Raw genomic sequence first — 72,089 nt, forward strand, 5'->3', positions numbered from 1 at the left:
GGCCTATAATCTTAAGTTCAAATTTCTTGTTTAACACAAGGTTGATTTCACTTGACCCTACCACTACACTCTGTACTATGGACACCAGGCACTACTTTTATGCAAGCTGCCCACCCGCTTCTGAAGTAAAAGGTTAATCTTGGCATTAAAGGGTAATGCACTGCTATATAAAAGACTGACAAGTGTCAAAACAAAAAACAAATTGCCATTGGGTACAGAGGGAACTGAGGTTTAACCCTGAATACTAAGAGTGGTACACCCATAATAAAATCAACCTGGCAACAGTCAGAAGAAAAGGCTATGTAAATGTCAATGTGCTGATTAAGTTCACCACTGAGTGCATGCGGCTTACATTCTAAAACAAGTAGATTCAAAACTGCTAGACCCTGCGTAACATATACTACTACGAAATGATGCATTAACAAAAGCTGAACATTACTTTCAAAAGCAATTTGTTGATGCATCTATAGGAGTGACACCTTAATCTCGTCTTTTTCAGCTTTCATACATGGGGGGTGGGTGTTAAACAAAGGTCGGTATTGGTAAGTCTAAACTCAATTAACCAAAACACCAATAAACACCTTCCATGCCTATAATTAACAATAAATAATTTTCTGATGTGAACCCGATTGTTGTCTCGGCTTTCACACCTAGAACAAAGGAGACATATACACTAGAATTATCAACAAACATGAATAAAATTAACATACCTCATCATCTAAGAACTCCAGGTATTCTCTCTGTATATCTCGCAGCCGTTGGTCGATGATGACATCTGTAGTTGCACCCATTTTGATTACTTATTGGGTGCCCGATCTTCGCTCCTACTTCAAGACTTTCAGTCGAACAACGAAAATGCGCGGGAAACAGATGTGTAGCTATACGCCAACCTAAATGCAATACACTCCAGGTACTGTTTTGGTTTATTTACTTATTTATTTCGGGAATTTAAATTGTTGTATTACAAAGACAACAATTATTACCATGATTACTTCATACTACCGTGAAAATTATATTTGTGTAGAATCTATCTGCGAATATATATATATAATATACGTAAATGAAAGGTAGACGCATGTTTGCAAATGCCCCGTAATGGTTAATTATTAATGTATAATAATATATAATAAGAATAATTTTATTTGGCAAAGGATCAATATACACGAAGTGCAGATAATGACAAGAACATATAGTTCGAAATAATAATTGCAAATTGCCGAGGATAACACATTTGATATTTTATGGACATCAGTGGCATCCCTACGAACCTGAAACATATACCATCCTTTCATGATTGGAAATTATTATTCACAAAAATTATGATGATCACTTTTAAGTTCCTTTACCCCACCCCTCTGTTATTCTTCTCCCTAAATCTCTTCTTTGTCACCTCGTCCCCACTTCGTGCAATCTCTTGGATGGGAGCGATGTAAATTGCAGATATCAAATGTTTGCAGATAAAACTAAGGTCATGGGAACAAGAGTGCGAATCTATTCAAGATCTACGTACTGCATGTAGTCTAACGCGAAAAAATAAATTTATTAAAAAATACAAAGCTGAGAATGAGTAAAGCTCCGAAAGATTACCAGTGAATTACTGAACGGGTAGCTATTCAGTTACAACAAAAGAAAAGGAAAACCCGAGTGATTGGTATGGAGAATTTCCTACCTGACAGATAAATCGGGAATATCATGAGTTAAGTTTTATTTCAATATCATCTCTTAGTTTTGATAAGTGGTCGGATTGCATTGACAAGTAAACTGTCATAAATACATATAAATTTGGGACACAACCTTCCATTTCTGAGCCCTAATTGATTGACAGCCAAAATCTCCATTTCTCTCTTTCACCCCAGTTACAATTCAGCTATCATGCTGATCAAAGGCTTGGTCTGTAATTTGGGAGTTCCTTGATCTTCCTGTTTTGTAGGGTGAACGGACAAAAATCCAATCAGTGAATAGTTATGTCCTCCCCCCAATTTTCATATTGGGTTTTTGTCTGCTATGCAGATTGGGGCTTTGTCACATGTTCATTTTGTAGACATGCCACATTGAATTTTCAATCCTGAAGTATCATCTTTAATGAATGCATATGATTAGGTTGTGAATTTTCTTCACCAGATCTTATTTCCAGTTGGAGATCCTAACAGGTCCAGGAACTTTCTTCCTATGTGGTGTCTGCTAATTTATATCCAGATCTCATTTCCAGATGGAGATCCTATCAGGTCCAGGGACTTTCTTTTTATGTAGTGTCTGCTAATATATATACACAACATCCATTATTTCTATCTTTATATCTTTTAACTCAATATTACTATTGGCCCTCTATCATCCAGTAATTTTCACTATTAAAAAATATGGAAACATTTGTTACATACATACATACATATACCAAGGCTTTTTCCCCCTTACAAGGGAGGTAGCCAAAAAGGGAAAGGCATAAAAACACTCCCACCCATTTCATCCCTAAATACACTCCACATTTGTTAGATTTCTATAATTAAATGTTGCATCTTCAGACCTATACTTCTGCTGATATATATATATATATATATATATATACATACATACATATATATATATATATATATATATATATATATATATAATATATATGTACAACACTGAATGGGTCCCAGTGATTAGAGATACATTTTAACAACCGCAATGCATTTTAATTCTAAGCCATTACAGGCCAGCATGCAGTACCATATTTCAATTTCTGCATGCTGGCCTGTGATGGCTTAGAATTAAAGTGCATTGCGGTTGTTAAAATGTATATATATATATATATATATATATATATATGTATGTATATATATATTTCTTTTCTTTTACTTTGGCTGTCTTGTACATCTTATTTTTTTAATTTTCCCACTAAATTTTGCAAAAATTTCCACACTCACTTTAACTTCGATAAGTTTCCTATTCTCTCCATTGATCCGAATTCCATCTATTTAATATTTTCTCAAACCTGTAACTTTGTTTTATGAACTTGTATCTATCTTGTCTATGTCTATTCCTTGGCTCTTTTATCTCCTATAAATATTCTAATACTTCATCACATCTATGAACATAATGAAGGAGACTGCAAGAGACCATAAGACCTACACTAGGCAGTTCCATGTCTATTACTACCCATCATCCCTATCCATAAAGTTGTCTAACCATTTCTTAAAACAACTGATAATTTCAGCACTCACTACATCGAGTGTATTCCATTCGTGGACCACTCTTTTGGCAAATCAGTTCTTGCCTATTTCCTCCTTAAATATAAATTTGTCCAATTCAAATCCATTACTGTGAGTCCTGCTTGTTAGAGCCCTTGATCCACTTGAACACCTCTATTAGATTACCCCACATCTTTCCAGAGGTGCATAAGGCTGTCCTCATAAGGTACCATTTGGGTCATTCTCCTCTGTACTGATTCTGGTAAATTTATATACATTCTACAGGAGAGAGACTAAAACTGTACCACATGGTCAAGGATGGGTCTAACTAATGCCAGTTTGATAACTATCTCTCCACTTTTATTTGTAATGGTCCTACAATGAAACTTGATGCTCTATAAGCTCTATTCCTGGCACCAATGCACCGTTTCCTGGATTTAAGACCAGGATTCCCAACTCTAAAGGCCCCTACACACTGTCAGTCATGATTGCACAATATTCATGGTTGTGCAAGCATATCCTGTGTGAGTGGGTGTGATTGAGTCTTTGCGCAGACAATTGAGGAATTTCCAACACGGTTTGATTTTGTAAGCTCAAGCATAGTAGTTACACCATCATGAGTGATAGTTAGTGTCGATGATTGCGCCAACAGCTCAGGCTTTCCTTTGTAGCCAAGAATGGCTATGCATGCAGCCATTTTACTCATCTTCACTCCACAGACTCCAAGAGGTAAGTAATGATTGCTCAATCTTACTGACAGTGTGTGTCCCAAACACTGTTTGCACAATCTCGATGACTGTGCAGTCATGACTGACAGTGTATAGGGGCCTTTATGAGCTCAGTATTCTCTAAGGTATACCTGCTTTCTGGGATGTGTACTTATATTTAATACACTGCACTGTGATATATTGAAGTCCATTTGCCATTTTAATGACCATGTGAACAATTTAAGATTTTCCTACAGTATCTTGGTGTCATCTCCTGACCCAATTTGGTGTCCTATTTTAGTGTCATCTGCAAACTTACTAACATCACTACTAATCCCATTGTCCAATTCATTTATAAAACAATGAAAAATAAGGGACCCAAAACAGAGACCTTGGGAACTCCCATTTACGGGGATAGATTTTACATTGTTTATGGTGACCCATTATTTTCTTTCACTGATCTATGCTCTAAGCCATTCAAACACTTTTCCTCCTATGCCACAGGCTTTGACTTTATTTTGTAGTCTCTAGTGGGGCACCTTGTCAAATGCTTTGCTAAGTCAAGGTAAATAACTTCATAATCTGACACCTTATACACATTAGTGTAAATAGAAAAATAGTTATGTATACCTTAACCTTGGTGAATCCATATCAAGAGTCATGAATCAAATCATGTCTCTCAACATGATCTGATTCTATTAGCTATTTTTATTTAAGCATATTGCCTATAACTGACGTAAAACTGATTGGCCTAGTTGTGCATAGTTGATTTGTCACCTTTTTTTTGTAAATAGGAATATTTGCTCATCCCCTAAAAATAGGTACAAAACCAATGTCTACTGACAAATTAAATATTTCTGGTCTTGTATTTAAAATCTACACTTTGTCAGCACTCAGAAATTTTTTGTCTGGATCTGGGGACTTTGTAGCTTTAAGTCTATCATTCTGTTTGACTATTTTGACCTTTCTAATGCTCATGTTAGCAAGTCTACTTCCCTCATCCCCACTGAAGATCAGGTCGCAGTCAGGTACCGTATCTAAACTCTTTGTAAATACATACATATACCAAAGGCTTTTTCCCCCATACAAGGGAGGTAGCCAAAAAACAAAGGCATAAAAACAACTCCCACCCATTCCATCCCCAACATACTCCACTCCCTGCATCTTGCCCACTGCCCTGGTCAGAAGCAGTGTCGCAATACACAGCAAGGCTGCTTCATTAATTGGGTGACCCCCCCCACCCCTCATGCAGAAAAGGAGACGGAGAAATCCCTTTGGGCTGCATCAATTTATTTCTCACACATACTACCTCACCCCCCTCAAGCATCACATCATCCATACACCATTCTCCGTTCACCCCTATCTTCTGTCCTCTCCCATCCTTCCTCAACAGACATTCCCCTCTTTCCCAATGCCCCTTTTACCCCATCCATCCATCTCATCCTAGGTTGCCCCCTCACATACCTCTTTTACTAGTCTTTCTTCACTCATTCGTTCCATGTGTCCAAACCATCCCAATACTCTTTCATCAACCCTATCTCCCTATCAACCCCCATTTCTCACTATCCAGCCTAGTAACTCCTATCATACTTCAGGTACCTCATCTCAAATACATTGAAAATCCTCTCATGTATGTTTCTGCCCTATACAGTGCTGTTGACACAATCACCTCTTAGCATCCATTGCCAAATGTCTATTTCTCATTACTTTTCAATTCCCCAAGGCAGTTACTTGCTTCTCAATCTACATTCTACCTCCACTCCTTTTCTTGCCAATTTTGCACCAAGTATCTAAAGGCCTGTCTACACGAGCGGGCCTGATCGGCGGGCTTGCCCGTTAACGGGCATATTTGACGGGCAAACGATCAAATTGCCCGAAAGGCCGCCGAGCGAAATCACTGAGCTGGTGCCCGGTAGCTGGAGTTTCTACCCTGCCAGACACAAGATAATATCGTGAACCCACAGCGGGCCTTCATCCCACATTCCACGGCATAGTAGCACAGTGAACATTTAACGATGGCAGCCCAGGATAACTCTAGTGAGCCACCGACAATGCTAGGCACCATGGTTCTCGTACAGCACTCCACCCGCTACTGGCAACATCGTCGGGCAGGCCCAGCTGTTCATCACTTCGGTCGTGTGGACAACATTCACGGGCAGGCCCGCGAGAATTTGCCCGTTAACGGGCAAACCCGCCGATCAGGCCCGCTCGTGTAGACAGGCCTTAAAACTATCCACTTCCTCGTCTCTCTCCCTTAATACTCCCAGTCTGCTGCCACTTTCCCTCCTTACTTTTACCCATATTTATCATCTACACTCTACCTCCACTCCCTTTCTCGCCAATTTTGCACCAAGTATCTAATACTTCCTCCCTTAATACTCCGTCTGCTGCCACTTTTCCCCCTTTTATATCTCGCCTTACTTTTACCCACATTTATCATCAACTTTTGCACACTTTGTAAATACTATTGGAAAATATTTGCTACATCTTGCTCATTTTTTCCTCTGAACCTGACATCTTTGTTTTTAATTGGACCTATCCTATGGGGCACAGGTACTTTATATAAGTTCAATTAGACAAGACAGCACTCTACATGAACACTTCAAATTCATTGAGACACTTCATTCTCCAAGACATACATTGAACAACCTCACCAACCACTCCAATAGTACTGCACCCAATGTCACATTTCACATTTACCCAACCCAAGTTTTGTTAAAATAAAACTACAAAATGGAAACTGTTCTTTATTGCCCCTTGCACATATTCCATGAACAAAATATCCAAGTTTGGGAACATAAGCACAAGGAAAACATGGGCATTGCCAAAAGGCAAACACGTATTTACTACATTTATGGACTATAATTCAAGAGTCAGTGTGGCACATTGAAATCATCCCAATGTAGGGAATTTTTTATCCAAGAACCACCCCACTGTGGGACACCTATTACTGGAGCCATGGGGCAAAAATTATGGGGAAGGCCTACCATGCCCCATACAAGCTTAAGAAAAAGAAAAAAAATTTTTTAGTCTTTTTTAACACCAAGTCTGATCTAACAAATTCAAGGTTACATAATCCGAGTACTGCAATGACCATGCAAGTGTTTGGTTTCACAATTACACCTACTCACACTTCACATGTCAAAACTAGGAATTCAATATTTGTATAGAAAAAATTATAATAAAAATTTCACTGAACCTACACCAGTTAACAGGCCAACAATGGAAGTCCAGATTCAATACTTGAGCCTAATTTTCAAATACTGTTAATCTTACTGAATTGATAAGATTAATTACAACCCATTGTTAATTCATCTGTAATGACAACCCCAACTTGATTAAAGATGAAAAATAAGTCATTAGTATGCAAAAAATCCTGACTTGTGCACAATTTAACAATTTCAGTACTGTATGGATAAAATAAAAACCAACAGTTCAAATCTAACTGTTGACATCAAATCAATGTGAACCTTTGTTTCCTTTTCCAGTCTCTTGCTACTGTTGGCATGAAGAAAAACAGTTGGCAGATGTCAAGTGAAACCCCTAATATTTACTAAATTTTTTGTTAACATGTTTTTAAATTTGCCAACCTGTACTTAAAACTTACAGAAAACTAAAATAGTGTTTTATTAGTTACATAAGCAGAAAAAAGTAAACTATCCTATAATTTCCAACAAATCTATATGCGGAAGAAGTTTCTTTTAGTGCTTCATGGATAACCACCATGCAAAACTAAATCTTCAGTCAAAAAAGTGCTCCACAACACCCTGGCTATTTTTTGGAAGGGTGCAACTTCCAAGATGCTATCAATCTAAAGACTGAATGCTTGACAATGTCCACGAAATACTTGGAGCACTAGCAAACAAAGCTTGTTGCCAGAGGACAGATACAAGTTCACAAATTTCTAAGGTGTTATCCTGAAAAGTCAGGCATTTCACCAATGAATTTATTGTTGTATTTTCAGTCTCTTTAGACCAGTTTCAACCTCCCTCACCAAGAAGAAATCTTGTGATGACAACTCAATCAGTAGATACCTAGAGATGCATTTAGTAGTGGAAACAAGGTATCTAATATCAAGAAGGATACACCTTAAAGAAATATAAAAACTATCTTGGTAGGGACTATGGATGCAACAGGTCCACCCAATGTGTCTGACCACCTTGTTTACCAAATGAAATTGCGAACAAAAAAAATCTAAGCAGTGAATTTTCAGTTATGATGTTCTGCTGTATGACCTATGAAAATGTACAAGCACAGAAACTTAACATTTTGATCCTAATGTTTGGGCATGACATTTGTGAAAAATATAGAGAAGGAATTAAGGAGGGAGAAAGTGAAATTAAACAAGAGAGCAAGCAATAGAGGAACAGTGAAGCACTCTTGGTCTTCTTCACTCACTTCACTGTTTGGGCCACCCCACACCTGAATGAGGACATTTAGCAAAAACTATGGGTTGATGCAGTTCATCACTGTAGGCAAACCCTTCAGTCCAAGGAACATCACTCAACTGAATGAAACTACCATCTACCACTGGCCAAAACAAACTTGGCAAAGCATGTCATCAAGCTGACAGGGTTGCAGGGTATGCATTAGTGTGTGTTGGTGGCCAATATGGTGCATATTTATCAGTGTAAACATTGCTGTGCTTACATGAGATACAAGGTTAAAAAATTGATAAAACTTCACCATGATTATATTGCACACTTAATTCATGTAATACCAAAACTCTACAAGATTCTTTTAATCTTTTTTTTGTATTACTTAATACTTTGTCCACCCTATGCCTGAAAACTAGGACTCAGTCATGTTCTATCTGCAGAATATTACATATGAATCAATAAATGTGATTAAAGATGTACATTCAATTGTGGAAAAAATTTCTGCCTAACATACTGTACTTGGGAACAGACGGCAGTGATATAAGTAACCAATAGTTAAAAGTCACTGTTATGCACCATAGCCACACACAATTTGTTTATATTAAAAACAAACTGCTCCTCCTTTCTTCAGCAGCTTCAATCTATCATTTACTGCATCCACCTTTTCCTACCCCTCTGATCCCTGTGGTGGAAGGCAGCAGAAAGTAGAGGAATGCTACCATCAAGTTCTCATATTTGCCATAGATGGCAACAAGGATCGAATGTGGGGATTTAGAGTCCCCTCTCTGTATTTTTCTCCCGAGAAGATTTATGGCAAAAAGAGTTTGGGAAGAGGAAGACTTCAACCAATATAGATGAGAACAAAAGGGAGTGGTCGTGAGTAGATAAGTTGCAATGGATCAAAGGGATTCTTCCTGTCTTCTCTGTATTTCTCATGAGTTGAGAGGGGAGGGTCACCATGTACTGAAGTAGTTGGAATAACCCAATTTCAGCTGCCAGGCTCTGCTGTGGAAGTGTTGCCTTGATGTACTGCTTCTGACCCTGGCAGTGGGCAGGAAGAGGGACAAGGGCCTTAATCCACAAGCAAAAATAAAAGGGAAAACCTGGATGCTAGATGGACGACAGGTGGGTGCATGCCTTTCCTGGTCAGCTCCCTCATATGGAGGAAAAGGCATTTTGGTATACATATGTATGTAGATAAGTGTGGTACATAAAATTATAGATTGCCGTTGTCCCATTTACATTAGTATGATAGTTTCTGTGATTTAAATTCTGCAGGCTTTGTCTGAACCGTTTTAATAAAGTTATCAGCTATCTCCACACGCTATGTATAATGTGAGACAGAACTTTTTTCTCACAACTGGACATCTACTGTGGATAGATAAAAATGTGCATGAAGGTACCCATTCATAAACATTACAACAACACAACAACTTTAAAAACTATACTCAATCTCAGTTTTATCTGGGTAAATGCATTAACATGTACATGACATCATCATTACTTAGGGTGATGACTGGCTCCTGGCCACTGTCTGACTAACCTCAATGCATGCCTTTATCTAACAGACCCTTAAACAATACATTTGGTAGCTTTTATGCCATACATATTTTCTTCTATGTGGGGATGAAATGGGTGGGAGTGTATTTATGCCTTTGACTTTTGCTACCTCCCTTGTAAGGGGGATAAAAGCCAATGGCTGCATGTTATTGTGGGGTTAAAAGCTGCTAAGTAGCATGTAATTGATATTTTTGGGTCTATATGGGGTGATTCTATGGACCAGGTGATGTGTCTAGAGTTGATAGCAAATACAGTGTTTAGGAAGAAAGTCAAGCATAAGTACACATGGAGAGGGTGGTGGATGGAAGGGTGGTAGAGCATTAATGGACTATATTAGTGGTTATCAAGAGAATAGTTAGAAGAGTTAAGGACATACATGTTCTAAGGGGAGAGAGTGGGGGAATCAGATAATTTTTTGGTTGTAGGTAAGTTAAGAGTGGAGGATAAAAGAGGAAAAGGACAGAAGGTAGGGAGGTACTTAAAGTGAACTGGTTAAATGAGAAAGAAAATGAGTAGTACAAGAAGAAGCTGAGAAAGGAGAGAGGAGAACTAGGAGTGGGAGAGGAATGGGAATGTTTCAAAAAGAGTCACAAGGTGTGCAGAGATGATGTGTGGAACAAGGAGGATGGGAAGAAATGGAAGTAAGGGTAGTTTGTGGTGGGATAAGGAAACAAAGAAGGTTGAAGAAAAGCGAGCATTCATAGATTGGTTACAAAATAGGATGAGAATCATAGGAGGAATACAAAGAAAAGAGAAGTAAAGCAAAAGATAAAGGAGGTGAGGAGAGCAGATGTGAAATGGAGTAAGAGTATGAAAATTTTGAAAGTAATAAAAATTGTTTGGCAAGAAATTAAGAGGCGAATCAAGTAGAGAAGGAAAGGTAAAAGATGCAGATTAAAAGATGATAATAGGAGAGATGGCAGTAAGAGGAAGATGGGCAGCGTATTTTAGAGAGTTGCTAAATGTTAAGGAGGATAGGGAGGGAAAGGTGGTTGCAGTGGGAAGCACTAAGTGATGATGAAAATGGAGAAACAAGAAAAGATGAAGTGAAGGCAGTTGTTAAGAAGATGAGAGCAGGTAAGCAACTGGTTTGGATGGGTGTCATGGATAATGTGGAGAGAGAAAAAAAATATATATATATATATATGAAATAATAATAATACAACGGGGTTATTGAGTATATTAGATTTTTATCATTGTAAAGCAAACTGTGCTTCACTTGATTGACCTCAATCTCAGCAGTGTGATGACCCTTAAATCCATGAGGAAATATATTGGAGGTATATTAAATGGTATGTTAGGTATGGAGCTATGTTAAACACATTTGTGTGTGATGTGAATATGCATGTTGACCTGACCACTCTACATAATGAGGCGAGAACCTTTGTGTGCGTGCGTGTGCATGTGTGTGTGTAAATGTGTGTACAGGCATGTGCATTAATGAGCTGAAGGCTTCATACCTACTTAATAGGGTAGCAGACATCCATGCCACATGGCCCCACTACATTAACCCTCCAATATCAGCACCAGCCCACAGCCCCCATCCTATCGATTAAAGATCAAGACAGCCAAAATTTATTTAACCCCACTGGTTCACCATACAGTAAGCCCCACAAGATAAAGATATGTATAAAAATGGCAAGATTAGACAATACAGCCAAAAACCAATTTGCACCCCTTGTTTCGGATATTGCCACATGTTCCTGCCTTTACCAAGATGAACTTTGTATACAGTAATTTTCAAAGTCTGCATCCAGCCAACCTACTGCCACACACACTTGTTGATGATAAATCTCCGTAGATGCATACTGAAAGCAACAACTTCATACAGTCACAATTCACAGAGAAAAGAATAAAAATGTGGTTAGTAAACTCTTGCCATCTTGAATTCAGAGAAGAGTTGTACAGGGAAACCAGAAGGAACATTTGATATAGGGTACAGAACAGGAACATGTTTATGGTGCCGTGAAATCATCTCCCACTTCTTCATCCCAGCCTTCTTCCTTATCTTCAGCCATGCCTTCAACTTCCTCCTCATCTTCCATTTCTTCCTCTTCTTCTCTTGGTTCCTCTTCATCCTCCACCTTGACCAAAAATGATAATGAAGGACATTAGTATGGCAATTAACTTGATGGCAATTCAAGTACAATTTACATATATCCTATATATTTCCCACGGGCTTTTCTCCCCATTAGAAGGGAGATAGCAAAGTCAAAAGACACATACCCACCCTGACCCATTTCACTCCAATCCACCACCCCTTCCCTCCCACTCATCTTAGGTCCTCATGGATGATGGGTCATCCCCATATCCCACCCAGTGCTCTGTGTCATAAGCAATGTAGCAAGACAGTACAATCACAACAGTCACTTCTTTTAATTGGCAACCCCTCCACCTCTATCCCCTCCTGTAGAAAAGAGAAGACAGAGATAAAGCCCTTCAGGCTGTGTCAAAACCTTTTCTCTCTCATATAGGGGGTGGCCAAATTGAAGCAAGGTCTCATCCAGACCCACTGCATGTTAATGTGGTAAAGTAGCATGAAAAAGAACAGCTTTCCCCAGTGTGGTGTATGTATGGAACACAGATGAAAAAAGTGCAAAAACGGTACAAAAATTTATTAGCAAAATGGGTATGGAGATATACAAAGACAGGACATCATGAGCTTAGCTTCCCTTTCCCATAAGATACAACTAGGTAAATAAACTTAAACTTCCTATCTTTATACCAAGGGCTTCTTCCCTCTTATAAGGGAGGTAGGTAGCCAAGTCAAAGGCATGCACCCACTCCCACCCACCCACATCCCCTGTTTCATTCTTATCTTAGCTCCTTGTGGATGAAGGATCATCCAGAAGGATCACCCAGGTTTGTAACCACTGAAAAAATGATCAAGCCTGTACACAGAATAAGAGGGTCACTCAGTTACAACTACATTCATACATATAAATATATACCAAAGGCTCTTTCCCCTTAACAAGGGAGGTAGGAGAGGGAGGGAGAAAAAAAAAAAAAAAAAAAATATATATATATATATATATATATATAATAAATAATAATAATACATACACATAACAAGGCTTTTCCCCCCTTACAAGGGAGGTAGCCAAAAAGGAAAAGGCATAAAATCATTCCCACCCATTCCATCCCTCAATACACTCCACACCCCTCCACCCTCCCTCTCATCTTAGCACCTCCTGGATGAAGGGTCACCCCTGCACCTTGTCCACTGCCCTGGGTCAGAAGCAGTGTCGCAAGACACAGCACATCCACAGCAAGGCCGCTTCATTAAATCGACGACCCGCCCTCTCCGTCCCCCCATGCATAAGGCGAAGACGGGGAGAAATCCCTTCGGGCTGCGTCAATATTTGCTCACACATACTACCTCACTCCCCATCCCCCCACCCATTCCACCTCATGCATCACATCATCATCCATTCACCCCTGTCTTCTGTTTTCTCTCGTCCTTCCTCAACAGACATTCCCCTCTTCCCCAAAGCCCCCTTCACCCCATCCATCCACCTCATCCTAGGACGTCCCTTCATGTTCACTCCCTCCACATCTGCCTTCCATACCTCTTTTACTAGTCTTTCTTCACTCATTCTTTCCATGTGTCCAAACCATTCTAATACTCTTTCATCAACCCTATCTCCTAACCCCCTTTCCACCCCTGTTCTCCTCCTCACCACCTCATTTCTCACTCTATTCAGCCTAGTAACCCCCATCATACTTCTCAGACAACTCATCTCAAACACCATCAAACTCCTTCTCTCTTCCTCTCTTATGTTCCATGTTTCTGCCCCATACTGCTGTTGGCACAATCACTCCTTCATATAGTCTCCTCTTAGCATCCATTCCCAAATGTCTATATTCTTCATTACACTTTTTAATCCACCAAGGCATTTACTCGCTTCTACATTCTACCTCCACCTTTTCCTGCCACATTTGCACCCTAGTATCTAAAACTATCCACTTCCTCCAGTCACTCTCCCTTAAGGGGGCCGTCGCGATAAATTTTCGAAAAAATAGAAATATTCGAGAGAGAGAGAGAAAAAAAAAAAAAAAATTCCCTGTCATCTAGTGGGCTTTGGCAAGGCAGTCCTGAAATATTTCAGCGAAATACCAAAAAATAAAGGAGTTATGGCTATTTTTCTGCCCCCACCCCCACTTTCTAGTACACTTTCGCTGCACAAATGTTTGATTAAGTTATTTCATCGCAATAAAAATGGCACAAATGGGTTGTATTTTGTTATTCACTAATATAGACTACTTGGAAACACATCCTAGACTGCGATCTGTTCACTCGGTACGTAAGCCGAGCGAATCATTGTGGAGAGAAATCGAATTGTCGTTCCTTGGAGATAGATAGATAATTACTTTTATTTGAAGCTATAATCATTTCAAGAATGCCTAAACATTCGAAGAAGAAGCGTGTGTTTCATGAAAGCTAAGAAACTGAATAAAATCATTGAGATACTGGAGACGACTCATAGCAGTGACCTTGAATAGTGCTGCTGATGCGCCAGCCCGGGACGCGCGAAGCCGAGCGCGTGTTAACACCTTCCTCCGCCCCCCTTATCCTCGTTTCTCACATGACGTCACCGCAACCATCGAGCATACATTTCATACATCACGAGACTACAAAATAATGACGCTCCGTGTGCTTTTTTTTTCATCACAAGAGCGACTGTCATTGATCATAACTTTGGAAGGACACAATCTTCTTTCTCACTTGGTTAGAGTCAATTCCATCATTACAAAAGCACTTGAACAAGACAAAAATGTTGATTCATTGCCAAATAAAGTCTATCTATCTATCTATCTCTATCTAACTATCTTTCAGCTCCGATTTCAAGCCGGGAGCTCTCTAGTAAGCGAACCTGGAGACAATGAGAGACGTCACTTCCTGAAACCCTCGCCTTCTGACCTCCTGATACCTCGTAAAACGGGGGATCAGGTACCAGCTACACTTTATAATAACATGTGAATGACATAGAATGCATGAAGATTGGCGCAGAGAAAAAAATAGAAATGAAAAATACAAAAAATGCAAGGAAATGTATTTTGAACTTCAAAGCTCAATATCTCAAAACTACCATTTTCTCTATCTCCTCCGTAACTACTCGGGCGATTTTAATGGGGTTTGGATCATTTGAAAGCTGAATAAATTTGCAAACTTTTTATTGTGGGATTTTTTTTTTTTATGATAGAAGTTGATATATTGTATTTTGAAAAAAAAAAAAAGACGTTAAAAAAAAAAAAAAAAAAAAAAATTCTTTCTCCTAAACTAAGAGGAAATTCCAAAAACGCCACAATGATTTTTTAGGTATTGCTATGGAGCATTTGTGGTATTTTTTTTCAGCATGCTCAGTCAATGGATAAGTGAGGAGATAGAACTTTTGTAATTGGTCAAAAACGTTTTTTTTATTAATAACTTTATTGTTTTTCAACCAAATGATATGAAAATTGGTGGTGAACATCTCTATATGTATATATAACATATTAAAAATTCGCGAAATTCCGATCATAATTGACAGTTTGTTTTCGAGCACGACGGCCCTCTTAATGCTCACTTCCACTCCTTGTACATCTCATCACCTTACTTTTACCCACATATATCTTCAGCTTTTTTCTATCACACACTCTCCCAAACTCTGTCACCAACTTCCTCAATCCCTCCTCCGATCCTGCCACAAGCAGTGTTGTCCGCAAAAAACAGGTGGCTCACCTCCCACTTTTCTCCATTTTCTTTAACCATCTCCAATCCCTGACCCACTACCCTTGCATTTACCTCTAGCACTACCCCATCCATGTACAAGTTGAACAGCCAGGGCGACATAACGCATCCTTGACGAAGTCCCACCTTTACCTCAAACTACTCACTCTCTCCATTTCTAATCCTGACACAAGCTCTACTACTCTCATAAAAACTCTTGACAGCTTCTAGAAGCTTTCCTCCTATCCCGTATATTCGCAAAACCTCCCACAGTGCCTTTCTGTCTACCCTGTCGTAAGCCTTTTCCAGGTCCATAAAGGCCCAAAAAAACATCCTTCCCTTTCCAATAGCTTTCTCACATATCTGTCTAACCAAAAAAATTGGATCTACACAACCTATACCCATCCTAAATCCACACTGTTCCTCACCAATTACTCCCTCTGTTCCTCTCCTAATCCTCTCAATCAAGATCCTCCCATAAGCCTTCCCAACTACACTTAACAAGCTAATCCCTCTGAAACTACTACATTCACACTTGTCCCCTTCTCCCTTGTGAAGTGGAACTATACAGACACTCCTCCAGTCCTCTGGTGCTCTACCCTCTCTCCAGCAAACATTAAATAACCTCACCAGCCAGTCCACCATCACTGTACCTCCTTTTTTTTTTTAGACATTCTGAATGGCATCCATCCAGACCAGGTGCCTTACCTGCTTTCATCATCTTAACTGCCTTCACTTCATCCTTCCTTATTTCTCCTCCATTTTCCTAACTCATCACAGTCATTTTCTTAGCATAATAATAATAATGATGGCATAAAATCCACTCCCACCCTGTCTTGGCTCCTATTGGATGACAGGCTACCCCTGCATCTTGCCCACTGCCCTGGGTCAGGAGCAGTGTCACAAGATACAGCACATCCACAGCAAGGCTGCTTCATTAAATGGGTGACCCCCATCATCCCCTCATGCAAAAAAAAGAGAAGACAGGGAGAAATCCCTTTGGGCTGTATCAGATTATTTTTTCACACATACTCCCTCACCCCCATCCCCCACCCACTCCCCCTCATGCATCACAGCATCATCCAAACAAAACCATTCTCCATTCACCCCTATCTTCTGTCTTCTCCCGTTCCTTCCTTAACAGAAATTTTCCTCTTTCTCAATGCCCCCTTTACCCCATCCATCCTCCATCTCATTCTTGGTCACCCCTTCATGTTCACTCCTCCCCTGCCTTCCACACCTCTTTTACTAATCTTTCTTCACTCATTCTTTCCATGTGTCCAAACCAGCCCAATAATCTTTCATTAACCCCATCTCCCAATTACAAAATAAATATAATCAGGAAGCAGATGCTGCATCCTCATATACTCACTTGCACCTCGTGATGCCTACATAGGTGTCATATTCAAGGGGTTAACAGCTTTTCCCCAATCCCATATATCTGCAATATTTCCCATAGTGCTTTCCTATCTACCCTGTCATACGCCTTCTCCAATTCCACAGAGGCCCAAAAAATATCCTTACCCTTTGTCAAAGTCTTATAAAAAACTTACTTGTTCAGTTTTCTTAGCTTCCTTTTTATCTCCAGTTTCTGCCTCCTGTCCCTCTTCCTCCTCTTCTTCAGCCTCCTCCTCTTCACCTTCGGCCTCTTCTTCCCCCTCACCTTCCTCTTTTGTTGCATCAACAGCTTCACCTTCAGCCTCTGTTGATGAAATAGTGAACAGTTTACATCAGTTCTTAAAAATATAAAGGAAAAAGAGAAATTAATATCACAATTCTGAAAAATAAACTACAGCTGTAGAATACACTAAATCAAAGTTATCAACCCCTTCAATACAAGTCAAATTCTCACATGCAGCATTGGCTGCCTGATGTATGATGATGCATCACAATATGTGCATTGATAATCACAGAAAACATGATCAAATCTGTTCACAGATTAAGGGGGTCACTCAGCTACAACTACAAAATAAACATAATCAAGACACAGATGCCAGTATCCTCATATACCACTTGTGCCTCATGACACCACTCATCATATGGAAGGGGTTAACTGAAATGCCAAAGGCAAACAAAATTTAAATTTAACTTCTCACCTTTCTTGCTATCTTCAGCCTCATGGTCTTCCTCGCCACCACTCTCCTCAGCTTCGCTCTACAAAGATTACACACCATTACTTAACAAAATCTAAATTTCCTTAGATAAGTAAATGACATTCTTTACAAGACCAACAAGATCAAGGCCAACTTTGTCAGTCATTATGTTACCTGTTCTGCAGGATGAAGTTCATTGTAGTGTGAAATATGTGTCACTCCGCGGCAATGCTTCCGTACTGGGCTCACTCCATGTGAGGAATCCCCACGGATAATCCTGTGGCACAATTCGCAGAAATAGGCCTGGACACGGCGAACATAATCTGTGCCTATAAATATAGAAATAATAACAACAATAATAATAATACAAAAAAATTAATCCCTAGATTTAGGATCTGAATATAGAATGGTCTATGAAATGTCCAAATGTCAACAATAGGTTCAAAGTATACCTAGTGGCTGCTGGTCTTCCTCCTCTTCATCATCATCATCACCAAGCTGAAGTTTTTCCCAGGCCAGACTAACATCACCTAGCTTTCTTGTTGTTCCATCTGCCTCTTCCTCACCACCTAAATTATCAGCAATTTCAGCTGCATCTAACCCTCCTGTTATTTCTTCATGTTCAGAGCCGACTTCATCATCTGTAGGCACAAATACATGTGTATGTAAATATATAGTAAATAGGCATCACCAGATCCAAATATTGATAATAGATACTACTTGAAGAGAGATAAATAAAATACAAATACTAACCATCTTCTCCAACTGAGTCAAGGGTCATGAAGTTGTCAAGATCTATGTCATCAAACTCCATGTCATCTCTGTTCTCACCATCTTTACGACTTCCTCTATACTTCTCAAGCATGGATGATCGCATCTACAAAATTACAGTTCATTAATCAATTAATCTGTTGCTTCTGGTGTCTTGCTGAAGACCTGCGGCCTCCAAGAAACCAGCAACACCCACTCGATGGGACCCCAAGTCACTTTGGGAAGGGATACGGTGTTGTTAGGCAAGTGTTAGTGTGAAGCATTGTAGTATGAGGTGCAAGTTACACAATACATTTATATTCCAAAGGCTTTTCCACATTATAAGTTAAGTGGATAAATCAAAATATACAACCACCCTTCACCCAGGAAGAACATAAGAAACATATGGAGACTGCAAGAGACCATAAGGCCTACACTTGGCAGTTCCATGTCCATTACCACCTATCATCCCCATCAATAAAGTTATCTAACCTTCTCTTACACAATACACAACAGAATCACAGTAAATAAAGGCACAGATGCAAAATAAGTATATACTAAAGGCTTCTTTCCCTTTATCTGGGTGGTAGCCAGCCAAGGCACACACACCCTCTAACTGTCCTGGGTAAATTTTAAGATTACGAGTTATAATCATGTTATTACAACTTAATTTTAATGTATGAAATGAAAACCCTCATACAAACAAAGCAAAACCTTTGATGTAACACTCACCCGTAAGTGGTTGATGGAGCACATGTGATGCTCATATACCATGCGAGTCGGAAAAGTGATTCGGCACGTTCCACATCTTGGGTGCAGGTAATGTCTCTGCATCTGAATAATAAAATCAGGGCAGTCTGAAACAGCTCAAATGATAACATTAAACAAGCCAAAGACCTCAAACTTTAAAGATCCTCTAAAATCTAAGACATCTACTAACCCTATGTAGTTTGCTGCGGTTGTGACGGTTGATTCCCTCGTTTGTGTAGCCTAAGTATTTGAAGGCCAATTTGCATGTGTTGCAGAACCTTAAAAATAATTGAACTTTTTAAACATTTATCCAAAAGTATAAACATACACTTGAAATAAAATCTGTATGGGAATGCCCACATAAACAGAATATTTTCATTCACCTAGTCACAGCATTTTGGAACTCTTCAGGCTTCTCTTCCTTCCACTTGGCCTCTATATCCTTCTGCTCCTGCCTCTGCTGAACACGGATTTTCCGAAGCACAAGGGAATGCTTGTGGGCAAGACGACTCAACTGATTTTTATGATCACCACTCCCCAAATGATATTTGTACTCCTGTTATTCAAAAGAAAGAGGATAATTTATTGGCATATACTTTTTCCTGTAATCACAATACTATCAATATAGTTCACTAGTTATCACTGAACTATAAGTTACAGTACCTTGAATGTGATTGAATGCTGGCCTGGGCAGTGTGGGCACCGCAGTTCCACATACAAAAATCCTGCAACACGAGATCGAGCGTGACCCTCACTGTTGACATTCCTTTCCCCATCCGCACAGATGGTCACCTGCACACCACTAGGTCTTCCATCGGTGGCTCCTTCCCCAGCCTCAGCTTTGTCCTTAGACTCTCCCTCTTCAGCAGCAGAAGCCTCCTTGTGTTCATCATCCACCTTTTCCACTTCCCTCCTTGGGGACTCCTTGGCATCAAACTCTTCTTGTCTGATGACACACACACACACACAAATGTCTTCATTATAAAGTGCTTTATCACAAAATGAATTCTGGGAAAGGACTTGGATGCCCTAAGTTACAACTTTCAACTACATTAACTTGTTAAATCAAATATCTTTTCAGGACTATTAATTCAAAGGTTAAAATACCTTCTCCCAGAATGCACCAACCTATAAGCCATGCTTGACCTGTCACTAAACACAAGCAAGCAAGGTTTTAAGTTTGGTTTTAAAGTCAATTTCAAAGTTAGAAAAAAATGTAAAATAATAATAATAAATAATCAAACACATAAATAAGAATAAATAAACAAATTACTAGAAAACTAAAATTCTTTTACAAGTATATAACAGCTAAAGTATATTTCATGGTGGTGTTCCTGTGGGGAATAAATAATAAGAATAGCCTTGGCAGCTTCCAGTACAGGACACAAGTCAGTTGTTGGAGCTTGCACACCAGCCTTGCCATGCTCTCTCCCACTTCCCTTCTGGGAATTGCTTTTTTTTTTTTTTTTCTCTTTTTTCATTCAGCATCAGCTATCTGTCGTTTGGCTCTTGTCAGCTTTTGTCCACAACATATATCATCACTTTGAGTCACATTTGGTCAATTTACATTTGGTCAATTTGCCACTTTTAATTATGCTGTCATTTCTCATAAGTTTTCAGTTTGCATGTCTGCTTTTCTAGGACTCTTCAACACACTTGTACTGTGTGGCATATGTATATATATATATATTTGCACTATTGGGTGTGCACAATAGTTCACCCTGTTAGCTCAAACATCAAACACAAGAACTCCAGCAGCCAAATACATGATGTCAAATCTACTTTGAATAGCCATTGCTTTATAGAGCTTTACCTCTGCCTCTTAATGCTTGATCCAGTGTGGGAGTGAGGCGAAGATCTTCTCTTTGTTGGGCCCACATACTTGTGGTAGTTGATCCTTTCGCGGATGGGTCCCATGGGGGGCTTGCCGTCCCTGTCATAACGGGGGCGCCCTTGTCCCCTTTCTTCATCACGGTAGGACCGCCCCTCGTCATATCGAGGGTGCTGGTGGTACGGTCTGCTGCGATCATCCCCATAATGGCGCCGTTGTTGCTCTCTTGGGTAGTAGTCCTCCTGAGGGGTAATGATAACAACACTGCACCTCCAGCCACCTTTCTACACCTTGGCTTCACTATTTATGTGCTGATGGTGGTAGACAACTTGGGGGAAAAGTTTAGTATGGCTTACTAAGGCTAGAACAATTAGTGATTCAATATGCCAACACAAAGCAAAACAAATTCCTCCATATAATAGAAAAGTGACCCCAAGTCACTGGCTAGTTTCCTCCTCAAACTTCATGATCCCCCTTCTGGGGTCATGGCCTATGTATGGTGATGTAAAACTCGGCAGCCATGCCCTACAAGGCTAAGATAAACAGGGCAACATTGAGCTGCTAATATTTCCTCAGGGTTATGGACCACCTCAATATTTCCCATCAATTATTTGTGACTCAACATTTTCCATTCTCTACTGAGGCCTTGTATTCACCAGATCTATATATGGTGTGCCTCACTAAAACCCTTTTGGCATATGGGCTTAACTGACAGCTCCTACAAGCATACCCAGTAATTTCTTTTGGTGTTCAGAAAGAGTGGCAGGATTTATTGCAAGGCTGAATGGAAAATGCTTTTTAAGCCAATAAAATTCTTTAAGGATATTTTTTTCTCCAAAATATAACTTTGTTCACTGTTAAGCCCATACTTGCTAAATTCACTGCCCCATTATTCAGAAACGTGTCCCTATCATCTTTTATAACCTTTAATGAATAAAAACATTATAAGAATGCAAGTAAAATGGTCAAGAACAAGCGCCAAAACTGATAAATACATCTGTAATCTTTTACACATTCCATTTTCTAAACTTTACTAGATACTAGGAATGCAGAAGCGCTACCCTACACCTCTCCTCTTACCTTATAATTGCCTTTCCCCTTCACTAGGACCTTAACACCAAACCTGCCCTCATCTCGCCTCAGCTCACTGCCTCCAATCATTCCATCTTCCTACTCATTCACTCCACTTTCTACCTATAAGTTCAATGGCCTCCCACAGACAGAACACGTGTAAAAATAAACATATTCAGAAATATTGCAACCAAGGTTGTACAAAGTTACTCTGCATGTGTAATATTTATTTAGGAGAAAAAGTGAGAAAAAAAAAAAAAAAAATTATATATATATATATATATATAACTTAAACCCACTCTCGGAGAAAGATAGGCTGAGATACAGAGTAAACTGTATATTTCGACCACTGACTGTGGTCCTCTTCAGCAGTTACAATTATAGGGTACATAGACAAGGGGTTATATACAGAGGAGGAAGTAACACTGGGGAACTCAGTAAGCCTCAGGTCACTTGCCACGAGTGAGGTCGGATGTTACGTCCTGTAGAGATGAACTTGTCAACTGCCATACTAGTTATGGCATCAGGTGACCATTGACCTTTGGAAGTATTATAATTTGGAAACTTTTTTATTAGTGAGGATTCAATAATTTTTCTTTTGAAACTACAATGTGAATTGTATACTGTAGCTGCATTCTTCCAATCTATTCTGTGATCTAAAAGGCTAGAATGGAGGAATACAGCTGAGTTTTCTTGGCCGTATTTTAAAGAATTTTTATGTTCTTTGATCCTAGTGGGTAGATCACGTCCCGTTTGTCCCCAGTACACTTTATCACAATCGAGACATGGAATAGATTGAAGAATGCAGCTACAGTATACAATTCACATTGTAGTTTCAAAAGAAAAATTGAATCCTCACTAATAAAAAAGTTTCCAAATTATAATACTTCCAAAGGTCAATGGTCACCTGATGCCATAACTAGTACGACAGTTGACAAGTTCATCTCTACAGGACGTAACGTCCGACCTCACTCGGGGCAAGTGACCTGAGGCTTACCGAGTTCCCCAATGTTACTTCCTCCTCTGTATATAACCCCTTGTCTATGTACCCTATAATTGTAACTGCTGAAGAGGACCACAGTCAGTGGCCAAAATATACGGTTTACTCTGTATCTCAGCTTATCTTTCTCCAAGAGTGGGTTTAAGTTTTATTCTATTCGTGTGTTACGACACCTACGTTACTTGATTTGATATATATATATATATATATAATTCCATGAAAAGTAAAAGAGAATATCTGCAGGATATCAGAGGTGCAAGGGATGTAGATGAGTCACATGCAGGGACTTGGGGGGGGGGGGCAGGGGCACCTACTTGTGGAATTATAATTATTACCTATGTTTTACAAACTTAAAACTTAATTTTCCACAATAACTGCCTTGAGATCTAATATATTTCTATATTTCTGTGTTGTATTAGTGAGACTATACATGTCACTGGTTTATAGCATTAATTAATCTATTGCCACAGGCCTCCAGGTAATCAGCAACAGCCTCCAGTTTGACCCGTATGCTTGGAGAGTGAGAGCAGAGTAGTACAAGTGTTCAGGGTCTTTGTGTGATGACTGCATCTGGGGCAGCTTAAGTCTGTGGCCAGGTCTATTGTGTTGGTTCTGCTTTAATACTGGTTGGTGGTTTGAATGCAGTTATGCTCATGTGACCCTTGTTCACTGAGGGAACAATTTCTTAATAGAGCTAACATATGGTTAAGTTTGGTGGATTGTTGGTTTTGAAAATGTGCAGTTTGCTTTCAATCTTTTTGGACCACCACATACAGGTATCCACCATTGGTCCCTGTTTACTAATGATCTTGATATGGTGTCTTATTTGGTTTCACAGTGAAGTAATTGATGCATGGAATGAAGAGCATGTGTGTATTTTGAGTGAGGCCTTGAATTTTTGAGACTGGCCATTCAATTTGACTTGATTTTTTTTTAGTTGTCTAGTGTAGGTATAGGTAATATCATTTACGATTTTTATGGTAAAGCAACATTGTTTTGTCTTGGCCACAGTTCTAGTTTCTCAAGGTACTATTGTGTGTTTTTGGCAGAAGAGACCAAGGACAATGGATTGATTTTTGGCATCTGTTTTGTTGTGGTTGTATGGGGCTATACTGGTTTGGTCATCCACATGTTAGAGCTTTGATGCTATGCTCTGGATTTCAGGTATGGAAGCTCCTCATGAAGAGGTGTAATGTTTGTGATAGTATGTAAAATAGATAAATGAATAAATAAATAATTTTATATGTATACAAAGGGCTTTTTCATACTTATAAGGGAGGTAGTCAAATAAATTATATATATACAAAAAAGAAGTTCAGCAAGCAGATACACAACATTGAGAAACTTACAATTTGTTAAGATCAATAAAGGTGGCTTTTAATTACTTGGAAATGGTAAAGATAATACGAGTCTCAGTGATAAGACCAAGACTGGAGTATGCAGCGATACTATGCCCAGAAAAGAAAAGAAAAGAAAAAGAATATATATATATATATATATATATATATAAATACATACATACATACATACAGTGGCCGCGAAAAGTTTGGGCGCAAAATTATAGGCGCCCCAACTTTCCTCTAAACTCAAAACATTCGAAAAATACATCTTTCCACCCAAACTTTTCGCTATTTTTCAATGCTAGCGTTTGTACCCGTATTTAGCCGCACTCAATGTCACATGGAGTCAGTTTCTAAACATCTCTCACAGAGAGTAGTCTTTTTTTTGCGGTGGTCTCTGTTTTTGTGCCTTGATATCTCCGTAATGGGAAGTGGTAAAGAGCTGGAAAGAGACAGTTGTTACAATCATAACCCTCTATAAGGAGGGTTATAAGTGTAAAGATATTGCTACTCGTGTGGGAATTGTTGTGCGTCAAGTGCAAAAGTGGACCAAGAAATTTCGAGACGAAGGAAGTGACATCATTCGTACTCCAAAGCATCGCTCTGGTCGGCCAAGGAAGATATCAAATAGTACTTCTACGGTTCTAACTGCCTCCTAATAACCGTAGGAGGCAGTTAGAACTGTAGAAGTACGATTTGATATCTTCCTTGGCCGACCAGAGCGATGCTTTGGAGTACGAATGATGTCACTTCCTTCGTCTCGAAATTTCTTGGTCCACTTTTGCACTTGACGCACAACAATTCCCACACGAGTAGCAATATCTTTACACTTATAACCCTCCTTATAGAGGGTTATGATTGTAACAACTGTGTCAATTTCCAGCTCTTTACTACTTCCCATTACGGAGATATCAAGGCACAAAAACAGAGACCACCGCAAAAAAAAGACTACTCTCCGTGAGAGATGTTTAGAAACCGACTCCATGTGACATTGAGTGCGCCTAAACAGAGTTGCCAAATAGTGTGTATTGTCTCGGCTAAATACGGGTACAAACGCTAGCATTGAAAAATAGCGAAAAGTTTGGGTGGAAAGTTGTATTTTTCGCATGTTTTGAGTTTAGGGGAAAGTTGGGGCGCCTATAATTTTGCGCCCAAACTTTTCGCGGCCACTGTATATATATATCCAAAGAGCAACAACAAAGATGGCCACAAAACTTTCAAAATTGACATACGAGCAAAGATTGTCTAAACTGGAATTACCAACCCTGGAACAAAGAGAGAGTTGATCTGTTGGCCATCATAGAATTATGAAAGGCATGGAAGACCTTGATAGAGAATACTTATTAAAGTGGGATAGAAGAAAAACATGGGGACATGAAAAGAAACTCAAAAAGGAGCTAAAGAAGAGATCTGGATAAAGAAAGAGAAAAGAAAGAAATCCACACAGAGCATCTGGAACGAAATGGACAAAACAATAGTGTGTGCAAACACCATACATAAATTCAAGAACAAACTAGATGTTGCGAGATACAAAGACGGGACACCACAAGCATAGCTCCCCTTCCAGTAGAATACAACTAGGTATAGTGTTCCACATAAAAATATTGCTTTGTGGAACAATTTGAATGAAGGAAAAATAGTTTAATAACAAGGAAAATTTTAAGGTGACCTGACCAATGGGAATGTATAGTATCCTGCAACCATATTCTTCCAGTATGGAACTAAGTAAATGCACACAAATTTATACACACTATATACTATTGTTCAAGGACAACATGGCTTGCAGTATGAAAGCTTTTCATACCAGCAGTGCAACATAGTGTGGTGTGTGTATTCACTTGGTCTTTGGATCACGTGTTGGACTCGTGATCGACAGCTATTTCCCTCCTGGAAGAGAGCTCAGAGCTCGTAGGTCCGATCTATGGGTAATGCTATGACCTTGCACACACACACACCCCCAACTCCCCGCCCACGAGAGTTGGAGTAACACCCCTCAGCGCTGCGATACTGATATTATTTCAACCCCGGGCGAGGGTCGAACCCGGACCTCCGTAGTGGCAGGCCAGAGCTCTAACCACAGCGCCATGAGAGGTGTGTGTGTACAGTTGTCTTGTACAGTAGAACCTCATCTCTCAGAAGTCTCACAAGAAGAAGAGGATGAAGAAGAGGAAGAAGAAGAAAGAAAGAGAAAGAGAGAGAAAGGGAGTGGAGTATGTTGGGGATGAAGTGGGTGGGAGTGATTTTTATGCCTTTATGTTTTGGCTACCACCCTTGTAAAGGGGAAAATCCTTTGGTATGCAGATATGCATGTATGTATATATCAACTGTCCCGGTACATACATACATACATACATATACCAAGGCTTTTTCCCCCCTTCCAAGGGAGGTAGCCAAAAAGGGAAAGGCATAAAAACACTCCCACCCACTTCATCCCTAAATACACTCCACACCCCTCCCACCCATCTGAGCACCTCCTGGATGACCCGTCAACCAGGTGGTGGGGGGAAAAGAATACTGCCACCAAGTATCCCACTTGGATCGTAAGAGGCGAGAAGAAAGGGACGGGGAGAGGGACTAGGCATCCTTCTCCCTGTAGCCCCACGGGGCACATATCCTAAAAAGAAAAGTGAACTGTCCCGGTAGTTGACCAAAATATTGGTTGTCAACCAACCCAGAGAAAAATAGAGAAGAGAGAGAGAGAGAGAGAGAGAGAGAGAGAGAGAGAGAAAGTGTGTGTGTGTATTTACCTAGTTGCATTATACAGGAAGGGGAGCTATGCTCGTGGTGACCCGTTTTTGTATCTCGCAAGATCAAGTTTCTTAAATTGTTGTATTGTGTTTGCACATACTATTTCTTCATCCAATTTGTTCCATACATCTATCACTATGTGGGAAGCTGTTCTTTTTCAGGTGTGTGTGTGTGTGTGTGTATTCACCTTGGTCTTTGGATCACATGTTGGACTCGTGATCGACAGCTATTTCCCCCCCGGAAGAGAGCTTAGAGCTCGTATGACTGATCTATGGGTAATGCTATGACCTTTCACACACACACACACACACACCCCAACTCCCCACCCACGAGAGTCAGACTAACGACCCGAAGCGCAGCGATACCGAAACAATTTCGGCCCTGGGCAGGATTCGAACCATGTACTGCGAGCACCACCATACTTCTCAGTCCAGCGCTCTACCAACCGTGTGTGTGTGTGTGTGTGTCTCTCTCTTGTTTTGGTCTTCAACCAAATCAGTTCTGGGACAGCTTTCTAAATGGATTTTGGTTTAGAACAGGTACTACAGTATTTTCTCCTTTGCTCAGTCCTACTCACCCACCAGCACACAAACCCAGAACACCAAAACAAAATACCTAACATTCCAACTGCCCCTACCTAATCACACTAACTTAAAATAACCTTACACAGCTCTAGCTACCTGGAGCCTAACAGGATTCCTATTCATCTCAATGCACAAATCCCAAACTAAGCTTAAAATTACCGAGTTCACTCATGGAGACTCCATTATGGCTAACAGCTCTTTAGACATAATATGAACATGGGAAGCCCTAATTTCTTACGTATGAATTTCAAGGACACACAAACAAGGCAATGAACAATCACCAGATGCACACAGACAACATTTATATTTCACACACACACACAGACAGAACCGAAAATTCTTGGTGTAACATACGATACATCCATGTCTTTCAAACAACACATCACAAACATAAAAAACAAATGCATACCTAGACTTAACGCACTTAAGTCAATCACTGGAACAACATTTGGACAAAACAAAAACTAATACAACAATATACAAACAATGCATACGCTCAGTGATGAATTATGCGAGTCCTGCATGGTCTCCTAATCTCAGCGAGACACACCACAACACCTTTCAAATCATACAAAACAAAGCCCTAAAAACAATTACAGGCTGCACAAATACAACACCTACAGACCATTTACACCATGAAACAAAAGTCCTCAAAGTCAAGGACCACCTCGATATGAGAGGCACACAAACACTTGCCGCAGCCACCACAAACACATCACACCCACTACATTACATAGCAGAACACCCACACACACCAAGAAACATTAACACAACACCCAAAGACCTGTACCACACACAGATACTCTCTTCTCTTCCTCCACAACCACCAAATACCAGCCTCCGGAAACATATTCATAATCATATCACTCACCACTCCATTAACACACTGAAAGACATTACACTGCTGCATGCCAGACCCCCTGATATCCACCCTTCTGAATCCTCTCTCTCCCACAAAAGGACAGAGTCCACCTGGTTAGACTGCAGTGTGGCCACCACCCAGCACTTCTTAGCTACCAGAAGAGGCTGGATGACTGCATTGTGAACAGCTGCCCAGGATGTAACACTTCACCCCATACCATACAACACATAATGGAAGACTGCATTATACACAATCATGCACGCAAACAACACAACATACACTCTATAAAGGATTTGTGGGAAAACCCAGTTTCGGCTGTGGCATTCCTTGGGGAGACGGGACTACTCAGACAGACAGTCTAGGGAACGACAACAAGAACAACCATGTTTTGATTCTGGAAACATGTGACCATGAGACATTACATAGTACCTGCCCAACAAAATCCACTGCACCCATATGATCATCCACCAATAAATTGATGTCACATCTTAGATCACTATACTCGTATGATATTGCACTATCTCACCATTCCTAACCAACCACACCAACACAAACATGTACATACAATACTTGAAGAGCTCTTCCTAGTATGTAGCCAAACAAGATTACTGGCCATCTTCCACTGACCCTATGCATTTCACAGCCACAGATAAAAATGACAGCAGGCAGACCTGTGGTTATCACACCATACTAACATAGGTTAAACAATAATGGATGATACCTACACTGCCAGGGTGATTTGTATGTCATAGCTTGCACAACTTCATAGCACTGGCAACACAGACACAAAGAACCATATTTCATGTGGAGAACTCCTGGCTAAAGTCCAAGAGGGTGACTGGATTCCAGGAACATCAGGGGTAATATTTTCATTTCCATCAATCAATCAACTGTAACCTCGAGTTTCACCAAGTGGAAAACCTGCAACCCATGGTCCTTGGATCCTTCCACAGATCTCTGGGAATAACCTTTAGACTGTTGTCTGTGTTGTAATGGCATGGAACTGTTTCGATGTTATTGATTGACAGTGGTAAGGGAAGGAGTGCTAGCAGTAATCCTTCACACATAATTACATGGTTCAACCCTGTCAGGCTCATATGTTGCCTTGTTCACATACACACCATCTTTCTTCAATGATCTACTTCCATGAAGTGCTATATCACACTGCATTGCCCCTGACCACAATCAAAGTTTCCCTGTCCTTTTTTTTATTTAACATCTGCTGAAACATTTTTATAAAGCAGATGAGAAGAAAATAATTTGGAGCCATGCCATTCATTCACTATTATCATTTGCATTATCTCTACCTTGCTCCAGATTCTTTATGTATCATAATGGTATCCCTGACAAATTACTACAAAGCCAAGGTCCAAGTAATTCAGATCCTATATACCAAAAGTTGACAATACATACCATGTAGCACCCCTATTCCAAAAATCATACATCTATGATGACCTATTAATGCTAGTTTTAGCATGTGAAGGAAATACATTTTTTTTTCTAAACTGACAAATTGAGCACACATTTCAACTGCCTGGTGACCTACCACCAAAACAATTCCACTGCATCGGGTGATAGGCAGTGTGACAGTGGGCATTATCTTGGTCTATTTTCTACCATCCAGTCTAAATTCTGCCACGCAACTAAACATGATAGCCTTGAATGAAAAAAATAGTTGTTCTTTGCATCACCGACCACCCAAAAGATCCTTTTCCCCTACAAGTCATATTCCACATGAAAATTTGCTATAAATGTTCTACATTTGGTCTACCCACTGCATCACTGTATTAGAACATTGAAGCACCTTCAAAGACCCTCTACACAAACATGTTTGTGAAAATCTTCATGCTACCAACAGATGCCACAAAAATGTCAAACATTTTAGTTTTTTCCAAGTTTTAATGAGGTCTGTCAAGATTTTTCTGCAACTTGTTCATAATGCACTAAATGTCACAATTCAATTAACAACCTAAACAGAAATCATAGAAGTATCCATCCAGAATGCTGAAAAAATGTAAAAAAATCAAACATTTGGCATTTTCTTATATCTGTGAGAACATTTTATACAAGGCACCCTGACTATGTAGGCATCTGCCATTCAATTGTGTTGTTTAACTTAAAGAGTTTCCTGAGTAGGTGATGACAACAGCAATATCTGCTTAAATGTATACTATCTGCCCTCCACAGCAGGGACTCTAAGTGGTTTACAGAATGTGGAGAGTAGCTAGGGATCCTGTCTGGCTCCATTTTAGCTACAGCATCAACTGTAAATACTGTAACAATATACATTTGTACATGTTGGTGTAGCTGGTGTAACATGTATGAATATTGCAATTCTATGTATACATATACATAGGCACATTCACACACAATTATACACCTCCACACAGCTGAACCATTAATGTATGTCTATATGTATGTATAAACATACACACATTTTTTTGTGTGTACATATACATACACGAGTATGCATTTATATAAAAAACTATACAGATCCACCTGCACACAGTCCCACCAACTACTATGGTCTATGAAGTAGGTAACTATACTCTGTTGATGGTCATCGCTTGTGTAAAAGCTGTTTAAACAGTACCTTGTATCCGCCTCTCCCTTCTCTACGCATATCTCGATAGCTGCGATGGGAGCCATCTCTATCATCTCGATAGCTTCCACTGCGCCCCTCATGTCCCTCCTGTAATACACACAACAGGAATTAAGGCAGGGTTTCTTCACCTTGGATGCTGAAAGTCTTCCTCATTGAATAATAGCAACCAAAGTCCACGTAACTAAATGTTAATGGTTGATGCACTATGTAAACCTGACTAGGGAGTGCAGAGGTCAATAAAGTTTAAGAAACTCTGCCTTTGTATACGTTACATCAATGCTATCTTTATGAATTCAGTCAGTATGGATGTGATTTTTATATTGTTCCATATGCCATGGCATTTTAGAGCCAAAACATCAAATAAGGATTTATTGCAGCTTAAAAAAAAAGCTACTTGAAAGTTGTAATACACACACAACCCTTATTATGGTCTCATCATAAAATAACAGTTCCCTTTCAGTTTGATCTTTCACTGCATAAATTTATGACACACAGTACAGGTTACATACCTGATTTAAAACAGTGGCAACTAGTGCCTGCGTCAAGGCTAGTTTAGCTTCTGGTCCAAGAGCCGACAGCAAGCGATCAGGATCCTGTCCTTGTCCTGATCCTGGACCTAGCCGTGGCCCTGAATGCATCGGTCGTCCCTGTCCATAGTAGTCACGGCTGCTTCCACCTCTTCCTCCCCCTCTCATAGGTGGTCCACCTCTTGAGAAACCCCTTCCTCCACCTCTTCCTCTGGATCTTGGTATGTTATACCTTGGGGAATCACAAAAAATATAACAAAATAAAATGCTATCCATTAACATATGGTTTGATGTGTACTGGTTTTGCTAATGCAGTACAATACTCCCTCGTTACCGACAGTTTCGATCACCAATGGAAATATTCCTTATATTATCTAATAGTATTTCTAAGGCAAAGTCCAACTTACTCTACCATACCGTATACTTCTATCATGCACACCTAAGCTTGCCTAGTTTGTATTCTTGCCACTATAGTAAATGTCACCCTTTGGCATGGTCTGGGGAAACCCCCATTGTTGACTCATCTAGCAATGACCTATGCATGGTGATCTGTCTTGCTGTAGGTTATCTATTTATGGAATATTATATATATATATATATATGGAGGTGAGGTGGCAAAATGAAACGTTAAGGCTAGAGTATGGAGCTTTATTCAGAACCAGACGTTTCGACCTCTTGGGCCTTCCTCAGTGGACAGGTCGAAACGTCTGGTTCTGAATAAAGCTCCATACTCTAGCCTTAACGTTTCATTTTGCCACCTCACCTCCATATTTGTCTGTCTTTACATATATATATATAACATAGAAACCACTGTTGGAGTAGAAAAGACTGGAAACGGGGAATCTATATATTTCGATTGCAAACTGCAATCCTCTTCAGTAGATACAAATAAGAGAGAGGGCGTGCTGTTTAAGTAGCACCCTTAACAAAAGAAAGGGGAACATGGGAAGATATCTCTACCCTCTTCTCACTCCGTATGTGAGGTCAGGAGGCAAATGAGCTTTCACTAAGTTGGAGATGAAGAGTCCGGACATTATGTCCGGGGACCATTGCCCCTTTGAAATATTCATGTTGGGCTGAAATTCAATGATCGTAGATTCTACCACTTTTCTCCGTTTCCAGTCTTTTCTACTCCAACAGTGGTTTCTACGTTATTGACAAATGTGTGATTACATTTTTCACCTGTAATATATATATATATTTATTCATAACATGATTTGTTAGCAATGGTTTGGGATTTTATGGAAATACAAGATATTACAATTTCCATTTACACATCAAGTGAAATAGAAATTTTAGTCATTGTTTCTCCCTCAAATCCCAAACCATTCTTAACACCAGTTATGTTATCAATATATATATATATATATATATATATATATTGTTGAGACATTCTGACAGGTTGACGTAAGTGGAGTAGGAATTATTATTATTATTGTATTTATTAGTACTATTATCATTATCATTTTTATATATATATTTAAATATTTAAATTTTCATTTTTATTATCAATTATTATTATTGATACAATTACTATTAATAATTTCTTTGTTATTAGTGTTATCATATTTAATTGTAAAAGTTCATCATTGTTACATTAGCCACAATGTAATGTTCACACTCGTCACCAACTATGGTAACACGAGGAGGTAGTGAGGTCCACCCCATGTATATAATGCCCACAGCCAGTTTGTAAACCCATTCCTTTGAAAAAGCATACCTGCGAAACTAGTCAGGAATAAACTCAAGACCTTACTGGCCTACTAAGAATTGTGGACAATAATGATACAGTATACTACACTATCAGGATACTATAGTGTACCGAGGATACTGTCATACTGAACACTCATCAACACTTCACTAATGGAATTGGAAGTTTACCTTTTTTTTTTTTTATACATCATTACTTATACTTTTATATCTATATAATCATTCAGCATACTTTATAAAGAAAAAATTCTTTAATACTTAGAAGTCCATACAACACATTTTGACAAGGGAGCCCCATGCTGGGCTATAGTTACCAGTATGACTGCATTGGTATCAATGGTTTTATTATTGCTGGCACTTTAAGGACCGTAACCCCTGTCGATAATGAGGGAGTACTTTATGCAAACCCACATTTGAATCCATAAGCTACTACAGATTTGTACTTTTCCTGAAAGTCTGAACATAATAACAATTGCTGCCTGAGTTTCACTAACTGGAAACCTAAGCCTGACAATGGGTGGCAACATTACCTGGACCCTACCAAAATTTCTCTGGGAAGAAACTTGGTCTGTTGTTTGTATTGTATTAGTGGGACAATTTCTATATCACCTGCTTACAATAATAGGGATAGAGCATTTGGTAGCTCTTGTTAACTCCCTCCCCAGCAACTTTTTTTTTTTTTTTAGGAAAAGTTTAATTTTCAGACAAAAATTTTATTGGTTCTTTTTATAGTATTTTTTATGCCAATTATGGATATAACTTTCATTTTTATCTATTACAAATATTTTACTCAAAAATTTATTTTGAAGATACCATTTCCAGCAAATACAAGATCTCTCGTCTATTTATTGTATTTTCTCCAACCTTAGAATCGAAAGTAAAGGGAAATTCCATACTTATTTTACTCTTCTTTATATCTTATTTTACAATTGATAATCCAGGATTTCCAGTGAATGGGAAGCATGGTGGTGGAGTGGAGGAGGCATATTTTGTTCTGGCACATGTCAACACCAATGTTGTAAATCCTCCTCTTCACTAGAGAGCAAATAGCCATCATCAGATGAACTTTCACTCATCTGATGTACCTAAGCTTCTAAGTGAAGCTTCATATTCATTCTCATCAGAGAGAGAGAGAGAGAGAGATAGAGATAGAGAGAGAGAGAGAGAGAGAGAGAGAGAGAGAGCAGGAGCCGATTGATTATAGAGAAACCATACCCAACCCACCCCTACCCACTAATGAGACCTTAGTTACTGTGGTGTAGGCATCTAGGGTATATGGTGTCTCACACTTGAGTTGTTATGTTTTCAAAGTTGATGTGTGTGTGTGTGTGTGTGTGTGTGTGTGTGTGTGTGTGTGTGTGTGTGTGAGAGAGAGAGAGAGAGAGAGAGAGAGAGAGAGAGAGAGAGAGAGAGAGAGAGAGAGAGAGAGAGAGAGAGAGAGAGAGAGAGAGAGAGAGAGAGAGAGAGAGAGAGAGAGAGAGAGAGAGAGAGAGAGAGAGAGAGGGAGAGAGAGAGAGAGAGAGAGAGAGAGAGAGAGAGAGAGAGAGAGAGAGAGAGAGAGAGAGAGAGAGAGAGAGAGAGAGAGAGAGAGAGAGAGAGAGAGAGAGAGAGAGAGAGAGAGAGAGAGAGAGAGAGAGACCAGGAGCCGATTGATTATAGAGAAACCATACCCAACCCACCCCTACCCACTAATGAGACCTTAGTTACTGTGGTGTAGGCATCTAGGGTATATGGTGTCTCACACTTGAGTTGTTATGTTTTCAAAGTTGGATGGTGACCACAAGGAAAATTGGTATGACTTAGTGTCCCCCAACGTTTTCCCTTCTGGGTTGCAGGTTGTGGGATGCGTTTCAATTTAGTACCAGTATTCCTTTTGTGACATTTCATGACAAGGATGCTCTTGTGTAAATGGTCAATGGTATGGGTCCATTCTATCATTATATTTTGTTCTGCACCACAGAACAACTAAACATTAACTTGCACTTCAATTCAAATGTCACTACAAAACCTTCTGAGTGAACTGTGAGCCAGCCTATTGATTATGGTAAGATTCCCTGGGACTGTGGACCTCCTCTGAAAAATCAATGGCAATGGATCGATTGATCCAGTTTCAACTTGTTACATATTAATACATTACCTGAAGATGCATCACACTAATATACTTACATTGTAAAGGTCTCTGCTAAGCAAGTCCCTCAATCAGTTCAATATTGTGACCTGTAGAAGACCAAGAAAAAGTATTTGTAATTGTGCTTATTAGTTCCTGTTCCACTACACATGATCTAAAACATTCTGATTGCCAGCCAGCTCAGCCTATCAGCTGCTCTAGGTGCCATCTTTGTTTTCATAGATGTAGAGGTGACAGAAATTAAAGTATGATAAATTCATCTACTACCTAGCCATGATGAGCCAACTTTGTCGAGTAAATGGGCCAAGATGACCCCACACCAACATTACTACTTTCAATACCAATGTACAGAACTCATACCCAACATGAATATAAAATATTTTCTTTAACTTATGTACCACTATCTGCAGTTCTACTGCACTGTAGTTCTTGTGTATAAAATGTAGGAAGTTAATAAAGATTTTTCATATTCAAGGGATGGAGCTACAATATATTACTACAGAACCACAAATTAATTAAACTAAATTGCCAGGAGTCCCTAAATCTACAATCTTGGCAAGCTCTTTCGGATATTCTGGCAACTTAACCAAATCTCCATCAGGAGTCCTTTCAATAACTCCACTCTGCTTTTTTTTTGTTATCAAATACTTTCATTTTGCCATAAATATAGTGACTATTACTATCTGCCTTTATTTTCTATTAAAAATAATAATAATTTTTTTTTAGAAGTGCACACCTGTGGTATAGCATTAGAAAATTAAATATTAATTTTGTAAATTATAATACATCAATATAATAAACATTTTTCTTGGTGGAAATCAATATCAGAAAACATTGCTAAAACCTATACAGAAATGAATGAAGTCGCTTCAACTCCTTTAGATACACCTTTGTTTTGATAGATTAGATATCGGAGATGATGATGATGATGATGACCCCGATGACCTCTAGAATTATAGGTGCATTACTAAATGCAGGTTAGGTTAGGTAGGTTAGAATAGACAAATTCATTACTTTAAATTTAATTTCTTCAGCCTCCACCTATACCAAAACAAAGATAATATCTCAACAAACCAAAGTGGCCACGTTTGTCTGTTTATAGCTTTTAGCAACCTTTTCCATTATTAATTTCCACCAAGAATAACATATATTACATTCATGTATTATAATTTACAAATTTAGTATCTAATTTTCTTTTACTATATTGCATAGGTGTGCACTTCCAAAATTTTACCAAAAATAATCTTAATACGGAAGAAATTCTTATAAAATATATTTTGAACCATGGTCTACATTATATAATAACTTGGGAAGTTGATATTACTAATGTGATACAGCACTATCATGTCAAATATCAGCACCTATTTTCAGTCAATACAACATGATTTTATGATACGAAACCTGAGGACTAGACACTGCTTAAAGCAACAAGAAAAGTAGGGTTGTAAATCTCATACATGTGTGTATAGTTTTTTTTTCCAGATGTTTAACCCATCTACTTTTGATAACTTTTTCACATATTTTTGCTACTGTGCTTGTTAGGGAGACCGGTCTGTACTTGGTTGGATCTTCCTTATTTCCTCCTTTGTATATTGGTACAATATTTGCATTTTTCCAGTCCTGTGGTATCCTTCCTTCTTTGAGCACCGTATTTTTCGGACCATAAGGCGCGGGCAAAATCTGCCAAAATTGGGTGGCGAGCCTTATGTGTGGTTTCATTGCAAAAAAATGCCCCGGACAGTGACATACTATTTTCACACATTTCGTAGCTAGCCTGCCGACGGCGACAGTGCATAGGCCTAGCAAAAGTTACAACCAAGTTATAACCAAGATGCATGTATCTTGACAAGAAAATTGCAAAAACTTCAACAGTTTTTGAGTCCATGCCACCGCATTCATTAACGCTATCATGGCTATGACATGATAGCGTCCACAACAAAGACAGCCATTTTACATTGGTCTAGTCTCGCTCCACTCCGACTGTAGTCATTTGGGTATTTTTTAAGTTTCGACCATGGGCGAAATATAGCAATAGAAAATTAATTATTAATTTTGTAAATTAAAATGTATCAACGTAATATGCAATTATGTGGGCGGAAATGGGAAAGAAGAAGAAGAAGAAGAAGAAGAGAAAAAAAAAAAAAAAAAAAAAAAAAAAAAAAAAAAAAAAAAAAAAAAAAAAAAAAAAAAAGGGCTACATGCAAATATGCTAAAGAACGAAGTCGGTAGCATTGGAACTTTGTATACCCCGCAAGCTGAGAGAGTGGTTGAAAAGCCCACCAACGTCTCTCACGACGACGACAACGAGGACGAGCCGGATGACATTTAATTTGCAGGTAACAATTTATTAAACACAGGTTAGGTTAGACGAATTTATCACCCTTTCATTTCTTCAACATTGGCATCTATCATAACAAACATGGCGTACCATTCGTCCGACAAGACTTCATTACTTACGAAAACTGTTTTAGTACTTTTTTTTTCCGCTCACAAAATTGCATTTTACATTGATACATTACAATTGACAAAATTAATAATTAATCTTCTATTGCTATATTGCGCCCATGGTCGAAACTAAAAATTTACCTTCATTTGTAATCTTGTGTTTTTAAGTGAATAGAGAATTCCTAGAATAAAACTGCTAATGCTGGTTTTATTCCCCACAATTCCTGTAACGTGTCTTTGTTGTTTTTTAGGGGTATTGGTAGGGCAGACCATCCATGGAGGTGGTCCGATTTCACTGACCAAAATAAAAAATATATCATTTATTTTTGTAATTTTGCTAAATCCCAACCGATTTTTCTCATTCAACAATGAAAATGTTCAGTTCTGAATGCACTCACATAAGCATGATTATCCGATGACGACACCAGCTGCACCTTATGTAAGGATGGGGAATAACAAATTACGGGTGAGAGTTATGGTATGAAGCACCTTATGGTCCGAAAAATACGGTATCTAATTATATTTGTCTGTTAACTTCTCTATGCATTCTTTCAGTATCCAATTTGCAATTCTATTTGGACCATGTGATTTTCTGACATCAAGGTTTTTTATTTGGTTGCCAATTTCCTTGTTACAGTTATTTCCTTCATTGGGGGGATTTCTCTCTATTCCCTCACAGTTTGGTGAATATTCAATTGTGAATACAGATTTGAAATGATTGCTCATAATTTCAGCCATTTCTAGTTCTTCTGTATATTCATAATTTTCCTGGCGCAGCTTTTCTATTTCTAGTTTATTTTTAAGTTTACCATTTACAAACCTGTAAAATAGGTTGTTCCTTGGATTTTTCTATTATTTCTTTCATAGTTTCTCTTTTCATCTCTACATATTTTTACATAATTTCTTAGTTTGATGTATATTTGCCATTTGCTCTTTTTTTCCATCTTTTCCAAGCTTTGTCAGTCAATTTATAGTTTCATCCAACCAACGATTTTGATATGTGGCTTATGTGTTTCTGCTGAGAAATGTTGTGATATGAACAATGGTGTACATCATATCCGTCGCAAATGCATACGTTTCAAGTAATTAATTATTGAAGTTTTGCACTTTGCCTACATCTTCCCGATATGGGGAAATTTTGGGAAATCGGGGTTTTTGGGTGGGGAGCACTAATAAATCGAGTAATGCACATTGCAAAACAGGTATAAAATGAACAAGAACACATTAAAAATATAAAAACATAAATTTCACCTTTGAGGTCCGGAGTGTGGTCGGCTAACGTGAGCGGTAGCCATGTTTGTTTACCAACGATTTGAAATATTTGTCGCTATATCCGCTACATTTAGCAAAGGCCACTCCACCTGCGCAGGAGCTGCTAACCGTAAATTAATGTAACCTAACCTTTCCTAACCAAACCTATCCTGAACTAACCAAACCCAACATAACCTAAGCAAACCTAACGTAACCTAACCTAAGCAAACCTAACATAACCTAACCTATGCAAACCTAACGTAATGTAACCTAACCAAACCGAATGGTTAGGTTAGGTTACGTTACGGTTAGCAACTCCTGTGTGGGTGGAGTGGCCTTCGCCAAATGTAGCAGACATAGTGACATTTTCAATCGTTGGTAAACAAACATGGCTACCGCTCGCGTTAGCCAACCACACTCCAGACCTCAAAGGTAAAATTTGTTTTTTTATATATATTTTATGTGTTCTTGTTAATTTTATACCTGTTTTGCAACACGTTTCTCGATTTATTAGTGCTCCCCACCCAAAAACCCTGATTTCCCACAGGTCCCCCCAGATCGTTGGGGACCAGATGTAGGCATAAGTGCATAACTTCAATAATTAATTACTTGAAAAGTACGCATTTGCGATGGATATGATGTAAACCATCATTCATATCACAACATTTCTAACCAGAATCACATAAGCCACATATCAAAATAGTTGGTTGGGTGAAACTATAAATTGTCCACCTTGTCTCTTTTATCCTTAGCCTCACTACATTTTTTGTTTTGATGTGCGAGTGATTCACCATGGTCTTGGATCACGTGTTGGACTTGTGATCAACAGCTATTTTCCTAGAAGAGAGCTAAGAGCTCATATTTGACTGATCTATGGGTAATGGTGTGACCTTACATGCGCATACCCCCAACTCCCTGCCAATGTGAGTGTGTGGGATTCACCGTGGTCTTGGATCATGCATTGGACTCATGATCCACAGCTATTTCCCTCCCAGAAGAGAGCTCAGAGCTAATATTTGACCGATGTCTGGGTAATGCTGTGACCTTACACGCCCAACTCCCCGCCCACAAGAGTTGGAGTAACGACCTGCAGCACAGCGACACTGAAATTATTTCAGCTCTGGGCGGGATTCGAACCCGGACCGCCGTCGTATGTATGTGACTCACCATTATCTTGGACTCATGATCGACAGCTATTTTCCCTCCCGAAATAGAGCTCAGAGATCATATATGATGTGCGCGCGTGTGTGTATCACTTTCGTATTTCTAGCATCTGAAAATTCAAAATAGCCATTTAAGAACCACCTCAAAAATATTCACCTAAAATATGGTTACAATTAACAAATTGTTGCTTGAAAGTAATTCAAAAGTAACCAATCACTAATGAAAACTATCACCGGCGTGAACAAGTCATCCTTCATATAGTACGGGTAAACTACTAGACAAATGCACTTCCTATTGTAGTACGCCCCTTCTTCCTTCCACAATTATTCAATCCCGAATTAAATCAGTGCATTACTTTGATAAAGTAACAATAATTTTACATACTATATAGTTTCTCAAGATTGAAGCACATACCTAAATTCCCGGATAGAGAATTCTTCCTTCAACTAGATTAATTGTTTTCACCAGTATGGCGTCCACAATGGCGCGAAACTCACAACTCACACCAACCACACGGCGCGGCGCGGCGTCGAGTTGCCATCCGCCGCAGCCAATGTTTAGAAAATGAGTCTATGAATGAAAATTTATCTCAGAAAGTATTTATTATATACACCAGCAGTTTCTCTACAAATCTTTGCATTTCACTGCTCCTGACTTTAATATTCTATCAATTTTCCAATCATACGAATATCTGAAAAATAAACCTACACATGACAAGCTAAGAACATCAACATCATTGAGATTTTCAAACTACATTTTCATCACAAACCCTATTTTTTCCATGTCGGGATTCACACTACAAATACTTAGCACGTTTGTGCAATATCAGACGGTGCATGGATGTAAATAGCAATCGACAAATCATCGAACATCCGCAAAATACCATAAGTTCATGGAATTTGAATGGCGCGCGCTACATTGGATTTGATACTGCTTATGTTACATGAATGGAGAATGGACATTTTACAACTTGTATGAGATTTTACACTAAATATAGCTAGAAAGAACATGTTTATTTTGCTAATGTTACTGAACTATGAAAAATGCGAATACAATGTAAAAATGTAATCAATCCATCTGGCGTTAATAGGCACATCATACGAGACCGGCATATTATTGTTTTTCACGTTTCTTACTTACATTTGTAGATTATTTTCCACTCTCCATTCAAGATAACACTATCTCTCTATCAGGATGCAGGTTTAACCTAGAAGTAAATATAAAGAATTTCACTATCCGCGTAAGTTAGATTTCATTGCTGCTTTCCACATTGTTTTTGCTAGTCTTTCTTATATATATATATATATGTATGTATATATATATATATATATATATATATATATATATATATATATACATTTTTTTTTTTTTTTTTTTTCCAACAATCGGTTCACTGTTAGAGGCATTGGCCTATACATCCAAATCATGTTCACCAGTGGCAGTGGTGGGGAAAATTCTCTACATAACTATATTTTCATCTAATGGTAATACTCCTGAAGATGGCCAATTGATGGCCGAAAGATGTCTAGAGAAACCTTACATGGATTTTAGAATACCTTGTACCCATATCAATGTAGGCCGAAACATTGACAGCTGAACTGCTGTCGACTTCAATGGAACACACACATACAAACGGCCCGGGTTAGAATCCCACCCAGGGTTAAAATAGTTTCAGTATCGTTGCGCTGCGAATCGTTACTCCAACTCGTGGGTGGGGAATTGTGTGTATTTACCTAGTTGTACCTAGTTGTATTTTACGGGAAGGGGAGCTATGCTCGTGGGGTCCCGTCTTCATATCTCATTTTATCTAAACTATTTTTAAATTCATGTATTGTTTTTGCACACACCACTTTCTCATCTAACTTGTTCCAACCGTGTGTGTGTGTGTGTGTGTGTGTGTGTGTGTGTGTGTGTGTGTGTGTGTGTGCGTGTAAAGTCACAGCATTACCCAGACATTGGTCATATATGAGTTCTGAGCTCTCTTCCGAGAGGGAAATAGCTGTCGATCACGAGTCCAACACGTGATTCAAGACAATGGTGAATCACACACATACACAGCATTGAGACGAAGGAATTGAAATGCGACCTAGCCCCACCTCCCATGAGGGAAATAACAATAATACAAAAATAAATAATGGATCAATTCACTGGCCTGCGTTTAATTTTTTTTTTTCAAAGGTCGAAGGTTTTTCAAGTGATTTATAGGTTTTTTGGTGCGCTGAATCAAAAAATGCCATCCATTTCCTTGGATCAGGTCTAGTTTTTGAGATATGAGAAGTGCGACTTTTGGGCCTTGTATAGTACTAAGTATAAGGAAAACGAGGCTGCAGGTATAGCCTATTCTTATTTTTTTTGCATAAAAATTATACTGTAGCACCCAGAAACTGATACTGAAACCTAAAGATGTTTTTGTTTACTTTCAGGAAACTGAAACCGAAACTGAAACTGAAACTGCATTGACTACACTGACAAACTGCATTGACAACACTGAAACTGAAAATGGTTTAGAAAAGTGTGATCTCCAATCAATGTGACTCATTTTATAAGAATCTGTGCTTTTTACAAGAATCTGTGCTTCTTGTGTTTCTATTTTGGACACATTAGATTGACAGAAAATGGAACGCAAATGCACAAATCATCCTGATAGGTTCTGCTACATATGTGGTAATGTGATTCTTCCTCGTCGACTAGCAAATATAACTGATTTTGTGAAGAAGGCATATCATGCTTACTTTGGAGTTAAGCTTGGGGACCAGGACAAGCCATTTGCACCCCATGTTAGCTGCAAAACATGTGTCGAGAACTTGCGTGATTGGAGAAATAAAAAAAGGAAGAGTATGCCATTCGCTGTTCCAATGGTTTGGAGAGAGGGTAAAGATCATGTGTCAGACTGCTATTTCTGCATGACTAATCTTAAAGGAGTCAACCGCAAGAACAAGCATTGTATTCAGTATCCTAATGTTCCGTCTGCCATACGACCAGTCCCTCATGGTCCAGGCCTACCCGTTCCCGAGCCAGATGTTGCAATGGAATCTAGCTCTGAATCGGAATCTGATAACGCACTAGACAGGGCAGAGGGTGGAGAATACATGCCAGAAGAGAATGACCGGCCAGTGCCTCTAACACAAGCAGATCTCAATGACCTGACACGGGATCTAAACCTATCAAAGGAATCAGCACAGCTTCTGGGTTCTCGTCTTCGTGAGAAAAATTTGCTAGCACCTGAGACAACATTCTTTTGGTACCGAGAGCGTGAAAGAGAATTTAGACAGTTCTTCACAACCCAGAAGGACTCGTCATTAGTTTACTGCAACAACATTGCTGGTTTGATTCAATCAATGGGGCTGGACTATGTTGCTACTGAATGGAGACTGTTCATCGACTCTTCCAGCAGAAGTCTCAAGGCAGTCCTCCTTCACAACGGAAATAAATACTCTTCAATTCCAATCGGTCATTCGGTGCAAATGAAAGAAACTCATGACAACATGGATCAGCTACTGTCTGCTCTGAACTACAATGACCATGGTTGGTTGATCTGTGGCAAAATCCGTTAAAATATCCAATGCAACTCAAAGTTACTGAAAAAGTGTTCCCCTGTGTAATTCACTGGCCTGCGAAGTTTCAAAGGTAAAGCATCTGATAACTGATTCTAGGATAATTTGCTATGCAGAATCTAAAAATCACACTAATTTTGTTCAATCAGGTCACGTTTTTGAGATACGAGGCGGTAAAAATAATTAAAAACGCCATTTAGTGCTATTTATTCCCTTTAATTTTGGAAAACAATTCTTGACAAAGGAAATAATTTTTTCTTGCATAGTTCAGAAGATAAAGAGGATATATTACAGAAAATCTAATCATGGATGAAGGGCCTTTTCAGTGACTTTCTCCTGTGTTGGGCAGCCACCACGTCTCGTTTCAAACACCAACAGTAGTCCGCAAGAAAGTTCACATCCCACCGGCCTTGGTAGCGTTCTTCCATGACACGAATATCCTGGTGGAAACGTTCTCCCTGTTCCTCACTGAAGTCACCACAGTTCTGAGGGAAATAGTCTGTTCAAGAGCTCATCGACTTCTTTCTCGTATTCTGCACTTCGGTTATTTCCTAGAAAGTTTCTTATCATTGACTTAAGCGACCACCAAACGGACAGCTCAGCTGCATTCAGTGCATCGTCAAACATTGAGTCCTTCATAAGTTCCCTTATCTGAGGCCCATCAAAGATGCCAGCCTTAAGCTTTTCCAGACTGATCCGAGGAAACTTCTGCTGAAGAAAAGTAAATCCCATGCCGTCCTTGTCCATTGCCTTCACAAAGTTCTTCATCAGTCCCAGTTTGATATGTAAAGGTGGGAGTAAGACTCCTCATGTTGTGTGCCACAATTGTGAGGAAATGCTTCGAGACTGGACCAAAGGAAAACGCAAAGGTCTGCCTTTTGGAGTTCCAATGATTTGGCGCGAACCCACCAACCATGTAACTGACTGTTATTTCTGCATGGTAAACACAACGGGTGTTGGGAAGAAAAACCGACATAAGATTACGTATCCGAACATTCCCTCAGCTATTCGGCCTGTTCCGCACTCTGAAGAAGTACCTGTTCCAGTTTTCAAAGGCTTGCCTTCATTGGACGATAAAGACATTGGACATGATACAAGCCAGCAAGACAGTAACTGTTGTGACAGTGAATTGTCAGAAAAGTGTTCACAATCGGAGGACTGTTCTTCAGACACTGAACCTTTCCCCGTCCCTAAGCCTCTTCCCCAGGCTGAACTGAATGATTTAGTGCGGGATTTAGGTCTTTCAAAGAAAGCAGCAGAGCTTTTGGCATCAAGATTACAAGGCAGAAATTTTGTTGATCACTCTGTTAAAGTATCATATTTCAGAAAGCGTGACCAGCTTTTTGTGACCTTCTTTTCAAAAGACAGACAGTTTGTTTACTGCCATGACATCCCAGGGCTTCTCAAAGAACTGGGTGTACCTTACTATAGTCCTGCTGAATGGAGACTCTTTTTAGACAGTTCAAAACGCAGTCTAAAGTGTGTTCTTTTACATAATGGCAATGTTTATGGAGCAGTACCTGTCGGTCACTCAGTGCATTTGCGGGAAGACTATGATGATATGAGAATGGTCATGGACTTATTAAAGTATCATGAGCACAATTGGATAATTTGTGTAGACTTAAAGATGGTCAACTTTCTTCTTGGACAACAGAAAGGTTTCACCAAGTTTCCATGTTTCCTCTGTATGTGGGACAGCCGAGCACGAGACAGACATTGGGTCCAGAGGGACTGGCCTATTCGTGACACCCTTGAAGCAGGCATGCCAAATATCATACAAGACCCAATTGTAAACAGAGATAAGATCATCTTTCCTCCTCTTCACATCAAATTAGGTTTGATGAAACAATTTGTCAAGGCACTGGAAACCGAGGGTGAATGTTTCCAACACATCATCACAGCTTTACCAGGGTTATCATTTGAGAAGACCAAAGCAGGCGTGTTTGATGGCCCACAGATTCGAACCCTAATTCGTGATGATCAGTTTGTTGCTAAGATGAGCGCTTTAGAAAGGGCAGTATGGTTATCCTTTGTGGCAGTCGTTCAGAACTTCCTTGGAAACAATAAGGCGGAGAACTACAGTGAACTTGTGAACAGAATGCTCCTCGCTTTTCGTGATCTCGGGTGCAACATGAGCATCAAGCTTCATTTTTTGAACAGCCACCTTGATCAGTTACCTGACAACCTGGGGGCTGTGAGTGACGAACAAGGAGAACGATTCCACCAAGACCTAAAGATCATGGAAGAACGCTACCAAGGGCGCTGGGACAAAAGTATGATGGCTGACTACTGCTGGAGCATTAAACTAAATTGCCCAGATGAAATGTACAAACGCAAATGTTACAAACGCAAATTCCTGCCTGAAAAAAATACACAAAGAAATTGATAAACTTCCATCAGCTGTGGTGATGTTCTGAAGGATGCTAATCTAACTTTGGGATAGATGTTCTGTTAATGTTCTGTTTCTTTTGCCTTAATAAATGTACAGAAATGGCTTTCATACTGTTTTAAGATTCAAGTGAACAAAAGAATTGTGGCTGATATTGCAATTTCCTATAATAACGAAAATTTGAAAAATAAATAAAAATGTCAAATTGCATAAAATCTGTAGCTTGCAGACAAAACCCGACTTCAGATTTGAAATCAGCACACTCAAGTTGACTATAGAAAAGTCTTTTTTTAAATGCAACAAAATGAGTGTTCCCCAGTGTTATCGAACCTTGATGTCAGGAAATCATACAGACCATACGGAATTGCAAATTTGAAATTGGATACTAAAAGAATGTGAAGAAGAATTAATGGACAAAATATATACCATAATAAGTTGCTCACTCAAAGAAGGAAAAATATATAAAGGAGGAAACAAAAAAGAACCAACAAATTACAGACCGGTCTTCCTTACAAGTACTGTAGCCAAAATTTGTGATTTTTGTCTTCAAAAATAGATGGATGAAATACTCGGAAGAAAACAATTTGGATTCAGACAGGGAAGATCATGTGCTATAAACTTAATTCGTTTCTATTCAAGACTAATAGATATAATACAAGAAAGGGACGGATGTGCTGATTGTATTTTCCTAGATTTACAAAAAGTTTTCGACAAAGTACAAAAAATATATATATATATATATATATATATATATATATATACCTATATATATATATATATATGTGTGTGTGTGTGTCGACAAAGGTGAATGCAAGGGTAGTGGGTCAGGGATTGGAGATGGTTAGAGAAAATGGAGAAAAGTGGGAGGTGAGCCAGCTGTTGTTTGCGGACGACACTGCGCTTGTGGCAGGATCGGAGGAGGGATTGAGGAAGCTGGTGGCAGAGTTTGGGAGAGTATGTGATAGAAGAAAGCTAAAGATAAATGTGGGTAAATGTAAGGTGATGAGATGTACAAGGGGTGAAAGTGGCAGTAGACTGGAAGTGAACATTAAGGGAGAGCGACTGGAGGAAGTGGATAGTTTTAGATACTTGGGTGCAAATGTAGCAGGAAAAGGTGGTGTGAAGGTGGAGGTAGAATGTAGATTGAGAGAAGCGAGTAAATGTCTTGGTGGATTAAAGAGTGTAATGAGGAATAGACATTTAGGAATGGATGCGAAGAGGAGACTGTATGAAGGAGTGATTGTGCCAACAGCACTGTATGGGGCAGAAACGTGGAACATAAGAGAAGAAGAGAGAAGGAGTTTGAATGTGTTTGAGATGAGGTGTCTGAGAAGTATGGTAGGGGTTACTAGGATGGATAGAGTGAGAAATGAGGAGGTGAGGAGGAGAACAGGGGTGAAAAAGGAGCTGGGAGATAGGGTTGATGAAAGAATATTAGGATGGTTTGGACACATGGAAAGAATGAGTGAAGAAAGACTAGTAAAAGAGGTATGGAAGGCAGATGTGGAGGGAATGAACATGAGGGGACGTCCTAGGATGAGGTGGATGGATGGGGTGAAGGGGACTTTGGGGAAGAGGAGAATGTCTGTTGAGGAAGGAAGGGAGAGGACGGAAGACAGCGGTGAGTGGAAAATGGTTGTGTGTGGATGATGATGTGATTGCATGAGGAGGAATGGGCGGGGGGGGGGGTGAGGTAGTATGTGTGAGCAAATTTTGACGCAGCCCGAAGGGATTTCTCCCCGTCCTCTCCTTATATGCAAGGGGGGACGGAGAGGGGGGGGGGTCGCCGATTAAATGAAGCGGCCTTGCTGTGGATGTGCTGTGTCTTGCGACACTGCTTCTGACCCAGGGCGGTGGGCAAGGTGCAGGGATGACCCGTCATCCAGGAGGTGCTCAGATGAGAGGGAGGGTGGGAGAGGTGTGGAGTTATTTAGGGATGAAATGGGTGGGAGTATTTTTATGCCTTTCCCTTTTTGGCTACCTCCCTTGTAAGGGGGAAAAAGCCTTGGTATATGTATGAATATATATATATATATATATATATATATATATATATATATATATATATATATATATATATATATATATATATAAGACTGGAAAACATAAGAGAGATACAAGGTAAATTACTAAACTTGATGGAGGATTTCTTGCATGGCAGAAAAACGAGAGTAGTGCTCAGAGAAAAGAGTTCAGCTTAGGAGTAGGTGATTAGTGGAGTTCCACAGGGATCGGTATTGGGTCCAATAATATTCGCTATTTATGTAAATGGCATGGATGAAGATGTGGATTACTACATGAGCTTCTTTGCAGATTATGCTAAATTGCTGAGGAAAGTGAATAGAGAAACAGATTGTGAATCACTACAGACAGACCTAGACTCCATATGTAACGAAAGTTACATATGGAGAGAACAGGGTGGAGATGATCACAATAAGATTCGTAGATAATGACATGAGAATCAGAAAGTTTGCAGTGATTTATGTGCCCCCCAAAACGCGATCTTGGAGAGAGATTATTCCAAAATGTTAGATGATACGAGACTTTCATTAAACGAGATGCTGAAGGATAGAAGTGACGCGGTACTTATGGGAGTTATTAACTGCAAAGGAATATATTGGGAGGAGATGACAGTGAAAGGTTGAGATCAATGGGGATTTTTTTTTTTACTCGACATGACTGTTGAACATACAATGATACCAGTGGCGGATCCAGGATAAAAATTGGGGGGGGGGGCTAACCTGAATTCCTTCCTCTGAGTAGTCTGATGTATCAGAAGTCTGAGGTATACTTAACTTAATAATGTTTTTCAGATTTTTCTGTATTTTAGACATATATAACAGAATGTATATTCGTTTTATACTGTTACACGCTTGTGCTAGTCAGTGATAAGGCACTGGCACGCGTATACTCTCGCATAGAGAGAAATTATTGCAGGATCCGTGTGTAGTGTTAGTGCACATGGACTCATGGAAGTAATAAAAAATAAAAGTAGCCTTAAAAACAGAAATACAAACAAAAACGTGTATGAACTTCTGAACCTGTTAATAAAAGTATCTAAATTACATTAATAATACACAGCATTGTTCATGGGATCTCACACGAACATCAACCTCCTGTTTTTTTTAGGCAAATACATTGATTACACTGTCTATTTCAATATTGATTTCATTGATAACGCCGAGTAGCGCCAGGCCGTTGAGGCGATCTTGACCCATAGTATTCCTTAGGTAGGTCTTCAGTCGCTTCAGGGTTGAAAATGAACGCTCGGCCTCTGCGTTCGAGACTGGGAGCGTGATCAAAACTCGGAGGAGCTTGGCCAGGTTCGGATACATTCGGGTCTGGGCGTGGGCCAGGGCATCTCCAATGGATTCGAACTTCATTGTTGTTGAATACCAGCGCTCTGCTTCCGCCTTCACGAAGCTCAAGGTCTCGATGTCAGCCTCATAAACCTTTGCCGCTTCCAGTACAGCAGCAGCATCTCCGTCAGCGCTGCTGAGCAGATTCTTGATCTTGAAGCCAACAGGAATAGTATCATTCCCGAACCGGGTCTGCAGCTCAGTCAATACATGGTCGAGGAATGGGACATATACAGATCTTCGGTAATACTCCTCAGCTGTCTGGAAGGGTAAATTCGCTCGCTGCGTTTGGCGCTTGCAAACTCGAGGCACAGGAATGGTGTCGTATGATGAACCGATCTCCTGGAGGAGCCCCTCTGCCTTCTTGAAGATGTCCTGGAAGCTGGTCAGTGCACCTTCCCGGGTCTTGTTTAGATGCGTCACCACATCACCAATCGTAGCGTACGCTGACACTAGATCGACCATAGGGGACTGCAGGGCTCGGCTCGGCTCCACAGTGTGAGCTAGCACAGACTCAGCGACGGCGAGACCAATCAGAAAGCGCGGCTCTCGGATTGCTATTAGTAGTAGTCCCGCCGTCGCGTCCGATTTGCTCTCATTCTCCAGAAAGATGGCAATAACTGGCAGGAATTCCATAAACACAATGACTGAGTCGTGTCGCTCAACCCATCTAGTAGCGCAGAGGCTGACCAGCTTCTTCCGCTTCGTGGACGTGTGGTCTTTTACGAGCTCAGTAAACCTCATCGAGCGCATGTTTGAGGAATAGATGTAGTTATACACCTCGCTGGGAGTCTGGAGAGCGAGCTTTACCTCCTTGGTGTCACAGGCCCTGGTCAAGACGAGGTTGAGACGATGACTGAAACAATGAATCGTCTTTGCGAGCGGGTATTCTCGCACTACCACAGCTGCACACCCGCGAAACTTTCCCATCATGGCACTGGCACCATCAAAACAGAGGCCACGGCAGTTGCCCATGTTGAGGCCGGCTCTCTTTACTGTGCTAAGCAGGGGGTGAGCCAGGCCTTCCCCAGTCAGATCCTTGGCGTGAACAAAGCCAAGGAAGTCCTCCCTTAGCTGACCCCCGCTGAAGTGACGGACGCAAATGGTGGCCTGTTCTTTCCCTGAAACGTCGGTCGTCTCGTCCATCATGATGGCGAAGACTCCAGAAACTGATGATACCACCTTCTCTTGCACCAATCGCCCTGCAAACAAGGATATTTAACCACCGGACCTGGCAAAACATCAGAAAGTACTAAAATCGATTAAATGACATCCTTACAATGATTCATGGAAGAACAAATTGGGGGGGGGGGCTTCAGCCCCCTCAGCCCCCCCCCCTGGATCCGCGCCTGAATGATACAAAGGGTAAAAGAAAACACTAGATTTAGAAATAATAAAGAACCATCGAGGCTAGATTTATTCTTTATGTCAGAACCTGAAATTGTAGACAAAATCGAATACAGATACCAATTGCGAAGAGTGTACTATTTGAGATAGAACTAAAGGAGGAAATATATATAGAAAGAAATGAGAAACACAGAAAAGAAAGACTGATGTATAGTAAAACGGACTTTGAGAAATTAAGGATTTTTCGCAAAGCGAGCTGGGAAAAATTCTACAATGAAGAAACACAAATGGAAGAAAAATGGATGATTCTGATGAAAATCTATAAACAAGGAGTGAATACATATATCCCAAAGCAAAAACAAGAAAAATTATATATCAAATGCTGGTTTAACAGGAAGTTCAGCAAAACGAAAAATAGAAGAGATAAAACTTGGAAAAGATGGAGAAAAGACAAAACACCTGGAAAGTGGCAAATGTATATTAATCAAAGGAATGATTATGTAAAAATACACAGGGAAGGAAAAAGAAACTATGGAAAAAGACATAATAGCAAATGTAAGGATAAACCAAAACTATTCTATAGATGTGTGAATGGTAAACTGGAAAACAAACAGGAAATAGTGAAACTACGCCAAGGAAATATGGAATACACAGAGGATACAGAAATGGCCGAAGTCATGAGTAAGCACTTCAAGTCAGTTTTCACTAGAGAAAATGTAAAACCTCGGGATGAAGGAAGAGAAGTAACCCCCCCCCTCCCCTTTGAGGGAAATAACAGTATCACGGAAAGAAATAATGGACCAAATAATGAACCTTGATGTCAGAAAATCGCACGGCCCGGATGGAATAGTAAACTGCATGGATACTAAAAGAATGTGAAGAACTAATTGACAAAATGTATAATATAATAAGTTGCTCACTCAAAGAAGGATAAATACCAGACGACTGGAAAATTGCTGATATAGTATCAATTCATAAAGGAGAAAATAAGGAAGACCCAACAAATAACAGACCGGTTTCCCTTACAAGCACGGTAGCCAAAAATTTGTGAAAATTTTGATAAAAAGTAGAAGGATAAAACATATGGAGAACAATATACTAAATCCAAGACAATTCGGTTTTAGACAGGGACGATCATGTACCATAATTTTCATCTGTTTTTACTCAAGACTACTAGATATAATACAGGAAAGGAACGGGTGGGCTGATTGCGACTTCCTAGGTCTACAAAAAGCTTTTGACGCAGTCCCTCACAAAGAACTGTTAAGAAAACTGGAAACCATATGAGGAATACAAGGTAAAATCCTGAAATGGATGGAGGACTTTTTGTAGGGAAGAAAAATGAGAGTAGTACTAAGAGAGAAAAGTTCTACTTAGGAAGAGGTGATTAGTGGAGTTCCACAAGGATCAGTATTGGATTTAATAATGTTTGCTATTTCTGTGAATGACATGGACGAGGGTGTAGAATGTTACATGAGCTTTGCAGATGACGCAAAACTGTTCAAGAAAGTGGGTACTGAAACGGATTGTGACTCATTGCAGAGAGATCTGAACAGGGTTTGGGAATGGAGTCAATGGTGGTAAGTGGACTTCAACATTAAGAAATGTAGCATGATGGAATTTGGACAATATAAAATTGGTGCAAAGGAAGTAAAGAAAGTGGGATATGAAAAGACCTGGGAGTAATCATTACAAAGGATATGTCCCCTGACAAACAGATAAACAAAGTTGTCAGCGAAATTTATAACTTGCTGAGATCAATAATAGTGGCTTTTACTTACTTGAACGAAGAAATGGTAAAGAAAACATTAGTCACACTGATAAGGCCTAAATTGGAGTAAGCAGCGACACTATGGTCACCCAGTACTAAAAAGAATATAAGGAAAATTGAGAGAATCCAGAGAGCAACTACGAAGATGGCCCGAGCACTATTAGATCTGTCATATGGAGACAGCTTTTCAAAACTAGAATTACTGACTCTGAAACAAAGAAGAGAAAGAGGTGACTTGCTGACCATCTACATAATTATGAAAGGTATAGAAGTCCTGGATAGATAAGACTTACTAAATTGGGATAAGAGAAACACAAGAGGACATGGAAACTCAAAAGGGACATTTATAGAAGAGACCTGAAAAAGAACGGCTTTCCCCACAGAATAGTGGATTATGGAACACACTTGACGAAACAATAGTGTGTGCAAAAACAATACACGAATTTAAGGACAAATTAGACAAGGCGAGATACAGACGGGACACTACGAGGATAGCTCCCCTTCCCGTAAAATACAACTAGGTGAATACACGCACATACCCTGTCGTCGATCGTCAGCCTGTCAACACGTCAGAATCAGCTCTCTTGGGGACTACATTAAAAAGCAGGACCTTTCATCAGTGCTACAATATCAGGATACCCAGTTTCTGTTGAATGGGAAGGGGGAGTGCTTCTGGATACCCGCGGTAAGCTAATATAGTGAAAATTAGTGAATATTGAAAGAAAATGGAAGAAAATTAGAATAGGCCAGATGAGACCACTGGTGGCGAGCAGCGAAACGAAATGTATACAAGAGGTCAGACGTCGCTCTTCGCTCCAATTCTCTCAACAGCGCCCATCAATCTTCGCCGGCCGGTCGCGGCGGAGATTTTTCTCCTTTGCTGCTGACTGGTCTGGCACAAACCTGACCTCTTCGTTGACGCTGGCAAGCGGGCTTACAGCAAAGACAAATACACACGTTTCCCGAGTCAAGTAATTCTCTGCTTTCAGAGTTGTGCTCGGAAGGAAAGAGAGACTCACACACACATTCGCTGGCTCAGCAGAGGTCGGTCGTCGCCCTTCACTCGATCTCTCAGCCAACGCCCATAATTCTTCGTCGGTCGGTCGTCGCCCTTCACTCGATCTCTCAGCCAACGCCCATAATTCTTCGTCGGCCGGTCGTGGGGGAGGGGTTTCATCATGTCGACCGGTCCGACACACGCCTGGCTTCTTCGCTGACGCTGGCTAGCGGGTTTACCCTTCTGACATATACACATGTTTCCCGAGTCACGTAGTTCTCTACTTTCAGAGTTGTGCTTGGAAGAAAAGAGATACACAAATCAACACTCACCCCCCACCCCCGAACTGCTATCGGATCCACTCTCTTGACTACGCTTCGGATATCACCCCTTGCCTCGTTAGAGGCCAAACACCCATTACCTTACCTGGGGTTAATCAGGAATGTGCTTTGCCTCATCTTGGGCTAATCAGGAACGTGCTCTGCCTTACCTGGGGTTAATCAGGAACGCGCTTTGCCTAGCTTGGGGTTAATCAGCAACGCCACACGCGGAAAGTAAACCCTAAAGCCCATGGCATAGGAGGAAAAGTGTTAGAATGGATTAGAGCTTGGATCAGTAACAGAAAACTGCGGGTCACCATAAATGGAGTAAACTCCAGGTGGGGCAATGTTACTAGTGGGGTTTCCTAGGGCTCGGTTTTGGGTCCCTTGTTGTTCATTATGTACATAAACGACTTAGACGATGGGATAGATAGTGATGTTAGTAAGTTTGCGGACGACACTAAAATAGGACGCCTAATTAGGTCAGGAGACGACGTAGAGATTCTGCAGGATGATCATAACAAATTGTTCACATGGTCGGTGAAATGGCAAATGAACTTCAATATCTATAAGTGTAGCGTGTTAAACGTAGGGCTACACAACCCCGAAAATAGATACAGCTTAGATAACACGCTTTTAGAGAATACTGAGTGCGGGAGAGATTTGGGAGTTCTAGTAAGTCCGGAACTTAAAACCAGGAAACAGTGCATTAGCACCAGGAATAAAGCTAATAGAGCATTAGGTTTCATTGCTAGGACGGCAACGAATAGAAGGGCAGAGGTAATTATCAAACTCTATCCTTGACTATGCGGTACAGTTTTGGTCGCCGTCCTACAGAATGAACATCAGTTCACTAGAATCAGTACAGAGAAGAATGACCAAAATGATACATGGACTCAGAAATTTGCCTAACAAAGAGAGGCTTAGGCACCTTAACTTACACTCTCTGGAAAGAAGCAGAGTGCGGGGTGATCTAATAGAGGTGTTCAAGTGGATCAAAGGCTTTAGCAAGGGTGATGCAAACAAGGTCATTATATTAAGACAACAGGACAGGACTCACAGTGATGGATTTAAACTGGATAAATTTAGATTTAAGAAGGAAATGGGCAAGAATTGGTTTAATAATAGGGTGGTCAACGAATGGAATAGACTTAGTAACCATGTAGTGAGCGCTGAAACTATCAGTTGTTTTAAGAAACTATTAGACAACTTTATGGATGGGGATGACAGGTGGTGATGGATATGGAGCTGCCTAGTGTAGGCCTTATGGTCTAGCTATCTAATAAATTCGGGAAAAAGATTCCCACGGGCTTTTAAGGTGAGCCCGTTTGGAGGGTGATTCTGTGTATGAGTGTGTGTGGTTTGCCACACACACTCATACAACCACGAGATGTGCATACATATGTGATATACAGTATGTATGCACATCCCAATGAATGCACCCTTTCCTAACAATAATAGTGCATGTAATCAGAAAATAAAATTAACATGATAAATATTTAAAGAGGGGGCTGACACTCCACCAGCCGACGCAGTTCATATTCGCTAAAGCAGGTGGCTGCATAGGCGGCGCACAAGACCCTCAGATGTTGTCGGAGGCCCTCTCCTCAGAAAAGCAGTTGCGGGGCAATGCTGGAGGTAATGCTTAAGGGTGGCTTCAGGGTGGCTGCAATGGTGGCATCTTCTTTCTTCAGGTGTTAGATTTCTTTTTATTTGCCAGAAACAACGGTCCTTCAGCCGCAGACGGAAGAGCAGAATTTCCACTTTTCTAGGTGTGGAGCGAGGAAGTACAAGGGGCTCGTAGTCTGTGACTGCCCTGTACCACCTCGCCCTTTCTGATACCTCTGCCTCCAGTCTGTGTTGAAGGAACCGTTGTACCTGGTTATGAGCCCTCGTGCGTATGCACAACTGATTTCTGCTGAGAGGGACGACAACATCGACTTCGGGTCTTTGGCGCGCCGCTTCTGCTGCGGCATCGGCTAGCTCGTTTCCTGGGACGCCTACATGGCTCGGCACCCAGTTGAGCGTAACACTCCTGCCTTGCTGATGTAGCTTCAGCAGGAGTGCTAGGATGGAGGTCAGTAGGCGTACATTGTCGCTGGGCTGTGTCGTATCTAAGCTGCCTAGCAGAGACTGTGAGTCCGTGTGGATCACCACAGGACTAGTTCTAGATATTAGAGCATGCTCTAACGCTCCTTGAACCGCTATGGCTTCAGCTTGGAGAGTGGACGCATTATCAGATACTCTCCTGCCAAAGGTCAAACCATTAGTCACAAAAGCAGCCCCCGCACTACGAGGCCTGTTGGGGTCCACGGAACCATCCGTATAATAGACCGCCATTCCAGGTGTCGACAGTGCGCGGATGCCTTGTAGGGCCTGCGCTAATATCACAAGTGGACTGGCCAGCTCAAACGCCTTTTCCAAATCCAAAAAGACCACGATGGGCGGTGTGCCACTGACAGCATTGAGGAGTGTTGCTATACTGTTTGCTGTGCCAGTGCCCTTGCAATAAGCATGTATATGCTCATGCATTGGGCCCAGTTCCCACAGCAGCCTGTTTAGCACTATCCTCTCCGCTGTCTTCCCCATGCAGCTTGTCAGGCTGATGGGGCGATAGGCGCCAGGTTCCTTTGACTTTGGAACTGGCGTTATGATTGCCGTCTTCCAGGCTGTTGGTAGCTTGCCAGTCCTCCAAGACGCGTTAATCACCCTTAGAAGTGCCTCATCACCCGCTTAAAGTGGGGCAGCATGGAATAGGTGACGAGGTCCTCTCCAGGTGCCGTGTCTGAGCTGGTCTTGTGTGTGACCCGTTGCTCCTGAAGCGTAAAGCTAGTGTCAGTATCATCCGACCGACTCATCATGTCCTTAACATCATGGCGCATCACTCCTTAGAGGTCCTGCAGTGTGTCTTGAACACACTGCGGGAGTGAGGTGCTGCTGGAACGAGAGACAAACTCCTGCACCAGCCGCTGCGCCTCAGCATCAGGGGCATGATGAGCGCGTCGCGGTTGAGTCCTGCCAGTTGTTCTACGGAGCTTAGATCACAGCTCTGCTAGGGAGGTGTGAGCGTTAAAGCCCTCACACCATTCAAGAAACTTTACTCGTCTGGCATCTGCAGCCGTGACATGTGCGTCATGGACTGCAGCGCGCAAGTTGGCCAAATTGGCTTGAGTTCGGCGCCGTCGGAAAACACGCCTAAGCATGTTCACCCGATGGTTGGCCTCTCTTACCTTGGGGGTATAATACCAACTGTTCTTATGTTCCCTGGGGGACTGGCGAGTCTTTGGGATGGCTCTGTTGGCAGCCACCTGAAGGGCTGCAGAAAAGTCAGCCTCTAACGTTTCCACGTCCTGTGGTGGAACGTAAGAAGCTGCCCATTCTTCAACAGATCTCTCAAAGGCCGGCCAGTTGGCCAGAGCAGTCTTCCACCTGGGAACAGGTAATACAGCTGGTATGGGTGGTGCATCCCGTATGTGCACAGAGACACCGAAGTGATCACTAGTGACACTAGGATGCACCTCCCAGGTTACCCTAGGGAGGAGAGTAGCCGTCGCCAAGGTCAGATCAAGTCGTCCACCTTGCACGTGCGTTGGATTACCATCATTCAACAACGCAATGTCAGGGCATTCATCTATTATGGAACTTAAGTGGCGCCCACCGACCTTGGACCTTTTGGGCGATATCAACATTGTATGGTGGGCGTTGAAGTCCCCTCCTATGATGAGGAGCCTGCCCGCAGCAAGAGCACACACTTCTCCAAGGTCCAGTTCCGCACTATGGCCCCTGTATATGTTACAGATGGTTTACGTTTCGTGGGCTCGATGGAGTCGAACCGCAAAAACTTCTACACCATCTCCACATGATACAGGGTCCATAATTTCACTAGAGGGGATAGATGATTTGACTAAGATCATGCACCCCCTAGTATTGGTTATGCGAGGGAGGGTGAAGATGCGATATCCCGGAAATCGCACCTCATCGCTCACCAATGTCTCTTGGAGAAGTATATCATAATCATACTCTTGCGCAAGCGCAAGGAGATACGAGTTTTTACTGCGGAACCCGTTTATGTTCCACTGTAGCAACCTTAACTGACTATTGAACAGGGCGACTTTCTTCCCTGTCGAGTTCCATTACGTCATCATCTTGTCCTCCTCGGTCAGAAGACAAGATGGGTTGCGACTTTTGAACAGTGGAAACATTTTCCTCCTCATCAGAAGAGGAGTCTTCAAGCCGAAGAGCGCACTGGCGTTGGGACTTAGCAGCAAGCGCTTTCCTCGTCTTCAATGATGCTGTGGGTGTTGCTTTGCCAATGGTAAAAGTGGGTGTGGTTGGCTTGGGGGAAGTGGAAGGGGAGGAGGAGGAGGTAGAGGCGGAGGAGGCAGGGGAGGAGGAGGAGGAGGAGGAGGAGGAGGTGGAAGATGAAGAGGTGGAGAGGGAGGGAGTCCTCTCCTTTCGCCTAGGGTTTTTGGAGGGGGTTTCTTTTCTTTTTTAATAGGTTGAGCACATTCGTGACAGCCTTATTCACCATGTCTAGTGTCTTCTCTGCATCACTTTCCCCTAGGGTACTTGTGATCCCAGCGACGACACCAGTCACAATCAGACTGATATCATCTTCCCGCAGGGGGATGACATCAGACGGATATTGAGGTGGAGGGGGCTGCCGTTCCTGTGCTCGTGGGGTTGGTGCTGGGGGCGTGGGCGTGGGCTTTGGCGTGGGCTTGGGTTTGGGCGTGGGGGCTTTTTTGGGAGCTGGCTGTTTTCGAGTAGGTGTATGTGTAGTATCTGTTTTAAGTGCGGGAAAGTGTTCCTGATTGTTCAGATCAGGAGCTCTGGCTGTAGGTGGCTGTGGTACGGTGGGAGAGTGCTTCCTGCTGCCCCATACAAATGTACCGGGGGGGGGGCAGGTATGAATTCCCGTTGCTTCTCTGTCCTCTCCTTACAGGCAATGGCCTGAGCTTTACGCACTGAACAAGAAGTATTCCAGGCGTGGTGCTTCTTGCCACAATTGGGGCACTTGGCAACAGTCTCCGTGCCAGCCTTAAACTTGTTAAGACAATTCTCGGTGGCATGAGACATGCTGCAAATGCCGCATTTAGGTTGCTTAGCAGTGCACCGCGCCTGGTGATGACCATAACGTTGACACTTTAGCAACGGAGAGGATCAGGGATGTACGTTCGTACATCATAGCTGCCATATATCCCCAGGTCAATTCTACAAAGGATTTACAAAGGATTACAAAGGCGGAGCATGCCGACAGGAGACCTTTTGATCCATATCTAGGTCGGATGCGAAAAAAATCATATTAATAATAAAATAATAAATAAAAACTATGATAATGTAAATAACAAATAAAATACATAAATAAATGCATAGGTACAGTTAAATAATAAACAAACAGGTAAATAGTAAATAATAATAAATTGACATATAACTAATAATAAATGCAAATCAGACAGACAAATGATAACAAAACAAAAACAAATAATATTAGATAAATTATAATCATTACAGCATCTTAGGTATTTATCTAAATGATTCTTAAAGCTTCGAACTGAACTACATTGCACTACCTGTGAAGTTCTATTAAATGGTTCACCTTTAAATGGTGATCAAGATCTGGCGTGTGGGCTTCTTATCTCAGCGGCGCATTCTCGTGGCTCCAATTACCTGACTGTGGTCTTCAATGGCTTCAGTCATGTGCAGGTCGGGTAATCGTGTACCACGAGTCTGTGCCGCTTGTCCTCGGGATTAAGTCGCTCCAGGGTCAGAGGCTTGCCATCCAATGATGTAATTGCCTCCAACTCCTCAATGAGTTGGTAACTGCTTGGTAACAGTGGCAAGTTACCATCGCCAAGGGGCCGGAGGGATACAAGTTTGCCGTGGAGGGGGCCTTTCTCCAAAGCTCTTACCACCTTAAAAGCTGTGTCGTATCCTGCCGAGGGTACGACCTTGAACGTGGGGAGCTTGCCACCCTTGTTACGAGGAGGGACCACCGCCACAGCAGTTTCATCATCAGATGGAGGCTCTGATCCTGGGGCGCAGCGCCGTCTTTTCGGTACGCCAGTCATGGTATCAGTATCCGCCATGGCGGTACTGATAACGCTAAACGTTGTCTCGGTACGGTTATGTGAAAAAACGTAAATCTAGGGGGGAGGGGGGCGGGCGCTCACGAGCGCGTCGGTACTATGTCGCTTAACGCACGAAACCTGTCTATCTCGCAACAATCAACGAATACGAGGCCCGAGTGCGCCTAGATGCGCGAGACCGGGCTATTCTTCACGAAGGGTTCCCCTCTCTTGTCGTATAGGCAAGTTTAAAGACCACACGGGCTATGCCGATCGTACTAAGAGAGTCATGTGGGACATAATCCTGCCAGAGCGAGATTCCACGAGAAGAGGGAATTAACTCGGGTAGCAGTACTTTCGATTCAATTTATGAGGTTTGGCACGTCAAACAGAGCTAGAGACTAGGGTGAATGACGGCACAAAAGGCGTATCTTCAATGGTGAGGCGATCCAGCGTGGATTTTCTCTCCATGGAATCTATCTTATTTCTGCCTTATGGTCTCTTTCAGTCTCCTTCATTCTTATGTTCTTATGTACTCCCTTCTCGTAAGATTTATACGCATACCTCTCACGAACATAACCACGCCCCACGCACAAACATCTACACGTGCTTTTTCTTCGACGAAATTTCGCTTCCTTTTTAATTTTCTCTTATACTACATCTTCTCATTTCAGTTTACTTCCCACTAAAGATGTTTCAGTTTTTCAACCTTTCTCTATTACTACGCCTCCTACCATTTTCTCAACTTTTGGTGATTCTAATAGTAGGTATCGGCACCGCCGTCCAAGTTCCCTGCCCGTTTCTCCCGAACCACTACCATCGATTGCCCCTTAGTTTACCGCCGAGGTAGTCCATAACCCAAGAGCATAGAGACCCCACTAGAAATAAGAAGACAATTAGATAACTACGAAGAAAGACCATTTTCGAGCTTTCTGACCAGAAAAAGAATTGGCTGAGGTAAAACGTGAAAATGAGGATTTGAAAAGCAAAGATACCGCAAATAATGCAACTATAAAAGGTGAATGAACAAATGCCAGAAAAAATGGAGGAAGTATAGACAAGGAAAAAATATTACATCTCACGAAAAAGATATCATTTAAAGAAATTGTTCAGCAACAAATTCAAGAGAAAACTAAGGAAACAGTCGTTCAGGTAATCACAGAAAAGGGACATTTGATGAGAGATATGGTAGACAAAAAGAAGTGTATAGTAGTATTTGGTCTAAAAAAAGATAGATTCGTGAGAGAAAAAGAAGAGAAAGATTTAGCAATAGATGTTTTGGGAGTAAAACAAGATAAAGAGCAAGAATTATAGAAGGAAATAGAGGAAGTGCGTAGTATAGGAAGGTATGTAGAAGGAAATTGACCCATAAAGATCAAGTAAGGTCACAAAGGGCAGCGGAAGAGATACTAGCAAGAAGTTGAGTACTATAAAGATGTATGGATAAAAAGAGAACCTGTTCGTTCCTTCCTTGGACTTGCAGGATACTATCGTGCATTCATTAAAAACTTTGCTTCAGTTGCTTCCCCTCTCACTCGCCTCCTCAAGAGGGACTCTTCCTTCCAGTGGCGTGATGTTCACCAGGAAAGTTTTGATTCCTTGAAGCTTGCACTTACTGATTATAGTCTCCCCTTTACTATTTGTACAGATGCTTCTGGTACAGGCATTGGAGCTGTACTCATGCAACAAGTAGATGGATGTAGACCTCATGTTATTGCATATGCTAGTCGCATTCTTAATAAGCCAGAGTCCCGTTACTCTGTTACTCATTTAGAAGCCCTGGCAGTGGTGTGGGCTTTAAAGCATTTCCGTGATATCATTTTTGGATATCCTATTACAGTCTACACGGACCACACTGCTGTCACTCAGCTTTTCAAGGGCAAAAATCTTTCAGGCCGCCTAGCCAGATGGTTCCTCACGATTGAGGAATTCAATCCAACCCTTAAACATATCCCAGGGCGTGCAAACAACGTTGCTGATGCACTTTCACGTAATATCCCTGTTGCTGCTGTTACAGTAATTGACAACTTCTCCCTGAAGGATCTGGCCAAAGCCCAGCGTGAAGACCCTGTTTGGTCTGCTGTCATATGCTTTGGAGTCTGGTGATGATACCACCTTACCAGCTTTACCGGTACCTCTGTCCCAATTTTCCTTGCAGGACAGGGTTCTCATTCGTAATGTGGAAATGTTTGAGCAGGATGTGGCACAGCTAGTGATCCCTGAGTCTCTAGTTCCCGTTGTTTTGTCCCTTGCTCATGATGCCCCTCAGGGCGGTCACCCAGGTCTTGACAAAACTCTGGCTATGGCGCGTAAGAAGTATTATTGGCCTAAAATGCGACTAGACATTACCTCTCATGTAGCCCGGTGTAGTTCTTGTGCCCAGAACAAAGGTTCTACGCGCACTGCTCTCATCTTGGAGTACCCTACTCCTTCTCGCCCTTTTCAAACAGTGGCTATAGACCTTTTGCAACTGCCTCGTAGCACTCAAGGTTCTGTGTATGTCCTTGTGTGTGTGGACCACTTTAGTCGTTTTGTAATATTAGCTCCCTTACGTAACAAGTCTGCACCAGTTGTAGCCCATGCTTTAGTTTCTCATGTTTTGTGTCCATACACTACTCCTTCGGTGCTCCTAAGTGACAATGGTACTGAATTTAGGAACGAGGTTTTGGCAAGTATTTGTGAACGTTACGGCATCACACAAACATTCGTGACTGCTTACCATCCGGCGTCCAATGGTCTTGTAGAGAGGACGAATAGGAAAATTCTAGATATACTCAGACACGTTGCTAGTAACTTTCATGAATCTTGGGAAGATTGGCTTCCCCATGTCAGTGCTTGTATTAATAGCACCATTAATGTTTCTACGGGCAAAACGCCTCATTATGTCATCTATGGAGTTGAAAAACGGCTCCCTTATGATGTGATTGACAGCCCTGCTCGTCCCCTCTACAATTTTGATGACTATGGTCAATTCCAGAGTCACACGTTGCATGCCATTTATGACTCTGTGGAAGAAAAACGATGTTTCCAAGGCCGAAATGTTGAAACACCAACATATTCGTGCAAAGCCTGTTACCATCGTTGTTGGTGATCATGTTTATAAGAGCATGCCTGACCGCCAATCTAAGTTGAATTGTAAATTTACAGGCCCCTTTTTGGTTACTGAGAAGTTGCATCCCAACAAATTCAGGGTCTTTGATCCTTCACAGGGACTGAGCGAAGTGGTGCATGTGGACAGACTTATGGCCACTCAGGTGCCCATACCGGCGTTTACCCGGCCTCCTTCAAGGCCCACTGTACAAACTATTCCTGTATCAGCCCCTCATAATTATAATCTCCGTTCAAGGGGTTCTGTGTCTTCATAACTGAATATGTACAGTGTTTATGTTGTTACTTATGTTTGCCTTGACCTGTACTTTGTGTTTTTTTCTTTCTGTAAGTGTATTGATTTGTGTACCTCTTGTTTAGCCATTAAGTGTCATGTCCCGGACGTCCGGCAATTGCTCTCTTTTGTATTTTGGTTAACTGGCGCTAGTTCTTATTTAATTTTGTTGTATGTGTTTCTTATGTACCTTCATTATGTTGTATGTGATTCTTATGTATATATTCTTGTATTCTTGTTTATGTATTAGGGTGTGCTAATGTTATTCTTTTCCACACTTTTGTATTCACCTTTGTATGTGTGTGGACTGTGTTATGTTTGCTTTTGTCTTGCCTGGTCATTTCTTTTTGTTTGCTCGGTGGGGTCACCGAGTGGTGGTGGCCAAGCTATGTAATGGTGGTATAGAATATTCTTTGTGTGTTGTACCTACGTATTTGTAATATTGTTTATTTATTATTATTGTGAGATATGACATTATATACATTATATATTATACATTATGTTATATACATTATTGTGAGAACCAAGTGTTCATTTGAGCGTGAATGTTTTCCCGCCAAGTCAGAGCTTAGTCGCGTCGCTTAGCGTCAGTCTTGATTCTGCTTACGAAGCGACAGCACGCTTGTATTTGTAGTGCTTGTAACTAATACAATATTTTGTAAATTGACTGTTTCATTGGCCACCCCGATACATATGGAAAAGAGGATACACGAGGAAAGAGAGAAAAGACATTAAGAAGCGAAGCTAAAAAAGAAAAAAGAAAAAAAAAAAAAAAAAATGGAGCCTGAGGAAAAAAAGTTCATTTGGAGAGTGTTAGACATGAGACTGAAAAAAGGACATCTTCAAGAAAAGGAAATAAAAGGAACAAAGAAAGAGATGGAGAGTGCAGAAAGTTAAAAGTGGTTTAATTTCAGGAATAGTTGAACCTAATGATTACTTGTCAGAAGCAAAACCAGACATAATGGCAATTGTAGAGACAAAAAGAAGGGGTCCATTATCATCTAATAGTGTTAGAAATGGATTATATTATCACTTCTCTTTTTTTGTACCTCTCATATGATTCTCTAGTCCTATCTTGTAACCAATCCGTGAAAGCTCGCTTCTTCTCTTCTACAACCTTCTTTGTTTCCTCATCCCACCACTCACAACCCTTCCTTCCATTTCCTCCCATCCTCCTTGTTCCACACACTATTTTTGCACACCTTGTGACTCCCTACTTGAAAAATCCCAATTCCTCCTCCACTCCTAGTTCTACTCTATCTTTCATTCCCTCCCACTCTTTTCTCAGCTTCTTGTACTCCTCCTTTTCTTTCTCATTTAAGCATTTTACTCTAAGGACCTCTTTACCTTTTGTTCCTTTCCTCTTTCTCCATCTATCCTCCACTCTCAACTTACCTTCCACCAAAAAATGATCTGATATTCTCCCACTCTCTCCCCTTACGAGTAGCACATGTACATCCTTAACTCTTCCTACTATACTCCTAGTTAACACTATATAGTCCATTAACACTCTATCTACCACCCTTCCATCCACCACCCTCTCCCATGTGTACTTATGCTTGACTTTCTTCCTAAACACTGTATATGCTATCTTCAATTCTATTTCTAGACACATCACCATCAACTCTCCACTATGATTTCTTCCTGGAACTCCACAATTCCCAACCACTCCATCTATTAGTTCATTTCCTACCCTAGCATTAAGATCTCCCAATACAACTACATTGACATTTCTCCCTAATCCCTCTATGTACCCATTTAAATCCACCCAAAAAGCCTCCCTTTCCTCTACACTCTTCTTACTACCAGGCCCATATGCACTTACAAAAACCTACATCTTCCTTCCCAGTTTCACCTTCATCCATATTAATTTCGAAGAAACCTCCTTCCACTGAGAAAGGGATCTAGGAGTAAATATCTCTAACGACATGGCACCAGACAAACATGTCAACAAATTAATCGGAGAAACTTTCAACTTATTAAGATCTATGAAAGTGGCCTTTGACTACATGGATGAAGAGATGGTAAAGAAAATACTAGTTACACTGGTAAGACCAAAATTGGAATATGCAGCATCTGTATGGACACCTAGTATAAAAAACAAAACAAAAAAACAAAGAAACTAGAAAGAATTCAAAGAACAACGACAAAGAAGGCACCAACAATTTGCAATTTGACATATGAACCAGGGTTGCGGAGTCGGAGTCGGAGTCGAAGTCGGAGTCGGATTTCTAAGAGTACTACGAGTCGGAGTCGGAGTCGGATTTTTTTTTACCCGACTCCGACTCCTTATTCCATTATTCCAAGTTTAAAAAATCTAAAAAAAAAAAAAAAAAAAAAGATATGTTTTGTGTTGAGAAAATTTAAAAACCATCCAGTATTGAATATTTTTATAGCTAGTTACAGGATATACATTTATAGAAGTTTCCAGAATGTAGTTTGTATTAATGTGTCGTGGGTTTGGTTCGATATGGACAAGCCAGGAAAAATGAGACTCACAATAACACTAAAACTAAGGTTTAATGGTTAATATGCTCGGAGGGAACGGACGTAGTCTCGTTGGGAGAAGGTCCGGAGTGAAGGCCTCATCAAGCGTCGTGGCTGTGGGCGAAGAGCCACAGGAGGGAATGAAAAGACTTGCTGGCGGCTTGCTGGAGCGAACTGGTCCCGAGGCAGCTTGCTGGGGAGAACTGGTCCCAAGGCCTCTTGCTGGAGAGAACTGCTGCTTGGGGTTGAGCCCGGGAAAGAACTCGGTAGAGAAGTCGGGAGAGATCTGAATTCTGAATTCATAGGAAAGACCACCCGCTTGCGCGGGATCGGTTTTTGTGGAAGGGGAAGAATGTCTGTAAGAAAATGAAAAGATAGTAGTGTATAAAAGAGGGCTATTGCCACCGGGCGATTTAGCGAGCGATTAGGGGCTGTTGGTGGTCGTGGCTCGGGAGAAATGGACTGGGAGCTTGGACGGCGGCGCCGTCGCCGGGATTAAAAACAGATTACAATCACCAAAAGTTCAGAAAATGGTAGGAGGCGTAGTAGTAAAGGTGGAAGAACGGAAAAATCTTTAGTGGGAGGTAAACTGAAATGAGAAGATGTAGTATAAGAGAAAGTTCGAAAGGAAGCGAATTTTAGTCGAAGAAAAAGTAAGTGCAGATGTTTGTGCGTGGGTCGTGGCTATGTTCGTGAGAGGTGTGTGTGTGTATCTTACGGGAAGTGAGTAGAGTTCACTTCCCGCGTGTAGAGCGCGTTCCTGATTAGCTCCAGGTAAGGCATGACTCTCCTGCTTTTCCCCAGGTTGGGTTTGAGTTGTTTGTGTATGCTTGTAGCCTGTCAATTAATGGGCTACATGCAATATTATTATAACTATTATTATTATTATTATTATTTCATTATTATTGCTATCACCAGTCAAAGCTGGTGAAGGGGTGTATTATTAATAGGTACGGTTATTCACGTCTTATCGTGTACACCGCAAGTGGGACGGGCGCAGCTGACAGATAGTCTGTACGGTGTGGTCTAGGTGTAATGTGTTGTATCTGGATTCTGGATTCTGGATTCCAAGGAAAGACCACCTCGCTTGCGCGGGATCGGGTTTTGTGGGAGGGGAAGAATGTCTGTTAGAAAATGAAAAGATAGTAGTGTATAAAAGAGGGCTATTGCCACCGGGCGAATTGCGAGCGATTAGGGGCTAGTTTGTTGTCGTGGCTTTAGGAGAACTGGGCTAGGAACTTGGACGGTGGCGCCAATGCCGGGAGGAAGAGCATATTATATCACCAACGAAAGTTTGGAAAATGGTAGGAGACGTAGTAGGAGAGAAAGGGGGAAAAACGGAAAAATCTTTAGTGGGAGGTAAACTGAAATGAGAAGATGTAGTATAAGAGAAAGTGAGAAAGGAAACGAATTTTAGTCGAAGAAAAAGGAAGTGTATATGTTTGTGCGTGGGATGCGGCTATGTTCGTGAGAGGTGTATGTGTGTAATTTACGGTTAGTGAGTAGATTTCACTTCCCGCGTGTAGAGGGCGTTCCTGATTAGCCCCAGGTAAGGCATGAGAATTCCTGTTTTACCCCAGGTCGGGTTTGAATAGCGATATTATTATTATTATCATTATTATTACCATTACTATTATTATTATTACATTATTGCGGTTATCACCAGTCAAGCTGGTGAAGGGGTGTGTTACTTGTAGGTGCGGTTATACACGTTTTATCGTGTACACCGCACGTGGGACGGGCGCAGCTGACAGATAGTCTGTACGGTGTGGTCTAGGTGTAATATGTTGTATCAGATGTTTGTGTTTGGCGTGCAGTTTTTCTAGGTGTCTTGAGTGAAGTTTGTGTTTGTGTTGGTTGAGTGGACGGATGTTGGAAATTTGGTGTAGAGACTCAGTGGTTCTGAAGTCGCTCCATCGCGAGCCCGTGATGAACTGGACAGCGGCATTCTGAACCTTCTGATGCTCGTATTTATTAGTGGCACATGTCAGCTGGCTTAGTCCCGGGGACTGGCACAGAATCGGTCTGACGAGGGCTAGGTACAATCGACGTTTGGTTCTCAGTGTTGCAGTTTTGAAGCGTCTGAGCTTACCCAACACAGCCCTAGCCTTCGCTCCCTGCTTGCGGAAGTGTGGGGTCCAGGTAAGGCCATTATCAAGTGTGCTACCCAGCACACGGGTATGGTCCTTCGCTGGGATGTTTGTGTTGTTTATTTTAAGAGGAGTGTTTGTGATTGTTCTGTTGGTTCGTTTGCAGCGGAAGTGTACAGCATTGCATTTCGACGCGTTGGTCTTAATGCGCCACTGTTGCTCCCACGCGTGTGCCCCGTCTAGGATGTTTTGCATTACGTGTAACGCTCCCTGCAGCGTTTTGTGTCTGCTTATGTGGTTTGTGTCGTCCGCATACGAAAGAGTTAGAGCCTGGTTGCGAGGATAAGCCGGCTCTGGCAGGTCATTCGTATATAGATTGTACAGAGTGGGGGCAAGGACTGACCCTTGCGGTACTCCAGCCTTCGGCACAAAAGGTTGGGACAGACAGCCCCGCCACTTTATTCTAATTGACCTGTCGTCCAGGTAGTTGCAGAGCAACCTTGTGAACGGCAGGGCAAAGTCGAAGTTGTGGTACAATTTGTACTTAAGACCTTCGTGCCAGACAGTATCGAATGCCTTCTCCACATCCTTACAAACCAAAATGGCCTTACCAGGGCGACCGTCTGGCGGTCTTTGAACCCATTGAGTGATTATGGATATTACGTCTTCTGCACCGCGCCCCGGCCGAAAACCAAACTGGCAGTCCCTCAGCACATTCTCCGTCTCTAGGTACACGGTCAGGCGGCGGCTTAAGACGTGCTCGAACACCTTTTCAAAGTACTCCAGAAGGGAGATGGGCCGATATGAAAGGGGGGCGGAGGCGGGTTTCTGGGGTTTAGGAATGAGGATGGTATGGGAGGCCTTGAATAGTTGTGGGTTATGCAGATATACAGGATAGGAGGAAAGCTTCTAGGAGCTGTCAAGAGTTTTTATGAGAGTAGTAGAGCTTGTGTCAGGATTAGAAATGGAGAGAGTGAGTGGTTTGAGGTAAAGGTGGGACTTCGTCAAGGATGCGTTATGTCACCCTGGCTGTTCAACTTATACATGGATGGGGTGGTGCGAGAGGTAAATGCAAGGGTAGTGGGTCAGGGATTGGAGATGGTTAAAGAAAATGGAGAAAAGTGGGAGGTGAGCCAGCTGTTGTTTGCGGACGACACTGCACTTGTGGCAGGATCGGAGGAGGGATTGAGGAAGTTGGTGACAGAGTTTGGGAGAGTGTGTGAAAGAAGAAAATTGAAGATAAATGTGGGTAAAAGTAAGGTGATGAGATGTACAAGGGGTGAAAGTGGCAGTAGACTGGAAGTGAGCATTAAGGGAGAGCGACTGGAGGAAGTGGATAGTTTTAGATACTTGGGTGCAAATGTGGCAGGAAAAGGTGGAGTGAAGGTGGAGGTAGAATGTAGATTGAGAGAAGCGAGTAAATGCCTTGGTGGATTAAAAAGTGTAATGAGGAATAGACATTTGGGAATGGATGCTAAGAGGAGACTGTATGAAGGAGTGATTGTGCCAACAGCACTGTATGGGGCAGAAACATGGAACATAAGAGAAGAAGAGAGAAGTAGTTTGAATGTGTTTGAGATGAGGTGTCTGAGAAGTATGATGGGGGTTACTAGGCTAGATAGAGTGAGAAATGAGGAGGTGAGGAGGAGAACAGGGGTGGAAAGGGAGTTGGGAGATAGGGTTGATGAAAGAATATTAGGATGGTTTGGACACATGGAAAGAATGAGAGAAGAAAGACTAGTAAAAGAAGTATGGAAGGCAGATGTGGAGGGAATGAACATGAGGGGACGTCCTAGGATGAGGTGGATGGATGGGGTGAAGGGGGCTTTGGGGAAGAGGGGAATGTCTGTTGAGGAAGGACGGGAGAGGACAGAAGACAGGGATGAATGGAGAATGGTTGTATATGGATGATGTTGTGATTGCATGAGGTGGAATGGGCAGGGGGATGGGGGGTGAGGTAGTATGTGTGAGCAAAATTTGACGCAGCCCGAAGGGATTTCTCCCTGTCCTCTCCTTTTATGCAATGGGGGGATGGAGAGGGGGGGGGTCGCCGATTTAATGAAGCGGCCTTGCTGTGGATGTGCTGTGTCTTGCGACACTGCTTCTGACCCAGGGCAGTGAACAAGGTGCAGGGATGACCCGTCATCCAGGAGGTGCTAAGATAAGAGGGAGGGTGGAGGGGTGTGGAGTGTATTCAGGGATGGAATGGGTGGGAATGATTTTATGCCTTTTCCTTTTTGGCTACCTCCCTTGTAAGGGGGAAAAAGCCTTGGTATATGTATGTATGTACTTTTGTTAACAGCTTTCTAAATAACTTGTAATTGTACCTACTGTTATTTTGACTTATGTGCATAATCTTGCATTTACTTGTGTTAAATTTCATTGGCGATTTTTCAGACCATTGCTGTAATTTATCTAAATCCTCTTGAATATCCAATTGGTTTAAGTGATAATTTGCCATTCTGCACAGTTTTGTATCATCAGCAAATTTGGAGACAATAGATTTCAGTCCATGGTCTACATCATTTATATATACTATGAATAAAAGTGGCCCAAGAATGGAACCCTGAGGAATTCCACTTGTAACATATTTCTATCTAGAAGTTTTGCAATTTAGAACAACTCTCTGTTTTCAGTAGTTCAACCAATTACTAGTCCAATTTAATAGGTTACCACTTCTTTTGTGTGAAGCTAATTTAATAAGTAGTTTTTAGTGGATGGTATCAAAAGCTTTTGCAAATTTTAGATATATTAAATCTATATTCTTTTGTCATAATTTAAGATGACTGTGTTATAGAATTTGAGTAAGTTTGTCACACAAGAATGTTTCTGTCTGAATCCATGCTGGTTATCATTGATCAAAATGTTACTTTCTTAATAATGTTCAATAACATCTCTGATGATACATACATACATATACCAAGGCTTTTTCCCCCTTACAAGGGAGGTAGCCAAAAAGAAAAAGGCATAAAATCATTCCCACCCATTCCATCCCTGAATACACTCCACACCCCTCCACCCTCCCTCTTATCTTAGCACCTCCTGAATGACGGGTCATCCCTGCACCTTGTCCACTGCCCTGGGTCAGAAGCAGTGTCGCAAGACACAGCACATCCACAGCAAGGCCGCTTCATTAAATCGGCGACCCCCCCTCTCCATCCCCCCATTGCATAAAATGAGAGGACGGAGAGAAATCCCTTTGGGCTGCGTCAAATTTTGCTCACACATACTACCTCACCCCCCATCCCCCTGCCCATTCCACCTCATGCAATCACAACATCATCCATATACAACCACTCTCCATTCACCCCTGTCTTCTGTCCTCTCCCGTCCTTCCTCAACAGACATTCCCCTCTTCCCCAAAGCCCCCTTCACCCCATCCATCCACCTCATCCTAGGATACCCCCTCATGTTCACTCCCTCCACATCTGCCTTCCATACTTCTTTTACTAGTCTTTCTTCACTCATTCTTTCCATGTGTCCAAACCATCCTAATATTCTTTCATCAACCCTATCTCCCAGCTCCCTTTCCACCCCCGTTCTCCTCCTCACCTCCTCATTTCTCACTCTATCTAGCCTAGTAACCCCCATCATACTTCTCAGACACCTCATCTCAAACACATTCAAACTCCTTCTCTCTTCTTCTCTTATGTTCCATGTTTCTGCCCCATACAGTGCTGTTGGCACAATCACTCCTTCATACAGTCTCCTCTTAGCATCCATTCCCAAATGTCTATTCCTCATTACATTTTTTAATCCACCAAGGCATTTACTCACTTCTCTCAATCTACATTCTACCTCCACTTTCACTCCACCTTTCCCTGCCACATTTGCACCCAAGTATCTAAAACTATCCACTTCCTCCAGTCGCTCTCCCTTAATGCTCACTTCCAGTCTACTGCCACTTTCACCCCTTGTACATCTCATCACCTTACTTTTA

The 72,089-nt window shown here is 41.1% G+C and overlaps 2 protein-coding genes across 6 annotated transcripts in view; both read right to left on the reverse strand.

Annotated features, from left to right (window-relative positions):
• Positions 1 to 896, reverse strand: part of LOC143028355 (zygotic DNA replication licensing factor mcm3-like) — a 42,610-nt gene extending 41,714 nt beyond the window's left edge. The window contains exon 1 of one of the 2 annotated variants that reach the window (XM_076190303.1): positions 711 to 896. In XM_076190303.1, coding sequence (XP_076046418.1) covers positions 711 to 791 — 81 coding nt within the window. In that variant the 5' untranslated portion in view covers positions 792 to 896. The remainder of the gene's footprint in view (positions 1 to 710) is intronic. The other variant, XM_076190302.1, reaches the window with a different exon arrangement.
• Positions 897 to 6,611: 5,715 nt separating this feature from the next.
• On the reverse strand, positions 6,612 to 40,937 carry LOC143028356 (uncharacterized). Of its 4 annotated transcripts, none has more exons than XM_076190306.1 (15): positions 40,800 to 40,937; positions 35,564 to 35,614; positions 31,670 to 31,919; positions 31,149 to 31,247; positions 20,933 to 21,189; positions 19,783 to 20,065; positions 19,503 to 19,675; positions 19,310 to 19,397; positions 19,102 to 19,203; positions 18,373 to 18,496; positions 18,072 to 18,260; positions 17,794 to 17,948; positions 17,623 to 17,680; positions 17,080 to 17,228; positions 6,612 to 11,900 (listed from the first exon to the last, which is right to left on the reverse strand). In XM_076190306.1, coding segments are annotated over exons 2-15 (2,058 nt in total). In that variant the 5' UTR covers positions 35,566 to 35,614; positions 40,800 to 40,937; the 3' UTR covers positions 6,612 to 11,771. The 4 variants fall into 4 exon arrangements, with proteins under 4 accessions (XP_076046421.1, XP_076046419.1, XP_076046420.1 ...); XM_076190304.1 differs by having other exon boundaries at positions 20,933 to 21,192; positions 40,800 to 40,936; XM_076190305.1 differs by lacking the exon at positions 40,800 to 40,937 and adding an exon at positions 40,542 to 40,559 and having other exon boundaries at positions 20,933 to 21,192.
• Between the last annotated feature and the right edge of the window lie 31,152 nt (positions 40,938 to 72,089).

Source organism: Oratosquilla oratoria, chromosome 9 (assembly GCF_046742065.1).
Source record: "Oratosquilla oratoria isolate Oo_2021 chromosome 9, ASM4674206v1, whole genome shotgun sequence".
Classification (NCBI taxonomy): domain Eukaryota; kingdom Metazoa; phylum Arthropoda; class Malacostraca; order Stomatopoda; family Squillidae; genus Oratosquilla; species Oratosquilla oratoria.

What these genes read in the sequence shown, in the direction of transcription:
- LOC143028356 (XM_076190304.1), bottom strand. An exon ending in TTGCCACTGTTTTAAATCAG is followed by an intron (nt 31,248 to 31,669) that starts GTATGTAACCTG and finishes TGTGTATTACAG; the next exon opens with GAGGGACATGAGGGGCGCAG. An exon ending in GGCTGAAGATAGCAAGAAAG is followed by an intron (nt 17,229 to 17,622) that starts GTGAGAAGTTAA and finishes TTTCATCAACAG; the next exon opens with AGGCTGAAGGTGAAGCTGTT.